Here is a 60,948-nt window from a genome sequence, read left to right on the forward strand (position 1 = left end):
CAGAATGACCTGCCCACTCCACTGTTTTTTTGTTTGTTTGTTTTGTATTTTTTTGGAGAAAGGGTTTTTTTGTGTAGTCCTGGAACTAGTCCTGTAAGCCAAGCTCTCCTCAAATTCAGGGACCTGCCTATACCCCCAGACCCCAATACACACACACCAGTGCAGGGGTTAAAGGCTTGTGCCACTGGGCCCAACTATGTTCTTAAGTTGTTACTTTTATTATATACTTTTACATTTATAACTGCTCTGTTTTGCATGTCTGTGCCCCATGTGCTTGTCTGGTGCCTATAGAAGTCAGAAGAAGGTGTAGGATCTTCTGGGACTAGAGTTATAATCTTGAGCCTCCATGTGGATGGTGGGAATCAAACCCAAGTTCTCTGCAAGAGTAACAAGTGCTCTTAACTGCTGAACCAACCTTCCAGCCCCTCCACTGTCCTTTAGGCACTTTTTCTATTTTGCAATGCCTTCCCCTCCCAGGACACCCCTGTACTCAGGCTCTCTGTGCCAAGCATCCTCAGTACCCCACATCTTTGCTGGCCAGGTAAGGAGATCTCACACTGAAACAGACCACATTTCCAATATTCCTGATCCCATGTGTTTGGGTCAGATTCTCTGAGGTGCAGATTATGAAGGAAACAATGTGCAGACAGGTGGAGGCAGCACTTTTGAAGGACAGAGCAGAGACACATCAGACTACAGAGCCAGCCTGACACTTGCAGAGGAAAGAGGAAGATGGGCAAAGGGCATTGCCTATGAGGTGCTTCCCAAGGAAGTCCTAGCCAGGCTGCTAAGGCTGTTAATTACAACTTACTTACCCCTTATATTATGCTATAAGAACTCACTGGTTTAAATTCCCAGGTCATATTTTACAGGCAGAGGATACAACATGGCACTGGCAGAGGCTCAGTAATAAAGGGACTGAGGTTTCAAGTACAGGTTCCTGGGTTTCACAGGGTGCATAGTAGGTCCACACTTGGACCATCATGGACATATATTTAACACCTGTTTGTATCTCTTAGCTGAGCTATGGAATATGTAGGCATATTCCATCTCTACAGAAAACCCTTAGTTATTGACCATCTCCAGTCTTCACTAAAGAAACAAGTATTAAATAAGACCTAACAGGCAGATTCATCCTGACCCCATGTGATCCACAGGGTGGTGGCCACAGAGCATCATTTGATATATTCCACAGTCAAAGAACCATGGATTAGCGTGCGGCCAGTCCAGGTCATGGGATACAGAAGTCCTGGAGCACAGACTGCCTATCACAACTGTCAGCAGAGGCAGGCCTAGTTCCACTAGCTCTGCCTGTGCAGTTACTGGCTGCAGGCAGCCAGGAAGAACATGGTAGGGAGTGGACACTGTGGTCGTTTTAGCCAGGACAGGGAGTTGGCAGGTAGGCAGCAACTGGACACTAGCAGCTAAATGCATCCCTCATAGCTGGAAACCTCCATGGCTGTGAAAATCCATTTCAGCACAAGCTTTTTAAAAGACCCGCCTCCCATGCTGGACATGGTGGTGACTCATGCCCATTAATCCAAATCTTGGGGAATAGAGGGGAAGGAAGGGTGTCAGGCATTCAAGGCCAAGTTTGAGCTACATGGGACCCTGGCACAGTCAGTGAAGTGATTGCCTCACAAGCCTAATGACCTGAGTCTGATTCCCGGAACTCACTATAAAAAGGAAAAAGGCTGGGCATGGGGGCACTTCTGATCCTAGTGCTGGAGAGGCAGAGACAGGTGGATTCCTGGGGCTCTGTGGCCAGCTAGGCTTGCCTAATCATCAAGGTACAGGGCAGTGAGAGACTCAGTCTCAAAAAAGAAAATAAAGACACTGAGGTGGATTTCACTCATGAAGAAAGGACACTTGAGGCGGTCCTCTGGCCTCTACACACATACATGCAAGAACATGTGTGTGTGCATGTGCATGTGCGTGTGACCCTTTGCCAGGAACATCTTTGTCTGCTTCCTTCTGGTATCTTCTACTTGTCATTTGTGGCTCATTTTGAGACCATTTCTCTCTAGAAAGTATTCATTGCCCTTCCCTTACCACTAATGAGGGTCAGGTCATATTACCCCCCAAATAGGACACCGTTGGTATTTCAGAACATCACAGAAACCCTCTCATCTCTCTTAATCCTTCACCTTGAAGCTGATGAGAAGACTTCTATTCTAGAAAGAGCTGGGGTGTGAGCTGTGATGTGAGCTGAGGTGTGAGCTGGGGTGTGAGCTGAGGTGTGAGCTGGTGTTTATGACGGGTGTGAGCTGTGAGCTGGGGTGTGAGCCTAGAGTTTTAGATCTCATTTAATTTTCACTATAGCGCTAAGAGACAGAATCCTCTCCCTCTCCCTTTTTCTCTTTGAGAAACAGGTATTTGATGATCTCTTAGAGCCATTTTTTAATTAATTTATTGGTTACATTAATTAACGTGTACCTGTGCTCATGTGCCACAGCACTCCATGGAGATAAGTGGACAGCCTGTGGGAGTTGGTTCTGTCCACCCTACCATATGGGTCCTAGGGATGGAACTTCAATTATCAGGTTTTGAGGCCTGACAACCTCATTTACCCGCTAAGTCATCTCACCAGCATTCTTGGAATCATAATCATAAAAAGAATACATCTGTTAAGAATTCAGTTTCCTCTTCCTGTAGCCACTTGGGTCCAACAAGAAAAGCAGCTTCTCACTGTAGCAGGGTTTTTAGAATTTTGTGATGTTTAATGGAGGAGACAGGTTCCCATTTTTCCGCTTGCTGCTGCCAGCTCACAAGGCCCAGCAGAGCCTTTCTTTGACCTATTATCATTGGTTCAGAGAAGAAATTTGGTACAAAGGTCTGTGTCACTGGATCTCAAATTTATTTCCTGAAGGTCCACATGTTAAAAGCTTGATCTTTAAGACTGCACTACAGTAGAGGTTTTCAGCCCCTTAAGGGTTGAATGACCCTTTCACACTGATCACCTAAGACCATCAGAAAATACAGTACAATTCATAACAGTAACAAAATTACAGTTATGAAGTAGTGATGAAAATAATTTTATGGTTGGGGGTCACAACATGAGGAAGTGTATTAAAGGGTCGAAGCATTAGGATGGCTGAGAACCCCTACAACTTAGGAAGGTGGTGGAACCTTTAAACGGAGGGCTTACCCACTGATTACCACATCAAAGCTCCTGCTCTTGTAAAATAAATCAGAGAGGCAGATCACATCTAAACAATTAAACTTCCTTTTGGTCTTTACACACACACACACACAAAAAAAAAAAAAAAAAAAAAGCGGGGCTTAGAGAGAGATCTTACTCTTCCTAGAAGGGGACTGTGGGTCTCTGCCCCTCAGTCTCTCCTGCCTTGAGGTGAGTGGTTTACTGGAGCATACCTTCTATCCTAATGTACTGTTTCACCATAGATACAAAGCCACAGGGCCAACCCATCATAGACTGAAACTTCCAAACCTGTGAGCTCTTTTCCTTTATAAGTTGATTATTTTCTAGATTTGTTAAGAGAGACAGAAAGCTGATTAACACAATAGAAAAACAGGGCTTTTCCTGTAACGTTTTATTACCATCTAATTCACACAGCAAACAATTCACCTATTTGCCTTCTAAGTGGTTTTTAGCTATGTGCAGCTCTGCAGCCATCACTATGGTTTTAGAACTTCCATCAGGCCCAAAAGAAATCCTGAACCTTTCACTGGTACTCGCTTCCCTCTCAAGTCTACCAGCTGCTGGACTCTTCTAATCTCTTTTCTCTTTTTATAGATTTGACTATTCTGGACATTTCCCTCTGATAGAATCACACAATTCATTCTTTTCAGATAGGGTCCTTTCATTGAGCATGTTTTAAAAGTTTGTCCACGTTTTGGTGTTTATCAGTACATCTCTTCTTCTTTTTTTTTTTTTTTGGTTTTTTGAGACAGGGTTTCTCTGTAGCCCTGGCTGTCCTGGAACTCACTCTGTAGACCAGGCTGGCCTCAAACTCAGAAATCCACCTGCCTCTGCCTCCCAAGTGCTGGGATTAAAGGCGTGTGCCACCACCGCCCGGCTCTTCATTTCTTTAATGAACTTCCATTCCATAGATATTGTACTTGTTGTTTTGAGACAAAGTCTTATTATGTAGCCCTGGTTGTCCTGAAACTTGAGATCTGCCTGCCTCTGCCTCCCAAGGCTGGAATTAAAGGCATGAACCACTAAGCTCAGCTAAAACTCAGAGATCTGTCTGTCTCTGCTCCCCACCCGCCAGTGCTGGGAAGGTGTGTACCACCACGTCCAGTATTGCTGACTTTTTAAAAAGTTGCTTTTATTTTTAATTATGTATATGTGTGAAAGGAGTAATGTGCATAAGTACAGTTAGTTGCCTTTGAGGCCAGAAGAGTGCCAATGCCCTTGGAACAGACATTTGTGAATTGATAAGGGTGCTTGGAAACTCTGATTTTCTGTAAGAATACTATGTACTCTTGGCCTTGGAGCAGCTTCTCTGACCCCTTTTGTTGCTGGAGAGGGTCTTAGGCAGCTCAGCCAACCTTACACTTGCTGTGAAGATTGGCCTTGAGCATCTGATACTCTTGCCTAGGATTACAGGTATATGCTACCACACCTGGCTAAGATATACTATGTTGTCATGCTTGTTTATAATCTAAAGCTGCTGGGCAGTGGTGGCGCACGCCTTTAATCCCAGCGTTTGGAGGCAGAGGCAGGTGGATTTCTGAGTTCGAGGCCAGGCTGGTCTACAGAGTGAGTTCCAGGACAGCCAGGGCTATACAGAGAAACCCTGTCTCAAAAAACAAAAATAAATAAACAAAATAATCTAAAGCTAAATCTTTTCTATAAAAAAAGCTACAAATACAGATATAAAGAAAGATCTTTCACTATTCTACTATCTAGAGGTAGTCACCATTAATATGTGTACCTTTTGTTCTGGATTAATCTGTGCATATATACTTGGTAAATGGAATTTTACTTTGTGCCAGTAAGATGACAACTTGGAGTTACTCTCTATATGGGAGTTACTCTCTATATGGGAGTTACTCTCTATATGGAGTTACTCACTATGTGGGTTCCAGGGATCAGACTAACATCATTAGGTTTGGCAACAAGCATACCTAATGAGACATTCTGTTTGTCAGTTCTTTGGTAAATTCGTGTGTGTGTTTTCATGTTTGTTTTTGTGATTCTAGGAATAGAAGCCAGGGACTCACAATATCCTAGCTTTTATCTTGGTGTTTTTTTGTTTTTTTAAAATCACTTAGTGTTCTTACAGGGTTTCATTGTGTGGCCATGGCTGGCCTGGAACTATGTATGTCCAGCCTCAAACTGACAAAGATCTGCCTGCCTTTGCCTCCCTAGTATTGTATGGCAGACTTTCCTGGGGAGGGGTGAACAAATCTCTTTTCACCCTAAATAGGGAATCAATGACAGATCGAAGCAGGATACCACTAAAGTCCAACTCTGTGAACCAGTAAGTTTCATTGGGGTTACTTACAGGAGCTGAAATGACTAAAAAACAGCTGCATTACTAAAGGTGACCCCACATGGGTGACAACTTGTGAAAGCTGGAAGCTAGAGCACACTGCAGTCTGCAGGCAACCCAACAGGTTGCAGAGTTCTTTCCAAGTGGTTTAGTTGGTCTGAGTCTCTTCTACACAGTTCAGCAGGTCTCTGCTTCCACACTGTTTTGGCTGGCCTGCTTTTGCTGGACTTATCTCTGCTTCTTTCAGGCACCTGGGCTTCATTGAAAGTGACTCTCAGAAGTCTTTACACTTACATACTCTTGGGGGAGAGAGCCATCTAATAACTCTAATCTATTTCAGGGACTTCCTGAAACTATTTTGAGTTGTTAGTTTCCTTAAGGAATATTTCTCCTTCCCATAGAATATCTTGTTTCACCTTCCCGAAAATATCTTAAGAAATTTCCCTCCAAAATGGAAGGTTTTATTTCAGGAAACTGCTACACAACGTGGGGGTGGGAGAGGGATTAAAGGAGTATACCACCAAGCCCAATGTGTGTGTTTTAAAGCAAATGAGATAACTTACAAAATCACATCATCCTAAATTGGAATATATAATTGAAGAAAACTTATCCTATGGCCCATGTTGCTATGGGTAGAATCATTGTGTCTCCTTCAAAACTCATATTAAGCTTTGACCCCAAAAAATGAGATTAGCACCCCTCCCCAACTGCCCCCAAGCAGCTCAGCTGTCTTTGTCTCTTCTACACAGTTCAGTAGGTCTCAGTATGAAGGGGACTCATGCTCTTCCAACTCAGAAAGACAGCACATCCATCCTTCACCCTTGGAGATGTAACAGCAAGATGGCCATCATGGAAGGAGAAAGCAGCCCACACTACAACCATCCTGAAATTTCCAGAATCCAGAACCCTGAGAAATTAATTTCTGTTGTTTAGTAATTACCAAACAAGTCACAAGGTACCTTGTCATAGCAGCATAAATGGATTAAGACATGTTACATTAGAGAGAAACCAAGGTACTGAAAAATGTATGACAACTGCCTCAGAGTAAAATCTGGCTTGCTCTGATTTTACAACTCCTCGTCTACTACCTTTCACAAATTCTTGCCTCTTTCTCTCTCAGCTTCCTCCATGTTGATTTCTTTTTTATTCTCAGAGGGTTAAATTGCAGTTTCATTTTCAAATTAATGAAGACACCCAAGCTCCAAGAAGGAACTGTTTATTCCGCCGGTTAAGAGACAGGTTGGGAGCTGCTGAGATGGCTCACTGATTAAGAGCACTGACTGTTCTTCTGGAGGTCATGAGTTCAAATCTCAGCAACCATCAGGGAGCGAGCGGGACCAGAGCAAAAGAAAAAAGAAAAAAAAAAAAGAAAAAAAAAAAGACAAAAAAAAAAAGACAGGCTGGTCAGAATGTATTCAGGTTCAGGATGGATTAGATTCACTCAGAAGGTTACTTTGTTATAATTTCCGCCCACCTCATCACTCATTTACCCTGGGCCCAGAGCAGCCAGCACCAACATGCTTCTCTTCCTCCCACTAGTCTTTTTCCTCTCCACTTTAAAGATGGACTTTTCCATCTTGCCCCTCCCACCACCTCAGATTCAGCAGTGCTCCCCTACTATCTAAACTGGAGGCTGTACCAGCAAACAGCTGGGTGCAAGGATCCGTTATAAGGGCCTTCCACTCATTAAACAAGAGTGGACTCTGCCTGCATTTTACTGCTGAGAAGTTGAAGCACACGAATTAAACTTACCTGGGACTGATACAACTAGCAGCTTAAATTCCACCCTCAACTTTCAGTCGGCTGCCCTTTTCCTGACCCAGAAGTCTTCCTCTCTATTGCTCCCCCAAGATTCTTGTCTTTCTCCAACCTGCTAGAACTGAAATGAAAGCCTGCTCTTCGTACGACTTAAGACCTAGCTTTATTCTTCTTACCAAGTACAACTTAGCCTGGGCTGGCCTGTCTAGATGTGTTCTCACCGCACTACACCATCTTTTAACTTTTTAGTTTATGGATTCACCCATCCGCCCGTTTTTGTTTTGCTTTTTTTTTTTTTTTTTTCTTTTAAATGCTTTTAACTGCTCGATTCTCCAACTACCCCCCTTCTCATAAATTCTTGGAAAACCGACCCGTGAGATCAATCACGCTTGTTAAAATAACTGGAAAAGCAACTGTGGTTTAAATACTAGTAAGTGTTACAGATGAGAACTGTGAAACCTTTCCCCGGGCTTCTTTCAGCACGGGAAGAATTCTCATCCAGTTTCATTACACTTGGCTGGTGTCACTTGTATCTTCACCAAGCATCCTTAGTCACCGTGAGGCTCCCTCATCACTACCGGTCTCGGCTGGAGCGCATTAGAGAAAGCAGGACAGTTCGCTAGCCCTCGGCCTACACCAACTTGGTGACCTCTCAAGGTCTCGTCCCGGCGGCTCGCAGCTCAGGTTCCGGCACGGGCCGCCCGGACCCCGCGTCTGTGACCTGCAGGCGAAGCGGACGCCGCGGCCTGGGCACTCGGGGGGAAGGGCAGGGACCGAGGCGCCAGAGAGACGCGGTTTGGGGAGCCGAGCGGACATTACTTTGGGCAGAGCCCCCTCCGTGCAAAGCGACCAGGAACCCAGGTCTTGTCCGCCGCGCCACCCGCCCGGGCCTCCTTCCCGCTCCTCTCAGGAAACAGCCTGCAGTTCCCGCAGCCGCAGCGCGGGCCGCGCGCCGGGAGCGAGCGCAGGCGAGGGGGGCGGCGCGGGCGGGCGCATCGGGGCTGGCGCCGCGCCCCCCGCGCGCTCGGCCCTGCCGGGCCTCCGGGCGAAACGTCCCCTGCCCTCCTTCAGACCCGGCCCGGGGTGCAGGCGCGGCCCCGGAGGCCCCCTCCCGCCGGGCTCGGGCGGAGCCGGACGGCCTGGCGGGAGCAGGCGCCGCGGGCCGCGAGCTCCTCATTCGAACCTCCCTCGCAGACAGTCTCCGCCCCACAATGCACCGGGGCGGGCAGCCTTTGAAAAAGCGGCGCGGCTCGTTCAAGATGGCGGAGCTCGACCAGTTGCCTGACGAGAGTAAGTAGCTTCTCAGGGCAGCCCTCCTTCCCGTCGGTTGCCTGTCCCGAGGTCGCACCGGCCGAGTCCGGTGGCCGGGCAGGTGGGCTGGCTGCCAGCCCACCGCGGTCCCCAGTCTTCCTACTCAGGCGCTGCCGCCGCGTCGCCGCCTTTGTTATGGTGTCTGTGTGTCTGTTTCTGGGGTTGTGCGAGCGCCGGCGCCGGAAACTGAAAGCCCGGGAGTCCAGCCTGTCCTGACGGAGTCGGCAGCTGCTCTCCCGGAGCCACTGCTGTCGCCGGCCGAGGTGGGCGAAGAGCGGCCCCCAGTCGCGGGCGCCGTCCTCCTGGCCCGCCCGGTTATGTAACTCGCCTGTCGGGGGCCGGGAGGGCTAGGGCTGGGCACCTGGGCACAGCCCCTCTTCATGCCCCGGCCTCCGATCCGCTCCGGTGACAGCTCCTGCCTCTGCGGGCACTTGTAATCGCTCCCCCGATCCCTCGCGTCCATCCTGGAAGTGTTTTCTTCCGTGTCACACAGGCTTGGCCCCTTCCCCTGGGACTACAGGTGGCCCCGGACCTTTTCGGAGACGATCCAGCCGGGAGACAGTGCTGAGGTAGCCCCATTGCCAGACTTGCTCCTGAGTGGATGTGTCTTGAGAATGTGGGGTGGGCTTTACTCCTGGATGTGAGCACCGCAGCCTGACATCCACTCCTGTGTGCCTCGCCTCACTTAACCTCACAGCCTCTAACCGGTCCTCAGACAGCGAAAACACCTATTCTGCGACCTAAGGACAAGGGAACAATTTTGTAATTTTCATATTGCACAGATTATTAAGAGACATTTTAATTACAAAATGGCCTTGAATCAACACGTACTCTGTGGTATGTATGTGTAGCCCTTGGACAGGGTATGCAACAAAAGGTACGCAGGTGTGGTGGTGCACATACAGTCTCAGCGGCTTGGTAGGAAGAGGCAGGTGGATCTCCGAGTTCGAGGCCAGCAGAGTCTACACACCAAGCTCCAGGACAGCCAAGGCTACACAGAGAAATCCTGTCTTGGAAAACAAACAAACCTCAAAACTGAGCAATTGTATTTAGAACAATTGTATCATTTTTATAACATAGAAGTGTTTTGTTTTTTAACCATTTGGGGTGCCCCAATAGGAAGGCAGGACAGAGAAACCCAGTTCAAAAGGCAAAGAAAAAGCTCAAACTCTGTAAGTCGTATCTGTGGGCAACACAAATATGCCTTTAAAAGAGAGATACTCCTACTAATTCTGTTTTCTTTGAGATCATTTATTCCTTAATATACTGTTAAGTCAAAAGTTCAGGTTGCTGTGCTGATGAAGACTTGTATTCAAAGTGTTTGTGTTTTAATTTTGGTTTATACTAGTGCTAAGTCTCAAAAGAACTCTCTCTCGGTGGTGGATGGAGATGTCCACTCTTCTAGTGTGCAGTGAGTAACTGGCAGTCATCTGTAACTAGAATGGCTCAGGCACTGGCTTTTTATTTTTATTTAATCTTGACTTATATTTAGATAGCTAGCGATTACTGTATTGATGGGGCATTATCTATAGACTATCCATGAGCTCATTGTTTGGAGAATATGGTTCATTGTTATTTAAGATGCTTGCAAATAAAGACAATCCTAATAAGCAGAGTGTCACCTGCCATCTGAAGAGATTTTTTTTTCTAAGCTGGGCACAGTGATGTGTGCTGAAACAAAAGGATAACTCTGAGTTCGAGGCCAGCCTGGGCTGTACTGTAAGATTTTTCCGTGATGAGTATGCTGTGTGACTTCTCAGGGCTGTCTCTCCTGCAGTCACACAGTTGTTGGTCAGCAGCCCACCAGAGCTGAGTCACTTAGGTCTTTTCCTCATGCCTGGGGTGATGGTTAATTTTGATAGCTTGGTTGCATTGAGAAATACCTAGGAGATCAGTAAAGCACACCTAGGTGTGTCTGTGAGCATACCTTTAGGAAAAATATTTTCTTACTGCTGTTCTTTGTACAAACTTGGGGTTTACATTGAGGTTCAGATATCAGCTACACTGTTAAAACTATATATAATCTAATTGTTTATATTACCATGCATTGTCTCTGGTACTTTGGTTGGGGAGGGGTGTGTGTGTCTTTAGCTGAACTACAGCTTTGTCAAAAGCAGGAATTGCATATTTGGTTTGTTAGCAATGACACAAATAGACTTTAAAGACTTGACTAAAATGGAACTGAATTTGGAATATTATTATTAATTAAAATAGAGCATGATCTTGGAAAAGAAAAAGAAAATAATTTCAGTTTAATATGAAAAAACACTAAGATTTGTCTTTTCCTACAGTTTAGTTATGGGAGCTATATGGTATATTAGCTAATAGCTTTTGTAACAAACATCCATTATAAAAGCATCATTTCCTGCGTACTTACTAGGTGTTTAAAAAAGAATTATATACACACATATAGCCCCTTTTGCTTTCTGTTCATTTGATCTTTATTTCAGTTGATGTAAGTACATGGTTTTACATGAGAGCACAATCTGCTCTAAGCTCTTGATCTTGAACTCTTGTTATTTTACATCTCTTAGATGTTGCAGACGGATCAAACTTAAGAGATTTCAGAATTTATCTCAGAATTCCACCCTAGCACACAGGTGCTTCTAGGAGGCCCTGGTCTTAGTGAACGGTTACATTGTGTATCCCTGTGACAGAGGAGAAACCTAGTTATCTTTGTTTTCCTCCCACTTCGCTTATTTAAGCATTTACTAAGTCCTGGAGCTTACCTCTGGATGTGTCTCAATTCTTAAATTTTACAATCACCTAGCCTAATGTTGTCACCATTACAGTAACCCACTGCCTCCCAGAGTGGGCCAGAGGGGTCCTTTCAGAGCAGAAATGTCGTCCTCCTGTTACCTTATATTGTAATTTTTGAGGCAGAGTCTCCATGTATGTCTCTGGCTAGCCAGACTCTCAGTCTGTAGACCATGCTGATCTCGAACTTGCAGTAATTCTCCTGCTTCTGCTTCTTGATTGCTAGGATTGCAGGTGTGTGCCATCATTCCTAGCCATCCCTCGGTTTAAAACCTTTTAGTAGCTAGCTCTAAGACCCATGTTTCCTGTCTGCTCCCACTTCCCCATTTATTTTGTACCTCTCTTCTCATTCTCTCTGAGTTAATTGGACTGTTTTTCTTTCTTGTGCTACAGGCATATGCTGTTTTCTAGGCTGCTCCCCACTTCCAGTTAACTTCTTATTCTTTAGAATATCATGTTGAGATTTTTTAAAATATATTTTTGCTATATGTGTGTGTGTGTGTGTATGTATGTGTATATATATATGTATGTCTGCATGTGGGTCTGTGCATGTCTGTAGGGTACAAATAGAGGCCAGAGGCATTGGATGCCTCTGGAGATGGAGTTACAGGCATTTGTGGGCTACCCAGCATGGGTGCTATGAACTAAACTCCAGTCCTCTGAAAAAGCAAAAGGTGCTCTTAACTGCTGAGCCAACACCTCTCCAGCCCCCAGTTTAAGATTTTGTGGTTATTTTTTTGTCCTCTAACAAAGTGTGTCTTCTTGAAGTGTTCCATACATCCATCGTGCAACTTCTCAGGGCTGTCTCTCCTGCAGTCACACAGTTGTTGGTCAGCAGCCCACCAGAGCTGAGCCACTCAGGTCTTTTCCTCATGCCTAGGGTGATGGTTAATTTTGATAGCTTGGTTGCATGGAGAAATACTTAAGAGATCAGTAAAGCACACCTGGTGTGTCCTTACACACACCTTTAGGAACATTTAGCTCACGAGGTTCTTACCTAATAAATGGATTCATCCCTGTGGATTCACATGCTAGCATTATTGGAGGCGGTGAAAGGTAGGAGGTGGGGCCTTGTTGGAGAAAGTAGGTCAGTGGGGTTGGCCCTTGGTAGTTTTGTGTTTCCCTACCATCTTCTGTATTCCCTTTTCTCCTCTTCCTGGCCGTCATCAGCTCTCTGCTTTCTATACCCTCCAGACCATGATGAGGTGAATGAACCCTCTGAAACCTTGAGCAAAATAAATCTTCCCAATGTGAAGTAGTTTAGTCACATAGTCCTGTCGCAGTAATTCAGACGGAACTAGGAACACGCCTGCACTCCCACCTCTAAGCACAGCCCAGCTTTCATCTCTACACCGGCTCCCCAAGCACAGTGGCTGATTCCCTGTGTAGTATTCGATTTGAACTAACTTCTCGGGTTTTTTTTTTTTTTTCTCTTTCTTTCCTTTTCTTTTCTTGTTTTTCTTTTTTTCTTTTCTTTTCTTTTTTTCCTTTCTTTCTTTCTTTCTTTCTTTCTTTCTTTCTTTTTTTTTGGCTATGTTTCTTCTGCCTGGTCTCCATGTTGTGACCCCCATCCCTTCCCCCACTTTTATGATGGGGGTGGGAGGTTGTTCTTCCTGATTTTATGGTTAGTTCTTTTCAGACGTTGTTTCCTTGGAAGCTTCTCTGCCTCCTGTTTATGTCCTGTGTAGTAACTGTCATGAGGTATAATTACTGTCTCGTGTAGTTATTTGTTGTATGTCTCTTTCCACTAGGATACAAACTCTCTGAGATGGAGGCTTTTGGTGGTGACCTCAGCTTTAACACTGCTTATGGAAAGCAGTCAGTAAATAACTGGTTGAATGTTGAATAAATGGAACTGGTTAGAGCAGGATTGTAACTTAACCACGTTCACCTGCCTGTAAATTCCTATGTTTGAACAGATGAGTAATTTGGTCAGTTAATGTAATGTGAGCCCATCTGAAAATTAGCCACGTGTTGTACACTCTGTTGTGAACATTTGTGCTTTATCTGTTTACACTCCTTTTACACATGAAGAAGCAGCAGCACAGGGAGTCAGGGTGCTGTGTGGGAAATAACATAGTAAGGAAGTAACAGCGCCAAGATCTAAGCCGTAGCCAGCCTCAGTGTTCTAGGCCCTATGCTGTCTTTTTAAGGAGTTATATGTATGGTATGTGCGTGTGAGTGTAGTAGGTGCTTGAAGAGGCCAGAGGCTTCAAATGCCCCTGGAGCTGGAGCTATAGATGGTCTGTGCTGCCCAACACAGGTGAGGGAATCGAACCTGGTTCCTCAACAGGAGCAGTGCACATTTTTAGCTGCAGAGTCATCCCTCCTGTTATCACTGTACTGCCTCAAAAAAAGGTACAAGGAGTTAAAGGTAGTAAACCAGAATCGTCAAGGTATGGGCCACACCTTTGTGGAATAGGTGGGTGCCCTTGTAACTTACACCACTTTCTCAGATCCTGTTCAAATGACCCATTCAGAGAAGCTGATTCATGAGTGCCTTACATACCTTATGTAAAAACAGTCCTTCCTCTCACACTCCACTGTCAGTCACTTTTCCATAGCTCATCAGCACGGGCTTGCACTTTTCCTTGCCCTCCTAACTAGAACAGAAGCTCCAGGAGAACATGGACTTTGGCGCATTTCTGTGAGGTCTCTATTGCCTAAGTAAGAACTACCATGCAGACAGCACTTAGTATATACCCATGTTTTCCTGGAATGAACTGTGTTTTCCTTGTATCATGGCTATATTTTCTGTCTGCCTTACTGTTTCTTGGTTGTTTTTTTTTGTTTTTTTGTTTTTTTGGTTTTTTTTTTTTTGTTTTTTTTGAGACAGGGTTTCTCTGTGTAGTCCTGGCTGTCCTGGAGCTCACTCTGAAGACTAGGCTGGCCTCGAACTTCTTGGTTGTATTTTATTTGAAGTCTTCTAGTAGAATTTTTATCTGTGTTACTAGTGGTTGAACATAATAGGCAGGTACTCCCTGGCCCTATGGCTTCCCTCCCCCCTATTCTTTTACCCATGAGTTTATGGCCTTTAAACATTAAACTTCAAAAATTCTTTCCCCTATAGAATCTCTTATTTCCACCATTCATAGATCTACCCTTCACTGTCAGCAACCCTGTAGCTCTGTATCTCAGTGGGTTATCTGCCGTGGATCCCTGGAGAGCTTTGTCTGGTGACTCCCTCGACGTTTATGCTAGTCCTCCTTGGGTGTTCGGGAATCTACTTTCCTGTTTGCTGTGAGTTTTGGGTTTTTTGTTTGTTTGTTTGGGTTTTTTGTTTGTTTGCTTGTTTGTTTTTGAGTTGTCTCTGTGTAGCCCTGGCTGTCCTGGAACTCACTCTGTAGACCAGGCTGGCCTCAAAATCAAAGATCTGCCTGTCTCTGCTTCCCAAGTGGTGAGATTAAAGGTGTGCAACACCACTGCCCGGCTTCCTGAATAGATCCTTAAGCATTGCACATATCTGCATTCAGGACTTTTAAGGGACTTTTCAGCTCTGACAGCCTCTGAATCATGTTTATTTTCTGTTTATTCTGTTACACCTTCTGATTTTTGTTCCAATAACATGAGTTTTCTTTCTCTGTTCCTCCAGTGCTAGAGTACTTTTGAATGAGGATGCACAATAACTTCTATCTGTACTCATTCTTCTTTTTCTACATTTTTCTCTCTTAGAATAATTTCTAACTGCTGTCACAACTTCCACAGGCCTGTCTTGAACACCGGGCTACTTATTCCTTTCCTTTCCCAGACAGGGCCAGGCTGTAGTGGGACTCAGCATGGAGCTCAGGCTGAACCTATGACAGTCAGCCCTCTGTCTCTCTTGTACTATAGATGTGAGCCACTGCGGATGCTTCCTCTGTATCCAACCGCCTTGTCAGACCCACCGTTGCTCAGACTAAATGGAGCACTGCTATACCCAAGCCAACCTTGATTATGAAATATTTATTGATTTGGGTTAGTTGGCTTGTTGTGGGTTTTTTTTTGTTTTGTTTTTTGTTTTTGTTTTTGTTTTTTTTGAGACAAGGTCTCAATATTTGGCATTGGCTGACCTAGAACCTAGTTTGTAGACCAGGGTGGCCTGGAACTCACAGAGACCCGTCTTTAAAGGTGCGTACCCCCACACCTGGCTGATTTGTTTTATTTTTACTTTCAGGCTCTTCAGCAAAAGCCCTTGTCAGTTTAAAAGGTAAGAATTATGCCTTTCTAGATATGCATCACAATTTGAATATATTTTCCTTTCTGTTATTCTTTTCGTAACTTAACTGTATCTTGTAAGTATTGACTTTTCACTGATAATTTTAAATTTGTATGCTTTTACAGGAAAAATGCATCTTTATTTGTTAGTAATTAAGAAAAATTCCCTAAAATTTTAATTTTCTAAAATTATTAATGAAAGAATATCTTCCTTTGTTTTTGTTTTTTGAGATGGCTTGCAACTCACTGTGTAGACCAGGCAGGTCTAGAACTCAGAGAGATCCACCTGCTTCTGTCTCCTACTGAGAGTCATTGTAGCCTCATTTAAAGACTACCTTAACCAAGCTGGGGGCGGAGCTCGGCTGTAGAGTGCTTGCTTGAGCTCTCAGCACAGTACCATTGCTGTAAAAACAGTCAGGAAGCCTATGCTGAGCTTACATCAGTGTTGGTTTTTTGGGTTTTTGTTTTGTTTTGTTTTTTTACAGAATTTTCTTTTAAGAACATTACATTGATGAAAGGGCAGTAACAACTGGATTGTAAAAAAAAAAAAATAAAAGTAATTTAAAAAAAGAATATTGGGATTGGGGATTTAGCTCAGTGGTAGAGTGCTTGCCTAGCAAGTGCAAGGCCCTGGGTTCAATCCTCAGTTCTGAAAGAAAAAAAAAAGACAAAATAAAAAAAAAAAAGAATATTGCATGTTTTCTGAACTCTGAGAGACATTTTTCTAAAAGAGGAGGAGGTAGTGGTAGCAACATTGATCTTAAGGAACTATTTCTGCCTTAGCCTCCATCTAACTTAGAGTGTTGTGGTTTGGTTTTTGAGAGAACATCTCACTATGTAGTGCTGACTGGCCTGAAGCTCAGTATATAGACCAAACCAGCCTCAAACTTTGGTAATCTTTCCTCTGCCTCCCAAGTACTAAGATTACAAGAATGCAACACAATATTAGGCTTCTTGATTATTTTGGCTTTTGAGACAGGACTCATGGAGCCTAGATTGGCCTCAAGATAGATCCCTGTGTAGCCAAGATTTGCCTTGAACTGCTAATCTTCCTGTCCCAGGTTTTCTAGTGTTAGGATCCCAGAACACCACCACACCTACTCCAACTAACATTTCTTAGAGAAGAAAATTAGAGAATGCTGGTATGCAACTATAGAAAAATAAGAACTATCCTATATATATTAATCTTCAGTTTTATTGCATCTACATTTAAACATATGCCTGTATTTAAACATGATTCTTTACAAAACTTAAACTTATTCTTCTTTATTCCATATGTCTAATCATTTAATTGATAGGACTTTTTTTGGTTTTTGAAAAACTCCAAAGACATTTCTTTGAATTAAGAAAAACAGCCGAGGGGGGGGGGGCGGCGGCGCTCAGGAAGGGCTGGTCCAAAGGTAGTGAGTTCTCTCAATTGATTGTTCACAGCCAGTTACAGAGTGAACTCCTGTTCTACACTTCCCCCTTCTCACTATGGCACTTTAAAAAAAAAAAAAAAAAAAAAAAGAAAGAAAACCAGCCAAGCGTAGTGCCTCATGCCTGTAATCAGAGCTGTTGCGGAGGGAGGCTAAGGCCAGGAAGACTGCTGTGAGTTTGAGGTAGGTCTGGGCTATAGGGATGTCCCACAACACCACCCCATACATTTTCCTCTGCTGTGTTTCACATATTGAAGCAAAACTCATTTAGAAATGAGCTCCTTTAGGTAGCTAGGTGTATAGCACATGCTGTAGTCCATCACTTGGGAAACATAGGTGCAAAAGGGTGGCTACAGGTTCAAGGACAGCCTCAGCTCCATAGCCTCAGCCACAGTGGATCCCAGGCCATCCAGGGGAACAATGAGATCATGTCTCAGAAAGCAAAAACAAAAGAATGGCCTCTAAATTCAGAATTAGAGGGTTTTATTTTTTATTTTCCATTGTCCTACTTTCAGTTAGAATTAAAAAAAAAAAATGAGATCATTCTTAACAGAATGGAAGAATTATTAAAAACCTACATCCAAAACAAAAACTGGTATGTTTTGTATAGAAATGCAGTACTTTTAAGATGCATTGCTTTGTCACTTTATTAAAAGAATAGGTGAAGTTTTTGGTTTTTTAATGTTTTAATGTTTAATGTTTAATTGTGGAAGGCTAGAGAGATGGCTCAGTGGTCAAGAGTGCTCTTCCAGAGGACCCTGGTTCAGTTCCCAGTACCCAGTGGTGCAACCATCTGTAACTCCCTTGCAAAGGATCTAACCACCTTTCCTGGCTCTGCAGGTGCCAGGCATTCATGTGGTGCTCAGACATACAGGCAGCAACACGTCCATGTACATAAATAAATTAATGAGATTAAATAAAAATGTATTGTGTGAGTGTGGATGGGTGCTCCAGAGTGCTTAATGGAGGTCGGGGGCAGCTTTCAGGAATCACTGGTCTCCTTCCACTGTGGCTACTAGGGATTGAACTCGACTCAGCTCATCAGTTTCTCTGCAAGCGCTTTTCTCCTAAGCCATCTCTGGCCTGAGATATGGTTGGTTTGTAGTAAACTGAAATTACTACAGTCACATTGTAACTTTTTCACATTAACATATATTTCATGTGTTTACTGCTACTAAACGGTTCGTGTTCATGATATAAAATTTGTGAGCTAATCTTAAATTTTATCAGTATTAATTATTCATTGCAGAGGGAAGTTTATCTAACACATGGAATGAAAAGTACAGTTCTTTACAGAAAACTCCTGTTTGGAAAGGCAGGAATGCGGGCCCTGCTGTAGAAATGGTAAGGAGAGCTCCTTTGTGCTAGAGAATCCTCACTGAACTGTACACTTGTGGTGGATAAGTTCACATACAAAAAAACTACCAACTGTAGGTATTCATTTTAATGTGTCATTGAGCAGTATTGATCTTACTTAGGTATTTACTTGTCACCATTAAGCATCACACACAGACATCTTAGCATTATTATTTTTACAGACAATCTCACTGTGTAGACCTGACAGGCCTGGAACTCACTATGTAAACCAGATTGCCTCTGACTCACAGGAATATACCTACCTCTACCTCTGGCTCCTGAGTGCTGGGATAGTACCATATACTTTTGATATTTACAGGTTTTTAGTTCTAAAGATAGTTATCAATTATCTCTTATATATCATGGATTTTTTTTTTTATGTACAGTAACGAATTTGGTAAACTTTTGACATCAGATGTAGTATAGTACTAAAGTCATTTAGGCATACTTTTCTCAAGTGATTTAATATTCTTGTCTAGTCCAACCCTCTGCAGCAGACATCATGTAATAGACACTTAATGTTGACCAACAGAATTTAAACTGGAATTTCCAGAACATATTTTCCTACCTTCACCATGCAAGGCTGCCAGTGATGTGGGCTATAGAGATGTGGGTTCCAGTTTTCGGTTAATTATCATTGCAGAAATATCTATTTAAACACTTTGTTAATTTCAAGATGTTTACATTTGGCTTTGTGTGCTTTCATACTGCTGATAATCTAGCTGGTTTTTTTTTTTCAGATTTGCATTTTGGAACAAAAATGAGAAATATTTATTAAATAAAAAAATTTTATTATAGCCTTTCAGAAATTCAAAAAGAAGTCGACTCTTTTCTGATGAAGATGACAGACAAATAAATACAAAGTCACCTAAAAGAAACCAGAGAGTTGCAATGGTCCCACAGGTGTGTGTGTATTACAGTTTTATTTCATGTGAAGGATATGAATGATTGTGTAATGTGCTGAAGTTCATATTTATTCTGTTACATTTTGAACAGCATTCTTTAAGTCAGTATTGCTGCTCAGCAATTATCTTTACTAACTTAGAAAATTCAATGTTTTGTTGGTTGACATTAAACTAGGTAGGAAGCCACTCAAGATTCTTTAAGCATGAAGGGAGTGGACATTAAATAAAATAGGCTTGGTGATGTGTGTTGAGCTTTGAATTTTTTGTGGAAATAAGTGATGGAACATGTTTGACTTTATCAGTATAATAAAGACTATCCAGAGGAGAAAACAATGCAGGGTGAAATAGCATTTCCTTTTTTGTATTTTTAATTTATTGTTTTCTGGGGAGAGGTTCTGTGGATCACTATGGTGTCACATATGCTAGCAAGTACTCTACCAGTGAGTTGTTTTATTTTTGTTGAATTTATCCTTATTTATTTTTATTTTTTTTCAAGACAGGGTTTCTTTGTGTATTCCTGGCTGCCATGGAACTAGCTCTGTAGACCAGGCTGGCCGTGAACTCACATGCCTCTGCCTCCCAAGTGCTGGGATAAAAGGCTTGCCCACCACAACCTGGCTCATCCAGATAACCTGAGTTCTGTACTTGGAATGGTAGAAGAGAAGTGACACCTGCAGGTTGTCCTCTAGACACACACACACACACACACACACACACACAGAGAGAGAGAAAGTAAAAAAATGTAACTTAAAAATTTAAAGTCACAGGGTGCGTGTAATAAAGGAATGAAACTTAGATAAGAAAATATGGGGGCTGGAGAGATGGCTCAGCAGTTAAGAGCACTGACTGCCCTTCCAGAGGTCCTGAGCTCAATTCCCAGCAACCACATGGTGGCTCACAACCATCTGTACTGGGATCTGATGCCCTCTTCTGTGTCTGAAGACAGTGACAGTATATCCACATATATAAAATAAAATAAAGAAAATATGATCTTTAACAATTATGTAGGTTTTCAGACCAACTTTGTAACTTCTGATATAACTTCTTATCCTTTCATTATTTTCCCTAAAGCATTATATAAGATTTTTCAATACAGTGAATTAAAGTTGAGGTGATTTATTTATCAAGCAAAAGCATGATCTGCAGTATACCCTATTAAAAATCTCTTGAGTATCGAGACCAGAAATCTCTCTGTAGTTTGGTTGGCTCAGAACTTAGCATTTAGTTCAGGCTGGCCTCAGACTCAGTCTTCTTTGCTTCAGATCCCAAGGTTAGGATTATAGGTGTGCACCACCACGACCAACTTCTTCATGATGATTATAATGATAAAATATCATGTTCCATAGAATGAACAGAGTACATCTTGAACTCCTAAAGCATCAAGGACAAATGTATACAAGTTCCTGAGAAGCACAGTAAACGTGGTTTCATTGAAAGTAAAATGCAGTGTATTGATTTGGTAGGTGTTGGACACAACGTCAAATGGATTTTAAAAGCTAGGTAAATATCAGCTGTTAGGCTTTGACAAAGCTGTGTTGCTATTATAGTTTGAATGAGTTGCAACTATAACAAGTTTGGTCTTTATGACTGGAGCTGTTCTGATCCAGTTCTAACCATGCCTGCTTTTCCAGCACATCTTCTAGGACTGAGTTACAGTCTCTTGTATTTCTGGGCAATTATACCAAAGAACACGGGACAAATAAAAGACAGCATTCTCAAATATGTAAAAAAAAATTTTATGCCCATTTCTCTTCCTTAGTCCTAATAACTCTAGTTTTTTGTTTTGTTTTAACTATTTTTATTTTATTATTTTATGTGCATGAGTATTTTGCCTGCATGTATGTCTGCATCCACTAGAACTGGAGTTACAGACATGTGTGAACTGCCATGTGGGTACTGGGAATCGAACTTGGGTCCTTAAGAAGAGCAGCAAGTGCTCTCAACTGCTAAGCCATCTCTCTAGCCCCATAACAGCCCTAATTTATCAGTGTCATTTATGTGATGTAGCTTATTCCTTTCCCTGTGTAGTCATAGCCTCTAAATCTTCATTTTATCTGTCTGGTTTTTATTATTGTTGTTTGGGCAGGTTTTGCCTTTTGTTTTTTTTTGGTGCTAACTGAACCCAGGATATTGTATATCCTAGGCCGGTACTCTATCACCAAGCCCAGCTCATCTGTTTACTTAAAGAACACAATGCACAGCTAACAAATTATTACCGATCTAATGTTTATTGACTGTTTACTAAGTATCAGGTGCTGTCCTAGGGATTTCATGTGTATTACTTTGATTTAATTTTCAATAGTCTTCATGAAATAGATTACTATTACTCCCCATTTTGCAGATGAAGGAACAGATATGGAGAAGTTAAATTATCTTGCTCAAGGTCACAGAGCTATTAAGTGAAGGCTGATACTTAAATGGTAGGCAACCTGTCTCTAGTGTTTTGCTTTCTTTAAAAAAAAATTGTTATTTTAAATAAGCAGTTTTATTGATACATCATCCACATACTAGACAATTTACCTAATTAAAGTATACATTTTAAAGGGCTAAAGGCAACGCTTAGTTTTAGGGCTCTTGCATAGTCTGCCTAAGGCCCAGGGTTGGACCCGCAGCATTGTAAGAGCATAAAACACTGTATACTTTAGTGATGTGTAATATGTGCACAGTTGTATGTTCATCATTACAATTTAGAACATTTTTGTTTTGAATATTTCTCCTGATTTTGGAATAAACTCTTAGAATGAACGATAACTAATGCCACAAAAGTATTTACATTTAAAATTTGGAACATTCTATTTAATCTGTAAGATTTATAATAATTTATTGCCACTAACAGTCTGAATATATTACAATCAGAGAGATCTTTATATACTTTCCATATATATATTATCAGATATATATTTTAGATACATATACAGAGAACCATTAAAAACATTTAAAAATATGTGTAACTAACTCTATAGAAAGTGACAGCAGTAGTTGGGCATGATGGCTCACACTTTTAATCCTAGCACTCGGGAGGCAGAGGCAGTCAGATGCTGAGTTCAAGGCCACTTTGGTCTATAGTGAAAGTTCCAGGACAGCCATGACTACACAGAAACCCTGGCCAAAAAAAAAAAAAAAAAAAAAAAAAAAAACAGAAAGAAATAGCAGTTTTTATGATTAGAATATTTTTAGGCCAGTGGGATGGCTCAGCTGATAAATGCCTGCCACATAAGCCTGGTGTCTGAGTACAGTTCCCTGGCTCTCACACTGGAAGGAGAGAACTGACTACTGAAAACTCTCCCCTGACCTCCAAAACATGTTATGGCACACATGCACACACTGAAATACACATCATACACATGTGCACAGTACAAATAAATAGCCTTTAAAATATCTCTTGTTTTACATTAAAAAAAATTTAATTTTCTAAGGTTAGTGTGGTGCTATATACCTGTAATTCTAACACTTGGGAGACTGGAGTAGGATGATTGCCACAGGTTCAAAGCTGCTCAGGGCTAGAGAGGTTATTTTTCTCCCTCTCTTGAAAACAAAATAGTTAACCTTCTAAATACAGTGTTTTATCTTATATTCTAGAACATAAATGAAGAAAACAAGTGAAATCCAAACCAAGCACTGGCATTGTAGTTAGTGATTCTGACAAGTATATCCTGGGTACCTAACATGATCTCATGGGGAAAGCCGAGTAGGGAGCATTTGGAAATTCTCTGCTGTCTTTGCAGCTAGTCTGTAGATACACATGTTTTCTAAAATAAAGAGGTAGAATAGTACAGTGGCACATGTGTTTCATTTCAGCACTTGGGGAAGAAAGGCAAGTAGATTTCTATAGTTAGCTATAGTAATATATTGAGACCCTGTCTCCTTCCCTCCCTGCCCCCCAGAGTTTATAATTAAAAAAAAAAAAGGTGAAAAATATACTTTGACCTTAATTCACTATTCTCCTTTTCTCACCAAGTTAGGGAAACCCTGTGATTAGTTTGATTATCCTTTTAAATATATTTTTAAAACTTTACATGTTGGAGTCAGTGAGATGGCTGAGCAGGTAAGGCACCTGCTACCAAGCCTGACTCGCTGAGGTCAGTCCTTAGGACTGACTGAACCAAATCCCTTAAGCTGACTTCTGAGCTCTAGACATTTCCTTTCCCACACATCATAAGCAAATAAGTTAACTTTAAAATTAAAAGTTAAGAAAATTAACACATTTATACATTGCATGCCTGCTGCCCAACGACTTGGGAAGATATAGGCAGAAGGATTACAATGAGATCAAGGCCAGCCTGATCTATACATAAGTTCTAGGCCGCCCAGGATGACGTAGCAAGACTCTGTCTCAGAAACAGTTCAAAACAGAACTTTAACTATGTGTTTATAGAAATAGATGATTTATTATTGTGACTTTCTTTTCCTTTTTATAAGTCTGTGTGTTTGTGGTATTTTTATGGGGAAAAAAAACTTGCCAGGTGTAGTGGTGCACACCTTTAATCCCAGGAGTTGGGAGGCAGAGGTAGGCAGACCTCTGGAGTTAGAGGGCAGTCTACTACATAGTGAATACCAGGACAGCTAGAATTATCTACCTACCTACCTACCTACTATCTATCTGGGGTGTGTGTGTGTGCATGTATGCACAAGCGTGTGCATGCCTGCCATACTGCTTGTGTGGTGATCAGAGAACAGCTTGAGTGAGTTGGTTCTTTTCTTCCACCATGAGGATCCTAGGGATTGAACTCCGGCTGTGAGGCTTGGCGGGAGGTCCCTTTACCCAGTGCACCATTTTTACTCTATAGGTTCTTCTTTCTTCCACCCTCTCCAACAACAGTTCACAGCCCACCAGCAACCCATCCTGCCCCTCAGGGCCTAACATTTATACAACCTCTGAAAAGTCCCCAGAGTTCCAAATGTCACACAGTTACAGAAACTATCTGCAGCTGGCAAAATCATGTCCCCATCAGAGCACAAGGCAAATTATAGTCAGCTGCCATGGACAACCTGAAGTCGCCCTGTATCCCACGCCTGTGATTAAAATGAAAACATATAATTCTGAGTTTTTTAAAAGAAACCAAAATTCCAAAATTGTCACTAGAAGCCATCTTTCTGGCTCTTTTCTAATAACAGTTAGACTTAAAATTGAAGACTCAAATTGGGGGTGGGAGGACGGTGAAGAAATGGCTCAGTAAAGTGCTTATTGTACAAGCATGAGGATCTGAGTTCAGATATCCCCACACCTATATGAAAGCCAGCCTAGGCATGGCAGTGTGTACATGGACAGGCAATCAGCCAGTCTGGGGTCTGGGCTCAGTGAGAGACCCTGCCTCTAAAAGTGGAGAGCACTAGAGGAAGATGCTGACACCCACCTCTGGCTCCCATGCATGGAGCATGTGTGCCCCAGCACACATGCAGTGCCTTTGAATTCGTCCTGAGTGCTGCCTTAGCTCCGTCGTTTAGTTCCTAGTGTTTTTTCCCTACAAGTCATTTTGTTTGTCATCTCTTTCTATTCTGTTTTTTTTTTTTTTTCCCCCACAAGACGAGGGAGTTCTATTCTGTTAAGAATTGTGGGGTTTTGTTTTGTTCTTCTGGTAGACAGGGTATCGCTGTAATATCCTCACTATGTTGTACAGTCTGACCTTGACTCCTGCACCCTCAGAATGATCAGTGGAAGCAATCATGACTTTCTTGCTTTGCTTTATTATAATCATGAATTACATCAAGAGCGTCCCAATCGGGTCACTCTGGCATTTCCACCGTGAATTCCACTGTGTTGTATTGACTTCAATGTTCTTTCGGTGCTTGGGCTCGCTTTCTTCTCCCCACCCCCTCTACTGGTTGTGTAGAGCATGTTGGCATTGTTAGATCAGTCTTGCTGTCTCTGGCTAGGTGCTGGAATTGCAGGCAGATACTACAATGTCTAGTAGTACTGTATAATAAAGTGTTCTCTGTCTATACTTTGACAACTTCATTATTTTATGTTGACTGCATATGGATCTACTGCTTGCATGTGCATATATGTTCTCTTGATCTTTTCAATAGTGTTTTGATGATTTTGTTGTTGTTTTGTTTGTTGGTAGGGATAAAACCCAGGCAAGCACTCCAACAGTGAACTGGACCCCAAGCATGTAAAGTTCTTACTATTTTTTTCTGACCCCTTACTATTTTTTTTTCTGAAGTCTAGAAGTCACGTGGGTCTGTTTTTCCTGTATATCTAAACTAAAATTATATTATAATTTAGACAGAGTGGAGGCAAGTATTTCCCTTTCTGTTTAGAGTATAAAACTTGAGGCCTTAGCTTTTTTAAGAAACTAAATTTAGCGTGTGTATTAGCACGTGTGTGTGCATGTATACAACTTGTGAGAGCTCTCTCTTTCCACCAGGTGATGACCCACGAACTTATGTCATCATTGAGCCACACTGCCAGACTGAGGTTTTAACTTTGTTAATCAGGAGGTTTGTTTGGTAACAGATTCCATGTTGAGTATTATTGAATCTTTTTGAGTACTTAAATAAGCCCTATCTCTTATAAATGCATTCAGTATTATAAGTGTTCATTTTTATCTAATGCTATAATTCAATTTTTTTTAATATAGAAATTTACAGCAACAATGTCGACACCAGATAAGAAAGCATCCCAGAAAATCGGCTTTCGACTGCGGAACCTCCTCAAGCTTCCCAAAGCACATAAATGGTGCATATACGAGTGGTTCTATTCAAATATAGACAAGTAGGTATCATTGCTCGTATCATCAGTATTGCTGTAACTGAAATTAATTTTTTCAAATGTTATAAGCTGTCACCTCTTCTTTAAATCTCTCTTTACTTTTTAAATTTCTGTCCTTCTCTCACAGATACATTCTGATCACAGTTTCCCTTCTCTCGTCTCCTCCCAGTCCCCATCCTTTCTCTATTTCCCTTCAGAAAAGAGCAGGCCTCCCGGGGATATCAGCCAACCACAGTATAAGCAGCTGTAATAAGCTAGGCACATACCCTTGTATCAAGGCTGGTTGAGGCAACCCCAGTAGGAAGAAAAGGGTCTTAAGAACAGGCAAAAGAGTTAGAGATACCCCCACTCCCACTATTAGGAGTCCAACAAAAATCTTAAGCTAACAACTCTAACCAATGCAGACAACGTAGCACAGACCCATGCAGTCTCCATAATTGTCTATAAGTCCCTCTGAGCCCTGCTTACTTGAGTCTGTGGGCAGCATTCTCCTAGTATCCTCTATCCCTCTGGCTCCTACATTCTTCCTCCCCCTCTTCCACACGGTTCTCCAAGCTCCAAGGGGACCCGATGGAGATCTCCAATTTGGACTATCTCTCCACCTAATGTTTAACTGTGGGTTTCCATATCTGCTCCCATTAGCTGCTGGAGGAAGTCTGATGACGATTGGGCCAGGCACCAATTTATGAGTATAGCAGCGTATCATTAGAAGTCATTTCACTGACTTTCTTCTACCCTAGGTGTCCTGGCTCATTTTTTAAAGATTTATTTTTATTTATTATGTGTATGCGTGCTTGTCTGCATGACTTTATGTATACCACATGTGTGTAGGTGCCCACAGAAGGCAGGATGTAGGATCCCCTAGAACTGGAGTAATAGGCAGTTGTGAGCTGCCATATGATTGGCAGCTGAGCCTAGGCCCTGTGTAAGACTAGTGCAAATGGTCTTTTTTATTACTTATTTATTCATTCATTCATTCATTTTTATTTATTTTTTTATTAGCTCTGGCTGGCTCTGTAGAGCAGGCTGGAGATCTGCCTGCCTCTGCCTCCCATCGTGGCTTCAACTGATCCTCTTGCCTCGTCTCCCAAGTAGCTGACCACACACAGGTATATGCCGCCATACCGAATGAGGAGTTCGTTTTTCTATTTCTTATTCCAGTTTAATTAATTTCTATTTCCGTTGTAGTTTTCTCTCTCCTTTTCCTGCCCCTGTAAGAAGTTATACATTTTGAAAAGTTTTAAATGAAAAAGCATAATTTCTGTATTATAACTAGCAACTGCTATAGAATGAAGATACTCTAAATCAAAGCACAATTACTCTCAGCAAATGAGATTTGTTTTATAACTATAGAGAAAGAGACAAATCATTTTTAGGAGAGTAATCTTTTCATTTACAGCTAGTATTAGGCACTTTAACTATACAGGAATTTTGAATAGCCCATAGAGATTGGCTGAAGAACATCTCTGATTCTAATCTATCTTCTGTGCCAGTTATCAGTGGTTGCTTAGTTGTTTATTTTTTTGTACTTCCTTTTTGTCCTCCATAAACAGTTGCTTGCTCAAAAGCTTGTGAAGTTCATGGACAGTCATGTTAAGTATCATTGTTAAAATTGGACTTTTCCTCAAATCATGAGTAAAAAAAATTTAATGGTTTTAAGAGAACTTTCTTTTTTTCTTTTTCTTTTGGTTTGTTTGTTTGGTTGGTTTTTGGTTTTTGGTTTTTTGGGTTTTTTTGAGACAGGGTTTCTCTGTATAGCCCTGGCTGTCCTGGAACTCACTCTGTAGACCAGGCTGGCCTCAAACTCAGAAATCTGCCCCTGCCTCTGCCTCCCAAGTGCTAGGATTAAAGGCGTGCGCCACCACCGCCCTGCAGATTATGAATTAGAGGGGAAAGTTTGACACATTGTGATTAGTAGGATGTGAAAAATCAGAATGTGTCTTTTGTTTTTGTTTTTTGAGACAGTGTTTCTTGTAATCCAGGTTGATCTCAAACTTGCTTTGTTACTGTTTGGCTACAAATAGGGATGTAGCCAAGGCTGACCTTGGACTTTTAGTCTTCCTGCCTCTTCTTCCCAAAGGTTGGAACTGAGTTAAAGGCAGGCAGCACTGTGCCCAGCTTTGGATGGTGTATTTTTTTACTTTAGGAAGGTAACACATTAAATATTAATACGATCATAAATCTATTCTGTTTTACAGGCCACTTTTTGAAGGAGACAATGACTTCTGTGTGTGCCTAAAGGAATCCTTTCCTAATTTGAAAACAAGAAAATTAACAAGAGTAGAATGGGGAAAAATCAGGAGACTAATGGGAAAACCTCGGAGGTAAAGTTTTTTGTTTTGTTTGAAGTTAGTAAGTAGTTGATGGCGTCATTACTATCGTGACTAGTGATAACTATTTTCACTGCGTATTCCTGGCTTGCCTGGAACTCACTATGCAGACTAGGCTGGCCTTGAACATACAGAGATCCACCAGTCTCTGCCTCACAAGTGCTAGGATTGAAGATACACTCCACCACATGCCCTTTACCTTGACTTTTTAAATCTTCAAAGGACTAGTGCCAAAATATAACTTCAGAGTAATTGATCTTATGTTAAATATATCATTTTAATGAACTGTAATGTAGGCGCATTGTATTCTTAGACTAAAACACACAATTTCATTTTTTTCAGATTACAGATATCTAACATTGTTTTAAGGATGTATTATTTTAATTTTTTAAATTTTATTTCTCTAGCCCCAGTGCTACTCTTTTTTAATTACCTATGTCTTTTATGCCTGTCTCCCTACCAACCAACTCATTCTGTCTTCTATCTATCTATCTATCTATCTATCTATCTATCTATCTATCTATCTATCTGGCACAGTTTCAGTTATCTCAGGATAGCCTCAGACTCAAACTGGTATGTGTAACAAAAGGTTAATCTTGAACTTCTCACCATCTAAGTGATGGGACTGCAGGTGTGAGATGCTGTGCCCAGTTTTATTAATGCAGTGCTGTAGATCAAACTCAGGAATTTGTGCCTGCTGGTCAGAAACTCTACTAACTGAGCTACACTCCCCAGTCTACCCCCTCAAATATTTTTAATTGTCCTAGAAAATATTTTAAAAGTGCTATAAAGTCTTGTGTCTGTTTTCACATTTATCTACTTTGTGTGTGTGTCAGGAAAATAAGGGAATTGGCTTCAGTTATCTCCTATCATGTAGAGCCTGGGGCTCAAATTCAGGTGCTCAGGCTTTATGGCAAGCTGCTTATTGTACTTGCTGAACTATCTCATCACACCCCCTTTAATATATGTTTTTATTCTTTAAGAAGTTTATACATATAGACAATAGCTTAAAGTGTTTTACAAAAAAAAAAAAAAAAAAAAAAAAAAAAGGTTTTTTTCCTTAAGGAAGTCAAGTTATAATACAGATTATTACTGCAATAAACTTTTAGAAATACCCTAACTTCAGAAGTCAACTGAGGGCTGGAGAGATGGTTTAGTGATGAAGAACACTTACAGAAGACCCAGATTTTGTTCCCAGGACACACATGGCAGCTTACAACAGTCTATAACTCTGGTTCCAGAGGATGCGATGCCTCCTCTTCTGGATTCTTTGGACACCACACATATATGGTATACACATTTAAAAACATCAGTGGGTGCAACCCGGGAGATGTCTCAGCAGGTAAAGACCTTGCTGCCAATCCTGTGTCCCAGGGACACAGACAGTGGGAGGAGTGAAGGGACCTCCACAAGCTGTGCTCTGATTCTCACTTGCACACCTGTGAAAATGCTGCATCTGTGCATGCACACGCACTCAAATAAATGGAAAAATTTTTAAGAGTCAATGGTGAAATTTTATTTAGTTACAATATAAAAAGGAAGGGGAAAAGTAAAGCTATCAGGAAGGAACTCAATAGTAAACATGTGATACATGTGAACAGATATGAAGAGCACATGATCTTGAAAAGGAAGATTGAGTATCTTAAATTAACGAGTTAATGCTAAATTCTGTATTCCCATAAAAGGTGTGGTAGCAGATCTCTCAGTTCAAGGCTAGCATAACTTATATAGTGAGTTCCAGGCCAGTAAGGATGACAGAGTGAAAACCCTGACTCCTACCCTCCAGTCCTCCTCTCCTCAAATTTCTATTTGCTAGGGAAGAAATCAAGTAGAGAAAGTCTGAAAAAACAAATGAAGAACATTTATCAGGTATCAGCTAACATATTAAAATAGTCATTAAGATTGATAGTACCAAGGGCTGAAGAGGTGACTCAGCAGTTAAGAGCATCAGCTGCTCTTCCACCCACGTGGTGGTTCACAGTCATCTGTAACTCCATTTCCAGGGACCCAGTGTCCCCTTCTGCCCTCTTGAGGACCAGGCATGCGTGTGGTACATGTATATATCAAAGTGACAGTACAAGAACAGGAACACAGAAGCCGGGCGGTGGTGGCGCACGCCTTTAATCCCAGCATTTGGGAGGCAGAGGCAGGCGGATTTCTGAGTTCGAGTTCGAGGCCAGCCTGGTCTACAGAGTGAGTTCCAGGACAGCCAGGGGCTACACAGAGAAACCCTGTCTTGAAAAACCAAAAAAAAACAAAAAACAAAAACAAAAACAAAAAACCAAAAAACCAAAAAAAAAAACCAAAAAAAAAAAAAAAAAAAAACAGGAACACAGATTATTAAGTAACCACAGTTAAAATGGTGTGGCAACAGTATATAGCTGGAAAGATAAATGGAGGAAAAAAGATAGTACTATCACCGATATCTAGGAATTTAGCAGATGCTTCCCAATTATATGGAGGAGGTAGAGGATTGATTTGTTATGGAAATTTGTACTTACAAACAACAATCTAGAGAAAAATTGAAAAAGAATCAGATTTTTTTTTAAAATTTAAGAATGAGACAGTAGGGCTGGAGAGATGACTCTGGTATTAAGAGTACTTGCTGTTTTCACAGAGGACCCAAGTTTGATTCCTAGCACCTGCATGGTAGCTCATACCCACCTGTAGCTCCAGTTCCAGGGGCATCGATGCCCTCCCTCTTCTGTCCTCTATAGGCATCAGGCATGTATGTAGCTTATATACATACATGTAGACAAAACACTCACACATGTTACATTTTTAAAAATGAAGCAGTAAAACTACTAGGGAGATAGTTTTAGATGCCAGTTTTAGGTAGTGTCTAATATATAATACCGAGCTGAAAAAAAAATTTTAATTCCAGTAAGTTCTAGAACTAGGAGGGACAAAAGGCAATCTCAATAAGTTTTCTTGTTTTTTTATTTTTTGTTTTGCGAGACAGGGTTTCTCTGTGTAGCCCTGGCTGTCCTGGAACTCACTCTGTAGACCAGGCTGGCCTCAAACTCAGAAATCCACCTGCCTCTGCCTCCCAAGTGCTGGGATTAAAGGCGCGCGCCACCACTGCCCGGCTATAAGTTTTCTTCATAAAAATGAGGTTTTTGTGGCCCTAATTAAAAAAAAAAAATTGTCAAAAACATCTGAAACTTATTGTAGACAGAGGGCAGAAAGGAGTGTATAAGATGAATTCACTTAGTGGTTCATGAGTCGTGGAGTTATAAAAGCAGGAGCACTGTGATGAACATTTGGTGAGATCAAGAATGTCGGGGAGTGTATGCACATTGTCCTGAGTGTGGTTTGGGTTTTAAGGCTTAGATACAATATACATATCAGAAAAGACAATATACATGTCTTTTTATTACGCTTATTTGATTATGGGTTTGGAGATCAGAAAACATCTTAGGGGCTGGATGTTCCTTCTACCATGTGTGCAGTAGGGATTAAACCCACGCTTGGCAGCTGGGCTCATCTTTTCTCCCTTCATGTATGTGCATGTGTGGAGGTGTGAAGAGGAGTCTTCCTCATCTGACCTTATTCTTGTTTTGTTACTGTTGTTTGAGATGGGGTCTCTCTGCTGTATAGTTTTGGCTGTTCTGGAACTCAGTTTAAACCAGACTGGCCCTGAGCTCACATAGATCACCTGCCTCAGCATGGCTAAGTTAAAGGCATGCACCACCATACTCAGCCTTACCTTACTCATTGAGAACTCCTGCAGTTTGCTGCAGGGATCTCGTCTCAGTCTTTCTAGACTACAATTAAAGGCAGGCTTCCATGGCCAGCTAGCATTTACATAGGTTCCGGGGTCCAAACTCCAGTCTTGCTTACACAGCAAGTACTTTAACTTCTGACCCTGCAGAATTTATCTGATTATACACTTGCAACATAATTTATTATATTTCTAGTACTTGTGTTTGTATTACAGGTGTGTACTATAACGTTAGCCTGGCCTAGCTTAGTTTATATGATATTTGTAATTTATTCTAGATGTTCTTCTGCATTTTTTGAGGAAGAGAGATCAGCCTTAAAACAGAAGCGGCAGAAAATCAGGCTGTTACAACAAAGGAAAGTTGCAGATGTTTCTCAGTTCAAAGATCTCCCCGATGAAATTCCTTTACCCCTGGTTATTGGAACCAAAGTTACAGGTAAGTAAAAACAAGCTTAGTCATGAGTCTCTTCAGTTGTAACCCAGATGATGTAGATTCCACACTGGGGAAGCATAACTGCCTCTGCAGCAGTGCACTAAGGGGAAGAAATATTAGTGGACCGGTGTGATGGTTTAGGGTAAGAGGACCTGCAGCTTTTGCAGAAGTTCTGGGGTCAGTTCCCAGCACTTGCACAGTGGCTCACAACCTGTTCCAGGGGGATCTGATACTTGTTTCTAATCTATGAGGGCACCAGGCATGCGTGTAGGCAAACACTCATACACATAAAAATAAGTACATTAAACAATATGTATTAATTCAGTAGTATCTACTACAGTATGAACTAAAGTAGTCAGACATAGTGGCAAAGGACTATTATCCTAGCTCCATGGGAAGCTCAGGTCAGCGTGGTTTATCTACATAGCAGGACCTTGCCTCAAAATAGAAAAGGGCTGGGAATGTACCTTACTGGAAATTTTGCCTTCAATGCCACTTTTTTTTTTTTTTAAGTGATTTTCATATGCTGTCCCTTCAGACCAGAATTAAATGATACTTCTATACAAGTGAAGGCAGGAGAATCAGAAGTTCAAGGTTATCCTTAGCTGTATTGTGGGTTTGAGAGTAACCTAAGATACATGAGACCTGTTTAAAGTTGAAATAAACTGCTTTTAATATGTTGCTTAAAAGTATGATATCCAGAGTTATTTTGCTAGTTTTTAGGGATTCATACTGTAAATGGTGGTCTTTTCTTTAGTCTGTTTGGTAGCTATATGATTTCTTTTATGTGTCAAATTAAGGATCATCATTTCAATTTTGTTTTTGTTTAAAAAACTATTAATTTTCTAAACCTAAAATATAAAGTACATAGTCATGTTAAAACTAGTAGACAGCGACACTGTATTTTTTAAGGTTTAAAGTGTATGCTTAGAATAGTCTTGTTTGACAAGTGTTTATGTGTCGTAAGTATAACGCCTGCTTCTCTTTTCAGCGCGATTACGTGGCATTCATGATGGTCTGTTTACTGGACAGATAGATGCTGTGGACACTCTTAATGCTACTTACAGAGTAACTTTCGATAGGACAGGGCTTGGGACTCACACCATTCCTGACTATGAAGTTCTTGTGAGTAATGTTTTATTAAACTTAATTAAAATGTTTTATAGTATATTTGTATTTTATGCTTTTAATTATTTTAGTATTTTCTTTATGTTGTCTTTTATGAGAGAAGGTTTCAATGTAAAGATCCTTAGGATTTCCCAGCCCTATAAACTAGATCCCCTGGAGAAGAACTCTACTTAAGTCTTATTTCCAAAAGCCAGGATTTCTTCCTTTGCTTTATCCACCCAGTGAATCAGCACCTTCATTTTTTAAAATTACTTTGGGGGGGGGGGGTGGCTCAAGATAGGGTTTCTTTGTGTAGCCTTGAAACTCACTCTGTAGACCCGGGTGGCCTCAAACTCACAGAGATCTGTCTGCCTCTACCTCCCAAGTGCTGCCATCAGATGTGTGCACCACCACCACCCAGCTGTAAATTACATTTTTAGTGTGTTTGTGTGTGTGTGTGTGTGTGTGTGTGCGCGCGCGCGCTCGCTCGTGTGTGCTTGCGTGCGTGCGTGCATACGTGAGTACACATTATACATGCTCATGCAGACCACAACACTTGTTTGAAGGTCAAAGTATAACCTTTGGGAGGGAGTCAGTTCTCTTCTACCATGTGACTCCTAGGAATCTAACTCAGGTCTTCAGGTGTGGGGCAGGTGCCTGTACCCACTGTACCTTCACTTTTTGCATGATAAAATTGCCACACTATTCATTAACTTACTCAAAGCTCTAAAGCTGGGTTTTTTATTTTGTTTGTGTTTTTGTTTGTTTATAAATCACATGGAGACTAGAATCTACATCTTTTGATATTCTAATACAGATTAACATGCTGAAGTACTTATCAGTCTTGATTTTGTAATGTGGAACTTATGTGTGCATCCATGAATATGCGTGTGCATGTTCACACTTAAATTTGTGAGTGTGCTTTGGGTGTGGATTGAATCCAAGGTTAGTGATCATTGAATCACTGAGCTACATCTCCAGTCTGACACGATAGATAGATAGATAGATAGATAGATAGATAGATAGATAGATAGATAGATAAGTGCTGGAGATACAGCTCAATGAATACTTGCCTTGCATGTTAAAGACCCTATAGACGCCAGGCAGTGGAGGTGCACGCCTTTAATCCCAGCACTTGGGAGGCAGAGGCAGGCGGATTTCTGAGTTCCAGGCCAGCCTGGTTTACAGAGTGAGTTTCAGGACAGCCAGGGCTATACAGAGAAACCCTGTCTCGAAAAACCAAAAAAAAAAAAAAGATCCTATAGACTTTTTAAGGCTATAACTGCAATCTGAACTGATTTAAGTTGATATATAGTGCTTATAAATTCTCTTAAGTTTTATGGTTCTTCTCTTCTTTCAAAGAGTAATGAGCCTCATGAGACAATGCCAATTGCTGCCTTTGGACAAAAACAGCGGCCTTCTCGTTTTTTTATGACCCCCCCACGGTTACATTATACCCCTCCTCTCCAGTCACCAATTACAGTAAGTAATACAGAAACTGTGTTCTCATGGAGCACACATTACAACTACTTCAGCTTGAGCTGCCTATATTATATTGAACTAATTGGCAGATATTAAATAAGCAAATAGTTTTTCCAATTCTGAAAATAGTTTTTTCATTACTGGTTTTTAATGTAATTTTATTAAACAGAACTTTCACTTTAAAAATACAATCAATGATTAGATGATTCCTTCTGACTCTCAGGATGGTGATCCTTTACTAGGACAGTCACCTTGGAGAAGTAAAATTTCTGGCTCTGACACGGAGACGTTAGGAGGCTTTCCAGTGGAATTCCTTATCCAGGTGGTAAGTTGCTTGGAAACTGAGTTGTTAAGGTTGGAGTCTTTCTGTGGGTCAAACATTTTTACATATTATTCTTTCAACCACTGTGTGGGTTTTCAGGACTCTTCTATTTCCAGCACATTCTTAAAACAAAGTTATAATACCCCAAAATAATTTGAGTTGTTGCTTTTTTTTTAGGTAAGAAATTACTGTTTATTTACTAAGTACTTAGGGATTAGACACTAAAAAAGCTAAGTCTAAATTACAGAAGCAGTGTATGTAACAGTCTTTCTGAATAGTCTGACTTTTAAAAATGTAATGAGTTAGTTTGTTTGTGTGTGTGTTTGTTTTTCTGGAGATAGGGTCTCACTGTGTAGCTCTGGCTGTCCTAGAACTTACTATATAGACCGAGCTGGCCTGGAATTTACAGAGATCTGCCTGCCTCTGCCTCTGCCTCTGCCTCTGCCTCTGCCTCTGCCTCTGCCTCTGCCTCTGCCTCTGCCTCTCTGCCTCTGCCTCTCTGCCTCTGCCTCTCTGCCTCTGCCTCTCTGCCTCTGCCTCTCTGCCTCTGCCTCTCTGCCTCTGCCTCTCTGCCTCTGCCTCTCTGCCTCTGCCTCTCTGCCTCTGCCTCTCTGCCTCTGCCTCTCTGCCTCTGCCTCTCTGCCTCTGCCTCTCTGCCTCTGCCTCTCTGCCTCTGCCTCTCTGCCTCTGCCTCTCTGCCTCTGCCTCTCTGCCTCTGCCTCTCTGCCTCTGCCTCTCTGCCTCTGCCTCTCTGCCTCTGCCTCTCTGCCTCTGCCTCTCTGCCTCTGCCTCTCTGCCTCTGCCTCTCTGCCTCTGCCTCTCTGCCTCTGCCTCTCTGCCTCTGCCTCTCTGCCTCTGCCTCTCTGCCTCTGCCTCTCTGCCTCTGCCTCTCTGCCTCTGCCTCTCTGCCTCTGCCTCTCTGCCTCTGCCTCTCTGCCTCTGCCTCTCTGCCTCTGCCTCTCTGCCTCTGCCTCTGCCTCTGCCTCTGCCTCTGCCTGTGCTGGGAGTAAAGATCTGTGCCACTATGCTTGGTATGTGTGGTTGCTTTTGAAAATTAGAGTAAATAAGGGCAGATAAAAGAAGCAAGCCTGAGAAGCTGAGCAGGGAGCTTCGAGTTCACAGCCAGCCCAAGCTAATCATAGCAAACGCTTGACGCGGGCAGAAGACGAAATGAGAGAGTCATAGTCTAGGAGGCTGGAAAGATGGGGCAGTCAGTGGTTAAGAGAACTAACTGCTCTTCCAGAAGACTGGGGTTCAAATTCCCAGCATCCACATGACAGCCCACAACTATCTGTAACTCCAAGATCTAACACCCTCATCCAGACATATATACAGGCAAATCACAATGTACATAAAAATAAATTATTTTTAAAAATCATAGTCTAGTATTATTTTGAGGGTTCTTTCCCTTTTTGAAAATAATATAATAATAATATAATAATAGTCTAAAATGGTCTTTTTTAAAAAAAATTTTTTTTCTCTTTTTTTGAGCTGAGCAATGGTGGCACATGCCTTTAATCCTGGCACTCTAGAGGCTGAGGCAGATAGATCTTTGTGAGTTCAAGGCCAGCTTGGCCTACAGAGAGAGCTCTAGGACAGCCAGGGCTATACAGAGAAATCTGTCTTGAAAAAACAAACAAACTACATACACATTATTTGTTGAGATTATAAAACAATTAAATTATCTTCTCCTTCCCTTGTCTCCGTTCAAGCCCTTTCATGTACCCCTCCTGCCCGCGCTCAAATTCATAGCCTCTTTACCTTTAATTGCTGCTGCTGTGTGTGTGTGTTCCCAAACATATGAATGCAACCTACTAATTGGTATAATGCTACTTGTTTGTGATTATTAGGGCTGACCATTGGTGTTGGACAACCGCCAGTTGCTGTAATTATTTAATACCCAATTAATATAAACTTCTATACTTCTATACTATATAGCTTCTATATAGAACCTCTTTGAATCTCTCCCGCCCAGCATCCCTTAGCTGCCCGGAGCCCTTTGTTCCACATCAGCATGTCTGCTGGTGTGTTCCTGGCTCCAGTTTGGGCAGCCATGCTGTTGAGACACCATGCATAAGGCTTCCCTGGCATTTCTAGGCTACACAGTATCATAGCAAACTTCCTGCTTCTCTATCGCCTCTCTGCCACTCTGCAGTGATCCCTGACCATTATGTGCAAGAGTTGTGTTGTAATGTATCAATTGGGACTGAACTTGACAACTGTGCATCCTAATTGGTTGTGGTTTTCTGTGAGAAGTGAGAGCTACATTCACTGTGGGTATAAGGATAAATATTTAGAATGTAGTTAGGGATTAAGCTGGTTTAGTAAAGTGATTGTAGGTTCCCCTTCAAGACCCATGACTTCACTAGTCCTAAAATAAAGTCTTTATTTATAAGAGTACTTAGAATATAATCCATTGAAATATTCAGTATTTACACTTTAGGTTAATATTTCAATGGCATTTTATCTGCATGTGCATAGAGTTTTATATTAATTGCATATTAAATAATTAGTCTTGCAGTATGCTTTTTGGCTTACAGGGTAGATCAGCTATTTTTATATGAAGGGTTAAAAATATGAAGTCTGGCCGGGCAGTGGTGGTGCGAGCCTTTAATCCCAGCACTTGGGAGACAGAAGCAGGCGGATTTCTGAGTTCGAGGCCAGCCTGGTCTACAGAATGAGTTCCAGGACAGCCAGGGCTATACAGAGAAGCCTTGTCTTGAAAAACAAAATAAAAATTAAAAAAAAGAAAGAAAAAAACAAACAAAACCCAGTTGGTTCTCTCCTTCCAACATGGGGGAATGAGACTCAGGTGGTCAGGCTTGTTAGCACACGCCTTTATTATCCTCTGAGCCATCCCACCGCCTCTAATTACAGTCAGCTTTAAAATAATCTTTTCTTAGGTTGTGTTTTGAGTCAGGGTCTCATTATGTAGACTAGGCTGGCCTACAACTTGCTGTGTAGCCTCAGATGGCCTCTAACTTATGATCCTCCTGCTTTAGTACCCTGAGTGCTGAAGTTGAATATATGTTCTGTGCTGAGTTTACAGTATTCTTGCTCACAGGTACAAAATAAAGTGCTTTGCCATACTGAGGCATAAAATGTACCATTAGGACATCTGTGTGAAAACTAGAAATTTGATATACTCAAATGTCTCTATTTATACATTTCTAATAGATTTCTCTTTCTGTCTACAGACTAAGTTATCAAAAATTCTCATGATTAAAAAAGAACATATCAAGAAATTAAGGGAAATGAACACAGAAGCAGAAAAGCTGGTAAGGATTTAAGGATTTATTTCCCTTGTTTACTTGTCTAATTGTTTTTATTTTTTTATTTTTTTATTTTTGATTTTTTTAATACTTTCTGAGAAAAAAAAAAAAAAAACTTCGAGGCTTGTTTGTTTTTATTTAAGACCAGGTTTTGCTGTGTCTCTGGCTGGCCTGAAATGGACTGTATAGACCAGGCTGGCTTCCAACTTGTGGCAGTCATCCTGCATTTGCCTCCTGGTGCTGGGTCCACAGGCTTGTGCCACCACATCTGGTTGCAATAAATCTTACTTTAAATCATTATTTTATTTTACTTTTTTTTTTTTTTTTAAGTATATTGAATACATGCTACTAATTCAGGAATGGGATACAGTACCTTACTCATTAGACCACTGACTACACAGTTGCATAGGATTAACGATGGCCGAACTTCCTGAGTCATTTATATAAGTATAGAATTCCTATCACTGATTAATACATTTCACTAAGCAAGTTTTAATGACAGCTTTCTAAAAGTGCTTCAGAATAAGGTACTGAGTTGTCATGTTTAAGGTAACTTGACAGAGATTTTATTATCCAGGTAAGTCCAAAAAACTGAGTCAGTTTTATTTGTAAGAAAGAATTAGTGGAGGTTTGGGGTTTTTAAAGATTCATTTTATTTATCTGTCTGTACCTGTGTAAATGTGTGCTATATGCATACATACAGATATCCCTGTAGGAGCCATGTGTGCTATATGCATACATACAGATATCCCTGTAGGAGCCATGTGTGCTATATGCACACATACAGATATCCCTGTAGGAGCCATGTGTGCTATATGCATACATACAGATAACCCTGTAGGAGCCATGTGTGCTATATGCATACATACAGATATCCCTGTAGGAGCCATGTGTGCTATATGCATACATACAGATATCCCTGTAGGAGCCATGTGTGCTATATGCATACATACAGATAACCCTGTAGGAGCCATGTGTGCTATATGCATACATACAGATAACCCTGTAGGAGCCATGTGTGCTATATGCATACATACAGATAACCCTGTAGGAGCCATGTGTGCTATATGCATACATACAGATATCCCTGTAGGAGCCATGTGTGCTATATGCATACATACAGATATCCCTGTAGGAGCCATGTGTGCTATATGCATACATACAGATAACCCTGTAGGAGCCATGTGTGCTATATGCATACATACAGATATCCCTGTAGGAGCCATGTGTGCTATATGCATACATACAGATATCCCTGTAGGAGCCATGTGTACTGTTAGTTCCTGAGCCATCTCTCCAGCCCCTTTGAAACTATTTACATTAAATCATTCTTTAAAATTAACTCTCGGGTATGGAGAGATGGCCCAGCGGTTAAGAGCACTGACTGCTCTTTCAGAGGTCCTGAGTTCAATTTCTAGCAACCACATGGTGTCTCATAACCATCTCTAACAGGATCTAATGCTTTCTTCTGGTGTACATAAAGACAGCATACTCATATACATGAAACAAATAAATAAATCTTAAAAAAATAAAAGTGACTCTCATTATAAACCACACTGGTCTCAAACTCAGAGATTTACCTGCCTCTGCCTCTCAAGTGCTTGGACTAAAGATATGAGCAACGAGAGCCAGCAAGATTGTTTTCTTATCAAGGTATCTTTTAAAGATAAACCTGGGGCTTCAGGTATAATTCAGTGGGATCTGGCTTCAAGCCATAGCTGAAATAGGTGGATAGATGTTCAGTCCCTAATGTGGATGGATGGATGGATGGATGGATGGATGGATGGATGGATGGATGGATGGATGGATAAATGAATGGATAAACTATAACAGACTCAGATGTACAAGATAAAGGAAGGCAAGAGGTAGTCAATTGTTGTGGACTAGTATGTTTCCAAAATACCCTCATGTAAGGAAAAAGCTATCATCTGAATTGTTCAAAAGACGAGGGCCAATCAATAACTGCAGAGGTTTTTATTTTTGTTTTTAAGTTATTGGGAACTACTAAGACTATCAAAGATATATTCAAGGTGTTTTTTTTTTTTTTTTCTTTCCTTTTCTGTAAAATTCTGTAAACTAGCTAAACAGTTGTAGCACACACCGTTAATCACAGCACTCTGGAGACAGAGGCAGGTGGATCTGAGTCTGAGGCTAGCCTGGTCTACCAAGTGAGTTACAGGACAGCCATGGCTACACAGAGAAGCCCTGTTCTAACTTCAGGTGTCTTAATATTAACTGGTAGTATCACTAACTAGTAGTGTTTTTATCTACCCTTTCTAGTCTCTACATTCATAAATATTTAAGTTAAAAGCTAGTTTATGTTTTTATTTTACCAAATAATTTGAGTATTTCACTATTTTTCACCTCTAAGGATTGGACATATCACTTTGTTCAAAGTATATTAGTCTGTTAAAATTCCTTGTCACCCAGAAAAAACAAACTTGGTTTGTGTTGTCTGTCTGTGCACATGGATGTACAGGTGCATATATGTACACATATGTACACTAGTGTTTATATGTACACTAGTGTTTGGAGACCAGAGGTGAGTGTCAGGTGTCTTCTTCAGTCACTCTCTGCTGGAGTGTATGTCTGCTCTCTTAGTGAACCTGGAGCTCATGGTCTCAGGTAGGCTGGCTAATTCCAGGAACCACCTCTCTGCCTACCCAGTGCTGCCTTACAAGCAGTGTGTGTGCTGGAGTTATACATTCAGGTCCTTATTCTTATACAGTAAGCCTTTACCCAGTGAGCCATCATCTTCCTAAACCCACAAACATTGTATGAAGTTTTTCAGAGTATAGCTTTGAAGTAGATTTTTTTTTTTTTTGGATCAAATTAAATAGTACTGGTAAGTTAGTAAAACTTTGAGTTTCTTAACATCAGTATGTCTTTTCTATTTTAGATTATTCAAATATTCCTTAGCATATTAAATGACCCATGTGGGGCTGTAGAGATGACTGAGTGATTAGGAACACTGGCTGCTCCTCCGGAGGATTTGGGTTTGATCCCCAACACTCATACAGTGCTTCACAGCCTTCTGTAGCTCTAGTTCCTAGGGACCTGACACCCTCTTCTGACCTTCCTGGTCACCAGGCACACACATGGTACACACAGATGAGCCACAGTGGGAGAGCAGCTCAAAACTACAGAATTGACAGGAGACAGACTTACTGAAACAGACCTGTGTCTAGACACATGAACTCATGAAGAGCAGCAGTGAAAGAGAGCTTTGAAACAGTGAGTTCGAGTTAACTGGATATCAGAACAGAGTTTAGGGAGTTCAGCCACTACTTTATATCCCATAGACAAAATGACTGGAGATTTAAACCAGAAATGGAAAGCCAAGCTATGAAAATGTAAGAGTATCTCTGTTGATTGCAAGACACAAGGACAGAAACTAAAAGGCACATGGTGGCTCACAACCATCTGTAATGAGATCTGATGCCCTCATATGGGTATCTGAAGACAGCTACAGTGTACTTATATATAATAAATAAATTAAAAAAAAAAAAAAAAGAAAAAGTGTGCAGCCCAGCAGACATCACGAAGGAGGGTTGAACGGACAGCAAGTTTTACCCAGAAAGATATTCCAAAGTACCTCCAAAAATTCTTTAAAAATATTCAACTTTGGTGGCTGGGGAGATGGCTCAGTGGTTAAGATCACTGACTGCTCTTCCAGAGGTCCTGAGTTCAATTTCCAGCAACCACATGGTGGCTCACAACCATCTGTAATGAGATCTGATGCACTCTTCTGGTGTGTCTGAAGAGAGAGACAGCGTACTCATGTACATTAAATAAATAAATCTTTAAAAAAAAAAAAAAAAACAACAACTCTGCAACTAAGTGTGGGAGCACACACCTATAATAAAAGCACTTGGGAAGTGGAGGCAGGAGGGTTGTGAGTTCAGAGCCCACCGGGGTTATAGAAAACTGATGCTCAACTGTGTTAATGATCAGGGTAACGTGAGTACACAGGTACCATTCACACTTTTAAGGTTTGATTTTATGTGTATGTGATTTGTTAGCATGTATGTTTTTAAAGACTAATACCGAAGATGGGTGAAAATTTTACAAGTTAAAACTTTCTATTCTACAACTCAGGATGATTCTGTCCACTGAAAAAAGCCATATATGTGTGCCATGTCCTCGGCAGCAGTGTCGATATTAAATTAGAGACAGCCCAGATACCAGCAAGTAGAACAGCGTGGCTGTGTGTCACTGGCTCTTATAAAGAGTACTGTATAGCAGCAGGTGACCTAATATGTATATTTGCAGTGGGAGGGATAAACTCACCAGTGGTGGCTTAGCCCCAGTTCTAGTACTTAGGAGGGAGAGAACTGAGGGTCACTGTAGATCCCAGGCCAGCCTGGTTTATATAATGAACCTCCTGACTATCCAGAACTACATATCAAGATGCTTTCTAAAAAAAAAAAAAAAAAAAAAACCAAATAATATATTGTTTTATCATATCTTATAAAACAAAGTTAATACAAAACTGTGAATTTGTGGCAATAGCGTCTTTGGAAAGAGAAGATAAAAATACCACAGGTAGGGCTATGGTATATGGTATATGGTTCTTGTAATTGGCCTAGGTGGGATTTCCTACTATTACCTTACCTAATCTTCCCACACCCACCCCTTGGTTTTTCGAGACAGGGTTTCTCTGTGTAGCTCTGGCTGTCCTAGAACTTGCTCTGTAGACCAGGCTGGCCTCAAACTCACAGAGATCCAACTGTCTCTGCCTCTAGAACGCTAGGACTAAAGGCATACGCGGCTGCCACCACCTAGCTAATTTCCCTACTTTTGTTGAGACGGAATTGATGCTCAATCAGCTGTACTTGCATGAAGTTTATAATTCGATCATATGCCTGTGAAACCACTACCATATGCTCTGCTAGAAAAGAAAAGTATTTCCTGCTATTCTGAAATCTCTTTTGGTAATCTCTCTCTGACTTCTAGGCAGCCGTTGATATGCTGTCTGACATGACGGGTTAGGATTAGCTTATATTTTCTAGACAATTGTATAAATAGAATCATACAGTCTATATGAGCTCTTTTTATGCCTGGTTTTCACATAACAAGTTTGATACACATACTTAATGACAGGATTCAGAATACACAGTTGTTTTTTACCCTCAGTGCTAATGATCAAATCCGGGCCTTGGGCTTGCACCACGGGCCTCACCTCCTTCATGATGTGCACACTCACCCATGCATTTATACACGAGCACTTGGATCTGCCCCAGTTTTCAGTCTCTATAAAATGGCTGTGAACACTGGTATACAGATCTCTGTATAGACAGCTGTTTTTATTTCTCTTGGCATGTTTATGATAGATAAGTGTTGAGCTTTTTACAAATTTGTATTTTTATACAGGTGTGTTTACTATGCAGTAATCTATTGAACTGTATATGTTTGTGTAATTTTATATTAAAACTTTAGTTAAAACAAAGATGTTAACAAACAAGATGATAACTGTTGGGTACTCAGGGAGCAAAAGTAGGCAGACCTCATGAGTGAAGGCTGGCCTGGTGTGTACAGCAGATTCCAGGCCAGCCAGGGTCATATGGTGAGACTGTATCAAAAACAAAACTAGTTTTTCCTCCATACTGGGAATTGAACCTAGGCCCTCACACGTGCAGCCAGCACTCTGTTACTGGCTGCACCCCACCACCCCAGCCTTATGACATGACCTTTTCTAGCATGAAGTTATGAACCTGTGTGACTTCACTCTAGCATTTAGGAAGTTCATATATAGCCTGACAGCTAGTTCTTCTCCACTTACTTAACCTGTTATTTGACATGTTATGTTACAGTGGTCCCCTTTGTTCCTCTGGTACCATCTTCCGGCTCCCCATGGGGACTGCCACATGTGGTGCAGAGACATACTTGTAGTCAAAACACCCATACGCACAAAAAAATAAAAGTCTCAGAAAACTTACCATGGTATGTGAAGAATGCTTATACAAGTCTGGTGGTTAGTGTGCAAGGAAGTGTTCATAAGTTGTTCAGTGAGAAGGAAGACAAGCTACTGGTCTCCTAGAAGGCAACTTGCCATATCAATAGCCACAAACCTACTTCTGGATTGTCTGTATTACCCTGTTCCTGTGACGATCATCATGACCAAGCTGACTTCCAGAAGAAGGGGTTTGTCTGGGTTTATGGCTCTGGAGGAGTAAGAGCTCATCTTGGTGGCAGGAGCAGGAAGCTGAGAGCTCTCATCCTCAACCATAATATGAAGTAGAGAAAGCTGGCTGCAAGTGTCCTGGAGTCTCAAAGGCTACCTCCAGTGTCATATTTCTTCATCAAGGTTGTACCTCCTAAACTTTCCCAGTGAGTTCCACCAGTATTCAAACATCTGAGCCCATGGGGGACATCCTCATTCAAACTACTACATTCTACTCTCCCCACACCCATTGGCTTGTGGCCATATCAATACAAAATGAATTTAGACCAACTTCAAAGGTCCCTGTAGGCTTTCACAGTCTCAACACTATTTCAGAGTCCAAAGTCTCTTGAAACTCAAGACAATCTCTTAATTATAACCTCCTGTAAAATCAAAAAAGCAAATTGTATATTTTCTATGAGGGCATAGTGTAGAAATACTGGATCAAAGTAAGCCTGGAACCTGAGGGCAAACACCGAATCCTGGAGTTCGTCTCTGATGTCAAAAGTGTGTTTGCTTCATTTAAGTTTTCTGTATATACAATCTCTACTGAACGACGCAAGTGGGTCGGAGAGAGATGGCTGGGTGGCTAAGAGAGCCTGAGGGCAGTCCCTAGCACTCACATTGAGCAGCCCGCTACCACCTATAACTCCAGCTCTAGGACAAGCCTATACTTATGACCTCCAGGGGCTGGCATTTACACGTACATACACACTCTCCCCTAACTTAATCAAGTAAAAGGAAAAGAGTGAGTAGCAGACATTATGCATTCCTAAGAGCCAGGACAATCTCCTCGTAATGTTGGAGCCATTACCAGGGAAGACCAGTATCATTGACTGTGGACTGGTGTAATGACCTGCTGGCTGTTTTAGATCTCATTAGATTATGGAAATTGCATTGTTAACAAGACAAAACCTTATCAAGGTCTGTTTTTTCATGTCAGAAATCATATTCCATGCCCATTGGCATTGAATTTCAACGGAGATATGCAACAATTGTTCTGGAGCTTGAGCAGTTGAACAAGGACCTAAACAAAGTTCTGCATAAAGTTCAGCAGTATTGCTATGAGGTAGGTGATTTATATTGTTTTCATTGGTTTTGTTTGTTTGTTTGTTTGAGACGCAGTCTCACTTTGTAGCTATGGCTGTTCTGGAACTTGCTCTGGAGACCAGGCTGGCCTCCAACTCAGAAATCCACCTGCCTCTGCCTCCTAGTGCTGGGATTAAAGGCCTGTGCCATGATGCACGGCCTCATTTGTATTGTTTTCCCTCCATGTTTTGTTATCTGAAGCTTAATGATTCCCCTTCACCTTTTACAGGCTCGAGTTCAACCAGTATCTGTAAAAGGCCTTTTATCAGAACTGTAATTTGCATATATATTTGCTCATATCAGTATTAAAAGAGTATTTTACAGACAGTAAATTATCAATTTTCAATTACTAACTTACAAATGATACTGTTCTATCAAAAAAAGGCTTAGAACTAAAAATCCAGAAAAATAATTATCTTTTGTGTTTCGATGGTGCCTGTGTGCGTGTGTGCATGTGTGCACGCACATTTATGTTCCTTTGTTGGGGGCAGGTACATATGGTGCCAGAGTCAGCAGTCAGTTTCAGGTGTCATTGCTCAGGAACTGTCGACCTTGTTTTATCACACAGGGTCTCACTGAGACCCAGGGCTCACTAATTAAGTGTTTCTGCCTCTCCAGTGCTGGGATTGCAAGCACAAACTGTCAGGCCTGCTCTTTACCTGGGTGCTAAGGGTCAAACTCAGGTATTCATGTTGCCCTGCTAGTACTTCATCTACCATTTCCTCAGTCCTTTATTTGGTTTTTTGAAACAGACTAGTCTGTGTTAGCCTTGAACTCATAATTCTTCTGCCTCACCCTCCTCTAGCCCAAGTGCTAGAATTGCAGACATGCAGTATTGCACCTGCCAGAACAATTACTCTTAGCTCCACTGTAGAAGAATTTTAATCCAGCAACGTGGCTGCTCCAGCAGGGAAAACATCCAAAGACCTGGGTCTAAGTGGTCCAGCGGGCTACACCTGAGCACACACCTTTAGCGGGGTACACCTGAGCACATACCTTTAGCGGGGTACACCTGAGCACACACCTTTAGCGGGGTACACCTGAGCACATACCTTTAGCGGGGTACACCTGAGCACACACCTTTAGCGGGGTACACCTGAGCACATACCTTTAGCGGGATACACCTGAGCACATACCTTTAGCCCAGTGAGGTAAGGGGAGTTTGAAAGTGACTACTAATTGAGGGTCAGACAAATCAGAAAGATTTGACAGAATGAGTCAGAGATGGGATAAGTCCAACTCTCACAAGAACAGACAGAAAGAGAGGAGACGGAAGAGCAGAGCAAAGTGTGTGCCATGGTCAGTCATTTGGGAGTCAGTTGAGTTCAGTGCAGTGGAGTTGAGTTCGTTCATGACTTTGTGCAGTTCTGTGCAAGTCAGCAGTAGCAGTTTTTAGCAGGACAGTTTTACAGAGACAGGTTGCAAGCGAAGACAGGAGGAGCCAGAAGATTACGACAGATTGTCAGAGTTAGTTTAAGACCAAACAGAGCAATTCAGTCAAAGCCGAGAGAAGCCAGATTAAATCAGTCAAGGAGTTTGAACCAGAACAGCTGAGTTAAACTAGCCAGCTAGAGTTCAGAAAAAACTAGAAAGGGTGAGCTTATTTAGCAGAAAGTCTGGGAGGCTGAAACATTGTAGGCCTAGGTTAGTAGCAGACAGGGGCTAGACGCTGAAGCCTTCGAGGTTGGACTTGCCGACGTGAAGAGCACATGGAAGCTAGAAGGTAGTCCAGGTGAGAAATGCTCAGAGCTCCGCCCAGGCCATGTCTAACTTCATCTGAGGAAACCAAATCAGTATTTACATTTACTTTTCCACTATCCCAGAAACCATAATTTGGTTTACTTACTATGGTCTTTTTTTTTCTTAAACATGTGGGTGTTTGCCTGTGCATATGCTTCTGCACTATGTGTGTGCTGTTGGAGGCCAGAGAAGGTGTCAACTCCTCTGGAACTGGAATTATTAGCCATTATGGGGTGCTGGGTCCTCTGCCAGAGCAACAAGCATTAACCATCCATCTAGCCATCTCCCCCGCCTCCTCCTTTAAATGCACTTACTTTATTTATGTGTATGAGTGTTTTGCCTACATGTATATGTGCATCATGTGTGTGCTCAGTGCCTCCAGAAGTCAGAGAGGACTGTGGGTCCCCTGGAACTGGAGTTAAAAGTAGTTCTGAGTCACCATGTGTGTGCTGGAAACCAAACCTGAATCCTCTGCAAAAACAATCCTTTAAACCACTCCTCCTCCTTTCAACTGTGTTTTAGTGCTGTGAATATTGAATTTCAGGGACACAGGTCACAAAAGTGTTGTAATTTTTCATTCACATATGATTATAGATAGGAGAGTAGTTCAGCCGTCTCCTAAAATTTGGAAGTCTTGCTGCTGAGTAAGTATTAAATTATGGTGATGGATTCAGAGTGCTCCTGCTTTTGCGTCTTTTCAGGCTGTGTTTCTAGTAAAGCCCCTCTGTTTGTGACCATGTTGGCAAGTCCCAAAAATACTACCTCAGATGATGATGTCTATCTACTTGAAGGGAACTGAGAGGATGAGTTGTAGTCACCTATGCCTGTTCTTTGAGCCATCTGTCCTCACACCCCACCCCCACCGCTGCACCCCTTTCATGGTTCTGGGAGTAGCATAACCAGAGCTTTGCATATTCTAGGCAAGTTCTTGGCCACTAAGCTGTATTTCTGATTTCTTGGTTTTAATGATACAGTATTGCTCTACAGCCAAGGCTGGCCTTGAGCTTGACATCTTTCCACTGATGCTTCATAAGTGCTAGGATTGGAGGCCTGCCGCTGTGCTTAGCTGTGTCATTGTTTATTTCTGCTTTCCTGATACTTGCCTGCTACCTGTCTATCAGTGACTTGTTCCTGCCCTGACTAACATCTATCTGGAACACATATAGACCACAGGGTTTAAGAGACTTCCATGACAAAATGACACATGAAGATAGGGCCTACGCATCAGTCTCTGTGTCACCCCCAAGGACATTTGTGATGGGCTTCATTCCTACTCAGATTGATTTCTACAGAGCTCTTGAAGTACAGCATCAATTTAAAGAAACAATAACCTAAGCACCACGACTAAGTAGTTTTATTTCTTAATACACACAGACAGGTGAACACATATTTACCAAAAGGAATAAAAAAATATATAAAATATAAAATAATTAAAAAAGTAAACTGTCGTTCCATATTACTCCCCAGAATGAGAAAATAAGTACATAAAATTTAAAAATCAAAACCTTGGGGCTGCAGTGATGGCTCAGCAGTTAAAAGTTCTGGGTGCTCTTCAAGGGGACCCAGGTTTGATTTCCAGCAGCCTTAGGGTGGTTATTCATTGCAGCATTATTACTGACTGCAAACATTTAAAAACAGATTCTAACTCTCAGGAAGTTGGCTAAGTCACTTACGGGACCCTCCACCCAGTACTACACTGCTGTAGGAAGAGACAAAGAAGAGCTGGAGTGTTGATGAGAGCACTTACTGCTCCTGCAGAGGGCCTGGGTCCCATTCCTAGTACCCACATGATGGCTCACAAACGTGTGGAATGGATCCAGTGTCCTCTTCTGATTTCCAGAGGCACCAGGCATGCACATAGTGTACAGGCATACATGTAGACAAAAACATCATATACACAAAATAATTTTAAAAACTAAGAGGGAAAGGGCTATCTTCCTGATAATGAAGTAATTTTCAGGATTTTTTTTTAGTTTGATTATTATCAGAATTGTGTGTGTGCATGCATGTACACATATGTACATGCAGGCTACATGCCATGACACACATGTGGAAATCAGAGGACTATTTTCCAGTTCTCTCTTTTACCATGGGTTCTAGCATTGAGCTCAAGTCATCAGGCTTGAGCGGCTAGCATATTTATCTGCTGAGCCATCTCACTGGTCCTCCAGGAGTTATTGTTGAGTTAAAAAAAATTAACAAACGAACAAACCATAAAGCATGCACCGAGGTGTGGCGACGACATCCCTACAATCTCAGCCATTTTGGAGACTGATGAGCCCAGGAGTTTGAAACCAACCTTTGTAACATCGTGAGCGTGAGCTTGCTGAGAGAGCTCTTCTCAATAAACAAGCAGAAAGAGGAGGAGGGGGAAGAGGGAGGGAGGAAGAGGGAAAGAGACAGGTGTGGGGTTGGATTTCATGGGCCAGGGGTGGCACTTGACTTTTGGGATATGTGGAAACAAAATTCATTTTTACCTGTTTGCTTCCTTTCTATAGAAAGGATAAAGTCATAGACTGGTTTGAGTATAGGATAGTATTGGAGAGGCAGGAAGAGTAGTTTGTGCTTGGATGTTTGTGTCACCTATAAATATAAATAAACTGACTGGAGTGTAGCTCAGTAGTAGAATACTTGCATGGCTTGTTCAAGGCCAAGTTCAATCCATTGCAAAATCAGGACAGAACATATCAAGGTGCTGAGGACGCTCTTCTGGTAGAGTCCTTACCACACACGAGTGAGGACCTGCGTTGATCACAGCACCATGGAAGGACAGCCGTGCTTGCCATTTCAGTGCTTGGGAAGCAGAAGCAGGTGGGCTCCTGGGGCGCCATAGCTAGCCATTCTAGATGAGTCAGCCAGCTCCAGGTTCAGGGATAGACTGACGAGACTCTGCACATATGTGCACACGCAGAAACATTTACACACGTGTACAAAGAGGAAACTCTGAAGAGAAAGCCAAGTAAACCCACGTCAGCTCTGCAGTGAGCACAGTGAGAGATGAAGCCTGGCTACAGCTGCCTGAACACACAACCCTAGAGGGGACAGAGACTGATCCAGACGGCAGAAACTACCACCTTTAGTCTGCAACCAAACTCTAAACTCACCAGTAAAGTTTTATTCTCACAGTGGTATGAAGCAGCAGTCCTGAAACTTGTGTGTATTCTAGGCTTGAGCGAATGAGTGTATTGGGATAACGGGAGCCAGGTTCCTTTCTCACTGTGAGAGGGCAGAGTTGTGAGGCGATGGACCTGCATAGGAAGCCAGTATGAGTTCATGGACTGTTCATAACAGGTGTGACTAACGTGTATGTCTATTCACCTAGAAGCAGTGATGTCCTAGCAAGCAAAGAACACACCTCACAGCTGAGTTTGGTGTCAACATTATCCCCTCAACATTATCTTGGGACCTAGGGCAGCAAGAGCAGAAAATGAATATAGACCATTTTGCTATGCCAGGAAAATGTAACTAAGCCTGTGTGGACATTTAAAACAGTATCATCAACAGAGTTCCGATGGCCACATTTAAGCTGCAGAATAAAGAGCTTAGAGTCCATGGATTAACAGAATTAATGCATAATTGGTATTTTAAAAGTGCTAACTTGGGCTGAGGCAATGGCTCAGTAAAGTGCTCACCACCCAAGCATGAAGACCTGAGTTCAAATCCTCAGTACCTTCTTAAAAGCCAGGTGCAATGGTATAAACCTGTGATCCTATTACTGCCAGATCAGGGAAGATGATACAGAGCCAGGTGGATCCCAGAAACTGATTGGTACAGGCCACCTCTCCTAACCGAATTGGTACACTTGGGGTTTAGTGAGAGACCTTATCTCAAAAAGAAAGATGGAAAATGACTAGGAAAAGACACATGGGGCTGGAGAGACGGCTCAGTGGTTAAATGCACTCACTGCTCTTTCAGAGGACCTGGGTTCAGTTTCCAGCACCCACACTAGGCAGCTCACAAGTGCCTGTTACTCCACTTCCTGGGGATCTGATGCCTCTGGCCTTTTTGGGCACCTGTGGTTACATGGTACATATAACACATACACACTTAGTAATGATAACAGTAAACTTAAAATAAATAAACGTAACATTTGACAACCACCATAGTAATGATTGATACAACCATTGGGCATCATTGAATGTTCAGACTGGTAAGAAAAACTGATGCCAAACTGGAGCTTTACATAGCCTTGAAGTCTTTTCTTGAATACTAGTTACAAAGAGGAAGTCTTCACTCTGTGGAAATCTGTCAAACACTTCACTGTTTAACAGAGCAGAAAACCACATCTCACTAGTAATGGGTACTGTGCAGTAATGATGCAGAGAGATGGCTCTGCGGTGCTCCTGCCAGAAATGTGCAAGTTCAGTGTAGTCCTGACAGCTCACCTAGGCTGTGTGCAGGGATATCACCCAGATCCTCCAGGTGTCCTTTGACTCCACATGCATGCTGTGGCACATTGGTGCCCCCCACACACACACACACACACCATTGTCAGGTGTATCTCACGTTTTACTCCGCATGTTCAGCTTGCACCAGACCAGGGCCTCCAGCCTGCTGATCAGCCAACAGACATGAGGCGGAGGTGTGAGGAAGAAGCCCAAGAAATCGTCCGGCAAGCCAACTCCGCCTCAGGACAGCCCTGTGTTGAAAACGAAAATCTGACAGACTTAATCTCTAGGCTCACTGCAATTTTATTACAAATTAAGGTAAATTTGAGAGAAAATGCTTCTTTTTTTTTTTTTTTTTTTAATCCTAAGAAAGCCATTCTAATTTGTTCCTACTTATATCTATATTTAAGCTAAAATTTAATTAAATTTTGAAACCTTTTTTCCCTGTAGTGTCTGGCAGAGGGAGGAGACCTGAATTCCTTTGAATTCAAATCTCTCACAGATTCATTAAATGACATAAAGAACACAATAGATGCTTCTAATATCAGGTAAGACGTAGGTATATGATGGCGTGTAAGAGTCTGCTTATTTGTAAAGTATTTGTGTATTTGTTTATCCTTGAAATATATTTAGGAGAGCTTTTCACTTCTAGTCATCCTGTTGACAGAACAGACATGTTACAAAAGCTGTGCATGAAGGCGGCAGGATGTAACCTCTGGGCTTGGTTTACTGCAGAGCAGTGACCCTTTCAGAACCTGACATGCCTTTGTCCTAAGCATGCTCTCCCACCAGCACTGAAACAGCACTGTGCCTTCCCTGAAGGTGCCTTCTTAGCTTTTGTTTTCTTTCTTTGTTTGTTTTTTGAGGGACAGGGTCTCTCTGTATAGCCCAGCTATCCTAGAACTCACTCTGTAAACTGGCCTCAAACTCATAGAGTCCGGCCTGTCTTTGCCTCCCAAGTACTGAGATTGAATGCTTACCACCCAGCTCTTAGCTGTTTTCTAAGAAAGAACTATTTACTAATTAAAATTAAGTGCCCTCCACCCACACAGAAGTGTTTTTCCTGGGGTGTTGAGATGGAGTTTAGTAGTAGACCCCATATAAAAGTGGATGAAGAGACCAGTTCAACAGTGTCTTCTGACCTCTACATATGTGCCAGAGCACACACGTGTGCACACAGTAAGAAATGAATAAGTTATAGAACTGTCAGGATGGTATGTGCCATACAGGCCTGGAGACCTGAGCTCAGTCCTCAGAACCCAAATAAAAGCAGAGAGAACAGACTCCACGAAATTATTCTCTGATTGCCAGTTATGCCATGGACACACAATAATAATGATGAATTTAAGGTTTTGATTTTTCTAATTTTGTGATAGCTAATCTTATTTTCTCTTCCTTTAGTTGTTTTCAGAATAATGTAGAAATCCATGTTGCACATATCCAGAGTGGTCTGAGCCAGATGGGAAACTTACACGCCTTTGCAGCCAACAACACTAACAGAGACTGACACAGGAGTCCTGGTACCCGGCTGCACACGGCCTTCGTCTGAGGAGTCCTCTTCCTTAACCTCAGCCTCCAACACCAGATAGCCTATCTGCTGGAAAACAGGGGAACTGCACATCTGCACATACGGCTTTTTAATACACTGTACTGCTTCGTAAACCAGCATCGTGCTGACCAGCATTTATTTATTGTTCCTTTATTATCCAGATGCAGTAGTGTTGCTTATATTTCATGTTTATCAGCAAATATTTTTAACCTGAAACTATCTGAACATACTACCCCACGGAGGAGTGTGCTCACCATTGTTTATACATGCATGGACTCTGCTCGCACATGCAGACAACTTCTGTGACAGAGAACATGAAGAAGCATGGTCTGTCCGTGCGTGACGGTGGGAATCCCATCTGAGAATCACCGGTCCAGTGGATTTAGTTGATCATTATATCTCAGGCTTCGAAATAGACGTTGAGAGTGTGAGAAGTCCGAGTCGTAAGGAGCCTGCTGGAATATGAATGGGAAACATGGACTTAAGTATATGTTTCATATACTGACAGTGTGACATGGTTCTATAGATCAGTTTATAATAATAAATATTTTAATTTATCATAATTTATAGAAGCTTTGTTGTTTATCAGCAGAAGGAAATGAAGGAGCAGGAGGAGCTGTACTGTGCATTGCTGGGTCCCAGCGAGTAGCGGGTCAGCCTTCCTGAGTCAGGGCAAAAGCGCTATTGTTAAGACTTACTTTAAAAAAAGACTGATGACACACTATTTTCGTATTTTTTGTTTATTTGCACAACTTTAAACCAGATAACTGGTTAAAATTCAACAATACACAATTTATAAAGTGAAAATATTTTATAAGGAAAGCATATGACCAGTGTGAATTACAGAGGGAGGAGGTTTGGTTTTACTAGTTTTCTTGTTTGGTTTGTTTTTTTTTCTTTTTAAGAAAAACCCTGCCTAAAATAATCTTGTAAAAAGTATGTATTTTAAAATTTTTGTTTTAATATAGAATATTATAAAGCTGAAATATAATTGTTTTCAGATTTGGAGTTTAAAATAGAGCTATAGAGGTGGTTCTGATTCTTTGACATCTCATAAAATGAGACTTTTGTATATTAATGTATAATAAAACTGAAATAAGATTATTTTCCTTGAAATTTTTGTATAGTTTAAAAATGCTTCTGTGTTCTTTGTTGGTATTGGGGCACTGCAGATCTTAGTGCAGAGTTTATATTTAGCTAAACTGTTATGTTAATTAAGAAATGCATAAATCTTTTATTCTTAATATTTGTAATTCTGAATAAATCAATCTATGAAATTTAATGAAGTCTGAGAATCTTATTAATGTAAGATGACAGTTAATTCTTTGTTTTCAGAGGGCTGGTGAGATAGCTCAGCAGGTACGAGGTGCCTGGAGGCCAGTGTGGCCATCTGACTTGCGTAGGTTACCCTCTGAAGAGCACCCACATACAAACTAGTGAAAGTAATCCAGGTGCACTAGTACACACCTTTAATCCCAGCACTAGGGACCTGGCAGAGGCAGGTGCATGGTTGTGGGTTCAAAGCCACCTGGTTCTACATAGAACCTGTCTCAAAAAAAAAAGTGGTTTTTTTTTGTTTGTTTGTTTGTTTTAATGTTTATAAGAATGACAGTTTCTGCTAAGTTTTTAGGTGATACAGTACAGATTGGTTGGTTTTTGTTGTTTATTTTAAGTCAAATTCTCACAGTGTTGCCCAAGCAGGATTTACAGCTGGGACTTAAGATGCACTTCACCGTGCCTAGCTCTGATCATCTGGAAGTCAGCCCGTCCAGCATCCTTCACTGAGAGGTGATTTTGTTTTTCATCTGTGAGTAGATCACTGCGGGAACACTAAACAAGTAAACTTTTTCTTAGTATGGACCCAGCAGAAGGCTAAATTTAATATATCCTACTTAGAAGTCAGTAAATGTTTTTGACATTTAAAAAAAAAAATATTACTTAACCTTGAATATCACTTAAGACAGACAATTTGTACATTGCCTGTCCTTCAGTGCTGCGTGTTGACAGCAGAGCTTGTGCCTAAGAATATAGCGGAAGTTTATTTTATTTATTTATATTTATTTATTTATTTATTTTGTTTTTTCAAGACAGGGTTTCTCTGTGTAGCCCTGGCTGTCCTGGAACTCACTCTGTAGACCAGGCTGGCCTCGAACTCAGAAATCCGCCTGCCTCTGCCTCCCAAGTACTGGGATTAAAGGCCTGTGCCACCACTGCCCGGCAAGTTTATTTTTGTTAAGGAAAGAAGCACTATCTAATTGAATAATTGAAGTAGTTTTTTCTGAGTCAGATGTACCTGGGCTTGAACGATGCTGACACTGGTTAGCATGTTTGCAGCTTTACAGAAAGCTCCCAGGGCCAGATGGAGCCAAGAGACTGGATCTCAATTACTCAACACTAGCTCTAAAAAGTCAAATTTGCTGTTCACTGAGAGTGCAAAATAAACAGATTTACCCATTTAGTTTTCTTTATTAAGCTGGCCTGGTGTGAGTAAAACCCATAATCCCAGCTTATTGAAAGGCTGAAGCAGAAGGATCACAAGTTCATAGCCAGCCTGGGCTACAGAGTGAATTCAATACTAGCCTGGGTAACTTGGTAAGATATTGTCTCAGAGTTTAAAAAAAGGAGGGGGGGGGAGGGCAAAATTGGACAGGCAGTGGTAGCACATGCCTTTAATCCCAGCACTCAGGAGGAGTGGATCTCTGAGTTCAGGGCTAACCTGATCTACTGAGTGAGTTCCTGGGCATACAGAGCTACACAGAGAAATCCTATCTCAAAAAATCTTTCTGTCTTCCCGTTTGTCTTTCTGCCTTGCTTCCCTTTTTCTCCATCTCAGAAAAACCTTTCTGTCTTCCTGTCTATCTGTCTGTCTGTCTGTCTGTCTTTTTTACGTGTATGTATGTTTTGCCTGTGTGTACATATGTGCACCATTTGTATGCCTGGTGCCCAAAGAGGCCAGGGCTGGAGCTGGAATTAAGGAGCGTTAGGAGCCGTGTGGATGCTGGGAATTGAACCTGGGTCTTCTTCAAGAGCAACAAGTGTTCTTAATTACTGAGCCATATCTCTAACCCCCAACTACACAGTTCCTTTTGACAGTGATTCTGAGTAAAGCTTAAGGTGTTCTGAGATCTTCTCCATCTTGTCACTGGATTTGCATCCTCTCAATTGACCTAAACTATCATCTAAACTGTCACCAGTTTAAGTGTGAATCTCTGATGGTGAGACCTCAAACTACCATATCAGTATCTCAATAGATCTTAAGTTCACTTAGTCATTTAACATATACTAGGAATGCAAAAATGGGGGGGGGGGGGGACTCTGAAACCAAAATACTCATGGGTCTTACTTACTTTGAACAAGCAAAGGTTGATGATGGTTTGAATGAGAATGACTCCTATAACTCGTGTTTGAACGCTTGGTCCCCATTGGTGGAATTGTTTGGGAAGGATGTGTGTTACTGGGGGTTGGGCTTTGAGACTTCAGAAGTCTACACCATCCCCAGTACTCTGCCTCCTTGTTTCCAAATGTGAGCTCTTCCTGCCATCATGCCTTGGTTTCTTCATCGTGGATGCTGCCCCTGTGTCCAACTGTCAGCCCAATTCAACCTTTCTTTTATAAGTTGTCCTGGTCATGGTGTTTATCACAGCAACGGAAAAGTAACTAAGACAATACGCTTTTTATATTTTTTCTTGATTTTATTTCTTTATTTTGTATGTGTGTATGTATGTGGGTGCACACCACAGCACACACGTGGAAGTCAAAAAGATAAATTCATTCTCCCACCATGTGAGTCTTGGGATCAAACTCAGATTGTCAGGCTTGGTGGCAACGTGTTTACCTCCACTGAGCCATCTCAGCAGGCCAACAAATACGCTTACTCAAATTCTCAGTGCACTGTATGTGCAGAAAGTTCTCTTCAGAATGCTTTCCCGGTCATTCGTTATATACTCTCCAACTTTCCCAGCACTGCAGTTTGGGAAAACGGTTCAATTCAAAACAGGGCTCATTTCAATGGGATTTATGTAAGAATGGGAGTGAGGAACACATAGTAACCCACTAATGTTGCACAGGAAACTTAACAATAACAAGTGCTAAGAAAAATGGTTGTCAAAGTAACAGGTACAAAAATTAAGATTAGTTAGGAAAAGTTCAGGTTTCAAAAAGGGAGGCACCTTAGCTGTTTTGAAAGAGAAACTTTTTCACTGAGTCCCAACCAGAAAGGAATGACAGACAGAGAAGCACATTGTGGGTAAATGATCTTAAGGTTTGCATAAGCTATCGATGATGTCATTGACTGGGAGCATGCTTGACAGTCTTACAGACAGGGTCTAACGGTTTTGTAACTGGAGGCTGCCACAGATTCCCAAATGGAGTAATTAAAAAAAAAAAAGTGGGGAACAAGAGGCATGGGGTTCTTGTAAGAGCTTGAAAGGGCATCTTTATTGATGGAGTGTAAAACTGAAAGTCCAGATGGGAAACCAGTCAAGTGGGGTTGGGCAGAGGAGGTGGCTAGGTTACACAATCAGCTAGGAGAGAGAAGCTGGAAAACTGGTAATGGCTATAGTTAATACCAGCATTTCATATACTTGAAAATTGCTAATAGATTGTATCATCACAGAAAGAAGGAAGGTGACTGATGTCATGCATATGTTAAGCAGCTTGAGATATATATATATGTATATATATATATATATATATATATATATATATATACATATTTATGTTTGTGTGTGTTAATATACAATTTTAAGCAAAAATAATAACATCCAATGATTTGGATATATGTTAGTATCATATACAATTTTAAGCAAAAATAGCAACATTCAGTCACAGTGGCAAATAAAGGTAGGAAGACAGGAGTTCAAGGCATCCTTACACTGCAAGGTCAAGAACAAAACAGAAAGACTCACATCCTAGTGATAAGGTCAAAGTACAGGATGTGAGTGAGAGTGGGTGAACCCACATTGTAGGCTTGTATTGTAGGTCCTGGAGGGACTACAAGAAGACAGCAGCTGCCGGGAAAGGGGAAACTGAGTCAAGCTGAAGGCTGTCATGAAGAAAACAAGTTCTGAACAATCAGTCTGAAAAATAAGAATAACCCAGAGGATGTGGACCAAATTATAATGTGCAGTCTTGGAGGCTCACAGTGACTTCTGGCTGGGAGGGTGGGTGGCTACGGAGAACAAGCAGTAACAGCTCAGTGCTGGAGAAGGGAAACCTAAATGTGAGAGGTGATTCAGAACCAAGGCCATGGCCAGTCAGGAGATCAGACAGGATAGTGTTCTTCCAGATCTACCCGAGTGCATCCTCAACTCTCCCAGAATCCTCAGAAGTTACCTAAGGCAGAAAAGATGTGCTCCTCCCAAGAGTCCAACTTTGAGCCAATATCTTCAGAGAGAGGTGAGTAAGTTTCAAAACTTTGAGAACCAGAGGTACAGATGCCTCCTCCAGCCATACTGGGATCCAGAACGTGGTTCACATCTGCCTCCAGAGGCAGCTGAGGCTTCAAACACCTTGCTTCAGTCCCAGGAGCAGGGTGATGGAGGAAAACTTCCCGCCGCCTTGAGGATAAGAGCTGAACCGACTTCCCACTCTGGCGCCTGGACTTAGCCCGTCTGTTCTGGAACCACACCTGGTGACAGGAGGAAAAACACTGCTCAGCTGCTTTCAAGGCCAGCCTGGTCTACAGAGCAAATTCCAGGATAGCCAAGGTTACCCGGAGAAACCCTCCCTGTCTGGAGGGGGTAAAAAAGTGACAGTTGAATAACCACCCTAAGTACAGGAAAAATAAACACTAAATGTCCACATTCTCTTGACATTAAATGAGGCCTCCTACATAAAACTACATACACTCAGGCACAGACTAACCGTCAAGAAAGCAAGCGTCTAAACTGGGTGTTGGGGGAACACACCTGTAATCCAAGCAACCAGGAAGCTGAGGCAAGAGGATTGTGAATTGAAGTCCAGCCTGGACTACACTGCATGAATTTGTCTCAGACAGACAGACAGACAGACAGACAGACACACACACACACAGAGAGAGAGAGAGAGAGAAAGAGAGAGAGAGAGAGAGAGAGAGAGAGAGAGAAGCTTCTGATCTAACCTTAGACAATAAACTCACTTTGCATTTTTTTTTTCAAAGTGACAAGAAGCTCCTTGCTTGTTTTCAAGCAAGGTGATTCAACCCTGCTCTGCAACTTAAAATCAAAGCCAGAAGAAGGCCCGTGACTGCACCACTCCCCACACAGACCCCTTTGTCTTCTTTCTGGATGCTGGGAAAGAGCACGACTACTACCCATCTCTTTGCTGCTGGGACCTTTCGATGGGTCCGCAACCCTCCTAGCTGCCCAGATCGATCACATGGTAAGGCGGCCGTTACTGACATCCCTAGTTTGCAGTCTGGAACCATGAGGTTCAAAGAGAGTAACTTTTACCCACAGAATAACTGACCCAACAAGCCTGTGACTCCCCAGCACCTCCACTCGAGCGTGCAGCTGCGACTGCGACTCACCTGGATCCTGGACTCGGGGAGCAGCGTGAGCGCAGCCAAGCGCTCCCGCAAGTGGATGTCGGGGTACATAGTCTGTCGGAAGACAAGCTCCAGCAACTGCAGCTGCTCCGAGCTGAAGGACGTGCGCTTGCGACGCTGCGGCGCCGACGGGGCGGCTGCGCCTTTGGAGGGTCCGGGCGGATCCGGGCCGGCGGGGCTCTGCGCTGCGGGCCTGGGGTCCCGGCTTGGAAAGCACGGCGTGACTGTTGGGGCGCGGGAGTCGGGGGGCGCCGGGGGCAGCCCAGCGGCTGGGCGAGCGGCCGGGAGCAGCTGCCCTCCGGGGTGCACGACCGGGAAGGTGGGGAAAGGGGCGCCCTCTGCGAACTGGAGCTGCTGGGACCCTGCTGCGGCCATGACTCCCGGACACTTCCTGGGACCTCCGCGCGCCTGCAGTTATAGCGGCCCGGAGCCGGGGAGGGGGCAGCGGCTCCATCAAAGGCGTGGGTGCGGGGAAGCCGCGTCTCCTCGGGGTGCGAGCCCGCCCCAGCCCCGCCAGACGCCGCGGGAATAATCGCTTCCGCTGACCTAGGGATGGGGAGAGGGAGGCGCGAACTTGAGTCCGGTCCCTTCCCCGCCCATCCGCCGGCCAGCCAGACCACCAATCCACATACTTAGAACTGCTCTGCTCCGGTGAGGTCGTCCCAAGTGCTGGGCCAGACTTGGACAGAACCCCGTCTTCTAGGTCAGAATGCCCCTCAAGAGCGCTTGAATCTCTCGGGGCCTGGTTCTCAGGTCCCCCGCGCTGCGCCTGGCCCACCGTCCGCCTGTCACCATCAAAGGCGCTATTTACCACCCCTGCTATGTGCTAGACCTTACTACAGGTTGGTTAAACAGCCTCGCCCTGCCCTCGCAAACCACCCTGACACATCCTGAATCCGAGGGGGGTGAAGATAAGAGACCTCAAAGAAGACAGGCACACATCCTGA

At 42.1% G+C, this 60,948-nt stretch overlaps 2 protein-coding genes across 3 annotated transcripts; one reads left to right on the forward strand and one right to left on the reverse strand.

Moving 5' to 3' along the window:
- The first annotated feature begins 8,252 nt into the window (after positions 1 to 8,252).
- On the forward strand, positions 8,253 to 54,757 carry Lin9 (lin-9 DREAM MuvB core complex component). The gene is made up of 15 exons (XM_034519799.2): positions 8,253 to 8,513; positions 15,445 to 15,477; positions 18,153 to 18,247; positions 19,058 to 19,162; positions 25,746 to 25,879; positions 28,075 to 28,200; positions 32,209 to 32,366; positions 33,355 to 33,488; positions 34,833 to 34,952; positions 35,176 to 35,277; positions 38,472 to 38,552; positions 45,653 to 45,778; positions 52,065 to 52,244; positions 52,377 to 52,474; positions 53,328 to 54,757. Exons 1-15 carry the CDS (start codon positions 8,435 to 8,437, stop codon positions 53,431 to 53,433), a joined length of 1,677 nt encoding a protein of 558 aa, XP_034375690.1. The 5' UTR covers positions 8,253 to 8,434; the 3' UTR covers positions 53,434 to 54,757.
- A 3,515-nt stretch (positions 54,758 to 58,272) lies between these two features.
- On the reverse strand, positions 58,273 to 60,407 carry Mixl1 (Mix paired-like homeobox). Of its 2 annotated transcripts, none has more exons than XM_034520893.2 (2): positions 59,984 to 60,407; positions 58,273 to 59,104 (listed from the first exon to the last, which is right to left on the reverse strand). In XM_034520893.2, the coding sequence occupies exons 1-2, from the start codon at positions 60,374 to 60,376 to the stop codon at positions 58,799 to 58,801; spliced, it is 699 nt and encodes a 232-aa protein (XP_034376784.1). In that variant the 5' UTR covers positions 60,377 to 60,407; the 3' UTR covers positions 58,273 to 58,798. The 2 variants fall into 2 exon arrangements, with proteins under 2 accessions (XP_034376784.1, XP_034376783.1); XM_034520892.2 differs by having other exon boundaries at positions 58,273 to 59,128.
- Positions 60,408 to 60,948: the final 541 nt, after the last annotated feature.

The sequence above is a fragment of the Arvicanthis niloticus genome, chromosome 16, assembly GCF_011762505.2.
Source record: "Arvicanthis niloticus isolate mArvNil1 chromosome 16, mArvNil1.pat.X, whole genome shotgun sequence".
Taxonomy (NCBI): domain Eukaryota; kingdom Metazoa; phylum Chordata; class Mammalia; order Rodentia; family Muridae; genus Arvicanthis; species Arvicanthis niloticus.

Bases quoted from the DNA above. Each gene is read 5' to 3' on its own strand.
- Lin9 (XM_034519799.2), top strand. From the start codon at position 8,435: ATGCACCGGGGCGGGCAGCCTTTGAAAAAGCGGCGCGGCTCGTTCAAG. The intron at 8,514-15,444 runs GTAAGTAGCTTC...TTTTACTTTCAG, and splicing joins CGACCAGTTGCCTGACGAGA to GCTCTTCAGCAAAAGCCCTT. The intron at 32,367-33,354 runs GTAAGTAAAAAC...TTCTCTTTTCAG, and splicing joins TATTGGAACCAAAGTTACAG to CGCGATTACGTGGCATTCAT.
- Mixl1 (XM_034520892.2), bottom strand. From the start codon at position 60,376: ATGGCCGCAGCAGGGTCCCAGCAGCTCCAGTTCGCAGAGGGCGCCCCT. The intron at 59,129-59,983 runs GTGAGTCGCAGT...AAAGCAGCTGAG, and splicing joins TCCCCGAGTCCAGGATCCAG to CAGTGTTTTTCCTCCTGTCA.